Source organism: Triticum urartu, chromosome 4 (genome assembly GCF_003073215.2).
Source record: "Triticum urartu cultivar G1812 chromosome 4, Tu2.1, whole genome shotgun sequence".
Lineage (NCBI taxonomy): Eukaryota > Viridiplantae > Streptophyta > Magnoliopsida > Poales > Poaceae > Triticum > Triticum urartu.
Genome location: NC_053025.1, coordinates 56,755,178 through 56,827,266, shown reverse-complemented (window position 1 = coordinate 56,827,266; position 72,089 = coordinate 56,755,178). Strand labels below are relative to the sequence as shown.

Sequence of the window (72,089 nt, the reverse complement as noted above, 5' to 3'; positions counted from 1 at the left end):
GTCAAGGAGGGATTGCACTTGCGTTCCTGGGTATAACATCTGCGGCGCTCTTGGCCCGATGGAGCTTGTTCAGTATGTCGATTCGTGGTGGCAGGTCCGACACATCTCGCTCTGCGACTGGCCGGATGAGTTGTACTGGTGCTGGACTAGCTTAGGCGTGTATAGCACCAAGTCCTGCTATGATCAACTATTTGTGGGATCTATTCCTGACCCATGTTGGCGCCTCACCTGGAAAAATTGGTCGTCGTTTCAGACCAAGGTGTTCCTCTGGCTTGCTCTTCATGAACATTGTTGGACTGCCGATAGACTCGCGCGTCGGGCCCCTCATCAACCATCCTGCCCCTTTGCGACCAGGAACAGAAGTGCATGTTGAAGGAAATATGCCCTAGAGGCAATAATAAAGTTTTTATTTATATTTCCTTATATCATGATAAATGTTTATTATTCATGCTAGAATTGTATTAACTGGAAACTTATTACATGTGTGAATACATAGACAAACAGAGTGTCCCTAGTATGCCTCTACTTGACTAGCTCGTTAATCAAAGATGGTTAAGTTTCCTGACCATAGACATGTGTTGTCATTTGATGAATGGGATTACATCATTAGGGAATGATGTGATGGACAAGACCCATCCGTTAGCTTAGCATTATGATCATTTAGTTTTATTGCTATTGCTTTCTTCATGACTTATACATGTTCCTCTGAATATGAGATTATGCAACTCCCGAATACCGGAGGAACACCTTGTGTGCTATCAAACGTCACAACGTAACTGGGTGATTATAAAGATGCTCTACAGGTGTCTCCGATGGTGTTTGTTGAGTTGGCATAGATCGAGATTAGGATTTGTCACTCTGTGTATCGAAGAGGTATCTCTGGGCCCTCTCGGTAATGCTCATCACTATAAGCCTTGCGAGTAATGTGACTAATGAGTTAGTTGCGGGATGATGCATTACAGAACGAGTAAAGAGACTTGCCGGTAACGAGATTGAACTAAGTATGATCATACCGACGATCGAATCTCGGGCAAGTAACATACCGATGACAAAGGGAACAACATATATTGTTATGCGGTTTGACCGATAAAGATCTTCGTAGAATATGTAGGAGCCAATATGACCATCCAGGTTCCGCTATTTGTTATTGACTAGAGATGTGTCCCGGTCATGTCTACATAGTTCTCGAACCCATAGGGTCCGCACGCTTAACGTTCGATGACGATTTGTATTATGAGTTATGTGATTTGATGAACGAATTTTGTTCGGAGTCCGGGATAAGATCACAGACATAACGAGGGGTCTCGAAATGGTCGAGACATAAAGATTGATATATTGGACGATGTTATTCGGACATCGGATGAGTTCCGAGAGGTATCGGGTAACTATTGGAGTGCCGGAGGGTTATCGGAACCCCCCGGGGGAACTAATGGGCCTTCATGGGCCTTAGTGGAGAGAGATAAGGGACACAGGGGGCTGGCCGTGCCCCCCCCCCTTGGCAGTACGAATTGGACTAGGGGAAGGGGGCGGCGCCCCCCTTTCCTTCCCCTCTCCCTCTCCCTTCCTTCTTCCCCCTTCCACCTAGTGGAATCCTACTAGGACTTGGAGTCCTAGTAGGACTCCTTTCTCTGGCGCGCCCTACAGGGGCCGGCCGTCCTCCCCCTCTCCTCCTTTATATACGGAGGTAGGGGCACCCTAGAACACACAAGATCAATTGTCTTAGCCGTGTGCGGTGCCCCCCTCCACAGTTTACCACCTCGGTCATATCGTCGTAGTGCTTAGGTGAAGCCCTACGCCGTAACTTCATCATCACCGTCGCCACGCCGTCGTTCTGATGGAACTCTCCTTTGTCCTCAACTGGATCAAGAGCTCGAGGGACGTCACCAAGCTGAACGTGTGCTGAACACGGAGGTGTCGTACGTTCGGTGCTTGGATCGGTTGGATCGTGAAGACATTCGACTATATCAACCACGTTACTAAACGCTTCCACTTTCGGTCTACAAGGGTATGTGGACACACTCTCCCTCTCTCGTTGCTATGCATCTCCTAGATAGATCTTGCGTGATCGTAGGAATTTTTTTGAAATACTGCGTTCCCCAACACATGCCCCACTTGCTTGGGGGTTGTTCATTCTCGCGCCAAATCAGGCACGAGATTCTCTCCTAGTGTAGGATCCGTGCTGCGCCTTTGACCGCCGACGTCCCATTCCTTGTTTGGTGGTCGACCTCGCGTACTTCCATCCCCACTCCCATGTGTAAGGGCTTCATCAGAACCAGTGCGCGTGAAACTGTTGGGGATCATAGCAGAAATTTAAAATTTTCTACGCATCACCAAGATCAATCTATGGAGGATGTTGGGGAATGATAGTGGGGAACGTAGCAGAAATTCAAAATTTTCCTACGTACACCAAGATCATCTATGGAGAAACCAGCAACGAGGGGAAGGAGAGTGCATCTACATACCCTTGTAGATCGCTAAGCGGAAGCGTTCAAGTGAACGGGGTTGATGGAGTCGTACTCGTCGTGATCAATCACCGATGATCCTAGTGCCGAACGGACGGCACCTCCGCGTTCAACACACGTACAGCCCGATGACGTCTCCCATGCCTTGATCCAGCAAGGAGAGAGGGAGAGGTTGATGAAGATTCAGCAGCACGACGGCGTGGTGGTGGATGCAGGGCGTCACAGTAGCAGGGCTTCGCCTATACTACGAGAGAGAGACGTAACGGGGAGAGAGGGAGGGGCTGCACCAAAGGCAAAAGGTGTGTTTGAGAGGCCCTCCTACCCCACTATATATAGGAATCCCAAGGGGGGGTGCGCCAGCCCCTAGGAGATCCAATCTCCAAGGGGGCGGCGGCCAGGGGAGGAGTCCTCCCCCCCAAGGCACCTAGGAGGTGCCTTCCCTCCTTGGGACTCTTCCTTAGGGTTTCCCCCTTCACCCTAGGCGCATGGGCCCATAAGGAGTGGCGCCCCAGCCCACTGGGCTGGTCCCGGTACAATACCGATGACCCCGAAACTTGTCCCGATGGCCGAAACAGGCACTTCCTATATATAATTCTTTACCTCCGGACCATTCCGGAACTCCTCGTGACGTCCGGGATCTCATCTGGGACTCCGAACAACATTCGGGTTACTGCATATACATATCTTCATAACCCTAGCGTCACCGAACCTTAAGTGTGTAGACCCTACGGGTTCGGGAGACATGCAGACATGACCGAGACTCTCCGGTCAATAACCAACAGCGGGATCTGGATACCCATGTTGGCTCCCACATGCTCCACGATGATCTCATCGGATGAACCACGATGTCAAGGATTAATCAATCCCGTATACAATTCCCTTTGTCTATCGGTACGATACTTGCCCGAGATTCGATCGTCGGTATCCCGATACCTTGTTCAATCTCGTTACCGGCAAGTCTCTTTACTCGTTCCGTAACACATCATCCCGTGATCAACTCCTTGGTCACATTGTGCACATTATGATGATGTCCTACCGAGTGGGCCCAGAGATACCTCTCCGCACACGGAGTGACAAATCCCAGTCTCGATTCGTGCCAACCCAACAGACACTTTCGGAGATACCTGTAGTGCACCTTTATAGCCACCCAGTTACGTTGTGACGTTGATACACCCAAAGCATTCCTACGGTATCCGGGAGTTGCACAATCTCATGGTCTAAGGAAATGATACTTGACATTAGAAAAGCTAGCATACGAACTACACGATCTTTGTGCTAGGCTTAGGATTGGGTCTTGTCCATCACATCATTCTCCTAATGATGTGATCCCGTTATCAACGACATCCAATGTCCATGGTCAGGAAACCGTAACCATCTATTGATCAACGAGCTAGTCAACTAGAGGCTTACTAGGGACATGGTGTTGTCTATGTATCCACACATGTATCTGAGTTTCCTATCAATACAATATAGCATGGATAATAAACGATTATCATGAACAAGGAAATATAATAATAACAATTTATTATTGCCTCTAGGGCATATTTCCAACAGTCTCCCACTTGCACTAGAGTCAATAATCTAGTTCACATCGCCATGTGATTAACACTCACAGGTCACATCCCCATGTGACTAACACCCAAAGAGTTTACTAGAGTCAATAATCTAGTTCACATCACATGTGATTAACACTCATGAGTTCTGGGTTTGATCATGTTATGCTTGTGAGAGAGGTTTTAGTCAACGGGTCTGAACCTTTCAGATCCGTGTGTGCTTTACAAATCTCTATGTCATCTCCTAGATGCAGCTACCACGTTCTCATTTGGAGCAATTCCAAATAACTGTTCTACTTGGAGCTATTCTAAATTGTTGCTCCATTATACGTATCCGGTATCTCTACTCAGAGCTATCCGGATAGGTGTTAAGCTTGCATCGACGTAACCCTTTACGACGAACTCTTTTACCACCTCCATAATCGAGAAAATTCCTTAGTCCACTAGTTACTAAGGATAACTTTGACCGCTGTCCTGTGATCCATTCTTGGATCACTCTTGTACCCCTTGACTGACTCATGGTAAGGCACACTTCAGGTGCGGTACACAGCATAGCATACTGTAGAGCCTATGTCTTAAGCATAGGGACGACCTTCGTCCTTTCGCGGTACTCAGCATGGCATACCGTATAGAGCCTATGACAAAAGCATAGGGGACGACATTCGTCCTTTCTCTTTCTTCTGTCGTGGTTGAGCTTTAAGTCTTAACTTCATACCTTACAACTCAGGCAAGAACTCCTTCTTTGACTGATCCATCTTGAACACCTTCAAGATCATGTCAAGGTATGTGCTCATTTGAAAGTACCATTAAGTGTTTTGATCTATCCTTATAGATCTTGATGCTCAACGTTCAAGTAGCTTAATCCAGGCTTTCCATTGAAAAACACTTTTCAAATAACTCTGCATGCTTTCTAGAAATTCTACATCATTTCCGATCAACAACATGTTAACAACACATACTCATCGGAAATTCTATAGTGCTCCCACTCACTTCTTTGGAAATACAAGTTTCTCATAAACTTTGTATACACCCAAAATCTTTGATCATCTCATCAAAGCATACATCCCAACTCCGAGATGCTTACTCCAGTCCTTAGAAGGATTGGTGGAGCTTTGCATACTTATTAGCATCTTTCAGGATTGACAAAACCTTCCGGTTGTATCACATACAACCTTTTATCAAGAAAATCGTCGAGGAAACAATGTTTTGACATCCTATCTGCAAGATTTCATAAATAATGCAGTAATCGCTAATATAATTCCAACAGACTCTTAGCATCGCTACGAGTGAGAAAGTCTCATCATAGTCAACTCCTTGAACTTGTCGGAAAAAACTTAACGACAAGTCGAGCTTTCTTAATGGTGATACTTACCATCATTGTCCGTCTTCCTTTTAAAATCCATCTGTACTCAATAGCCTTACGACCATCGAGCCGTTTTGCCAAAGTCTACACTTTGTTTTCATACATGGATCCTCTCTCGGATTTTATGGCCTCGAGCCATTTATCGGAATCCGGGCCCACCATCGCTTCTCCATAGCTCGTAGGTTCATTGTTGTCTAGCAACATGACTTCCAAGACAGGATTACGTACCACTCTGAAGTAGTACGCATCCTTGTCATCCTACGAGGTTTGGGAGTGACTTGATCCGAAGTCTCATGATCAATATCATAAGCTTCCACTTCAATTGGTGTAGGTGCCACAGGAACAACTCTTTGTGCCCTGCTATACACTAGTTGAAGAGATGGTTCAATAACCTTATCAAGTCTCCACCATCCTCCCACTCAATTCTTTCGAGAGAAACTTTTCCTCGAGAAAGGACCCGATTCTAGAAACAATCCCTTATTGCTTTCAGATCTGAGACAGGAGGTATACCCAACTGTTTTGGGTGTCCTATGAAGATGCATTTATCCGCTTTGGGTTCGAGCTTATCAGCCTGAAACTTTTTCACATAAGCGTCGCAGCCCCAAACTTTTAAGAAATGACAGCTTAGGTTTCTCTAAACCATAGTTCATATGGTGTCATCTCATCAGAATTACGTGGTGCCCTATTTAAAGTAAATGTGGTTGTCTCTAATGCCTAACCCATAAACTATCGTGGTAATTCGATAAGAGACATCATGGTATGCATCATATCCAATAGGGTGCAGTTATGATGTTCGGACATACCATCACACTATGGTGTTCCAGGCTGTATTAGTTGTGAAACAATTTCCAGAATGTCTTAATTCTGTGCCAAACTCGTAATTCAGATATTCATCTCTATGATCATATCATAGATCTTTTATCCTCTTGTCACGACGATCTTTCAACTTCACCCTGAAATTACTTGAACCTTTCAATAATTCAGACTCATGATTCATCAAGTAAATATACTCAACATCTACTCAAATCATCTGTGAAGTAAGAACATAAGGATATCCACTACATGCCTCAGCACTCATTGGACTGCACACATCAAAATGTATTACTTCCAACAAGTTGCTTTCTAGTTCCATTTTACTTAAAACGAGGCTTTCAGTCATCTTGCCCATGTGGTATGATTTGCATGTCTCAAGTGATTCAAAATCAAGTGAGTCCAAACGGTCCATTTGCATGGAGTTTCTTCATGCATATACACCAATAGACATGGTTCGCATGTCTCAAACTTTTCAAAAACGAGTGAGCCCAAAGATCCATCAACATGGAGCTTCTTCATGCGTTTTATACCGATATGACTTACGTGGCAGTGCCACAAGTAGGTGGTACTATCATTACTATCTTTTGGCATGAACATGTGTATCACTACGATCGAGATTCAATAAACCATTCATTTTAGGTGCAAGACCATTGAAGGTATCATTCAAATAAACGGAGTAACCATTATTCTCCTTAAATGAATAACCGTATTGCGATAGACATAATCCAATCATGTCTATGCTCAACGCAAACACCAATCTTGATGGTAGAGGGAGCGTACGATATTTGATCAACCTTGGAAATACTTCCAACACATATCGTCATCTCACCTTTTAACTAGTCTCCGTTTATTCCGTAGCATTTATTTCGAGATACTAACACTTAGTAACCGAACCGGTATCTAATACCCTGGTGCTACTAGGAGTACTAGTAAAGTACACATTAACACAATGTATATCCAATATACTTCTATCGACAGCCTTCTCATCTACCAAGTATCTAGGGTAATTCTGCTCCAGTGGCTGTTTCCCTTATTACAGAAGCACTCAGTCTCGGGTTTGGGTTCAACCTTGGGTTTCTCCACTAGAGCAGCAGCTGATTTGCCGTTTCATGAAGTATCCCTTCTTGCCCTTGCCCTTCTTGAAACTAGTGGTTTCACTAACCATCAACAATTGATGCTCCTTCTTGATTTCTACTTTCGCGGTGTCAAACATCGTGAATATCTCAAGGATCATCATATATGTCCCTGATATATTATAGTTCATCACGAAGCTCTAGCAGCTTGGTGGTAATGACTTCGGAGAAATATCACTATCTCATCTGGAAGATCAACTCCCACTCGATTCAAATGATTGTTGTACTTAGACAATCTGAGCACAAGCTCAACAATTGAGTTTTTCTCCCTTAGTTTGCAGGCTAAGAAAATCGTCGGAGGTCTCATACTTCCTGACGTGGGCACGAGCCTGAAATCCCAATTTCAGCCCTCGAAACATCTCATATGTTCCGCGACGTTTCGAAAACGTCTTTGGTGCCTCAACTCTAAACCGTTTAACTGAACTATCACGTAGTTATCAAAATGTGTATGTCAGATGTTCGCAACATCCACAGACGACGTTCGAGGTTCAGCACACTGAGCGGTGCATTAAGGACATAAGCCTTCTATGAAGCAATGAGGACAATCCTCAGTTTACGGACCTAGTCCGCATAATTGCTACTATCAACTTTCAACTAAATTTTCTCTAGGAACATATCTAAACAGTAGAACTGAAGCGCGAGCTACGACATAATTTGCGAAGATCTTTTGACTATGTTCAGGATAATTAAGTTCATCTTATGAACTCTCACTCAGATAGACATCCCTCTAGTCATCTAAGTGATTACATGATCCGAGTCAACTAGGCCGTGTCCGATCATCACGTGAGACGGACTAGTCAACATCGGTGAACATCTTCATGTTGATCGTATCTACCATACGACTCATGCTCGACCTTTCGGTCTCTTGTGTTCCGAGGCCATGTCTGTACATGCTAGGCTCGTCAAGTCAACCTAAGTGTTTCGCGTGTGTAAATCTGTCTTACACCCGTTGTATGTGAACGTTAGAATCTATCACACCCGATCATCACGTGGTGCTTCGAAACAACGAACTGTCGCAACGGTGCACAGTTAGGGGGAACACTTTCTTGAAATTATTATGAGGGATCATCTTATTTACTACCGTCGTTCTAAGTAAACAAGATGCAAAAACATGATAAACATCACATGCAATCAAATAATAGTGACATGATATGGCCAATATCATATAGCTCCTTTGATCTCCATCTTGGGGCTCCATGATCATCTTGTCACCGGCATGACACCATGATCTCCATCATCGTGTCTCCATGAAGTTGCTCGCCAACTATTACTTCTACTACTATGGCTACCGGTTAGCAATAAAGTAAAGTAATTACATGGCGTTGTTCAATGACACGCAGGTCATACAATAAATAAAGACAACTCCTATGGCTCCTGCCGGTTGTCATACTCATCGACATACAAGTCGTGATTCCTATTACAAGAACATGATCAATCTCATACATCACATATATCATTCATCACATCCTTTTGGCCATATCACATCACATAGCATACCCTGCAAAAACAAGTTAGATGTCCTCTAATTGTTGTTTGCATGTTTTACGTGGCTGCTATGGGTTTCTAGCAAGAACGTTTCTTACCTACGCAAAAACCACAACGTGATATGCCAATTGCTATTTACCCTTCATAAGGACCCTTTTCATCGAATCCGATCCGACTAAAGTGGGAGAGACAGACACCCGCTAGCCACCTTATGTAACTAGTGCATGTCAGTCGGTGGAACCAGTCTCACGTAAGAGTACGTGTAAGGTCGGTCCGGGACACTTCATCCCACAATGCCGCCGAATCAAGATTGGACTAGTAACGGTAAGCATATTGAACAAAATCAATGCCCATAACTACTTTGTGTTCTACTCGTGCATAGAATCTACGCAATAGACCTAGCTCATGATGCCACTGTTGGGGAACGTAGCAGAAATTCAAAATTTTCCTACGTGTCACCAAGATCTATCTATGGAGAAACTAGCAACAAGGGGAAGGAGAGTGCATCTACATACCCTTGTAGATCGCTATGCGGAAGCGTTCAAGAGAACGGGGTTGAAGGAGTCGTACTCGTCGTGATCCAAATCACCGGAGATCCTAGTGCCGAACGGACGGCACCTCCGCGTTCAACACACGTACAGCCCGGTGACGTCTCCCATGCCTTGATCCAGCAAGGAGAGAGGGAGAGGTTCAGGAAGACTCCATCCAGCAGCAGCACAACGGCGTGGTGGTGGTGGAGGAGCATGGTACTCCAGCAGGGCTTCGCCAAGCACCGCAAGAGACGAGGAGGAGAGAGGTAGGGCTGCGCCAGGGAGAGATCAAATCGCGTGTCTTGGGCAGCCCAAAAACCCCCACTATTTATAGGAGGAGGGGAGGAGGGTGCGCCCCCTCTAGGGTTCCCACCCCTAGGGGGGCGGCAGCCCTAGATGGGATGGAGGGGGCGGCCAAGAGGAGGAGAGGGGGGCGCACCCTAGGGTGGGCCTTAGGCCCATCTAAGCCTAGGGTTTCCCCCTTCTCCTCCTAGCTGCGCCTTGGGCCTTGTGGGAGGCGCACCAGCCCACTCAGGGGCTGGTCCCTTCCCACTCTTGGCCCATGCAAGCCTCCGGGGCTGGTGGCCCCACTTGGTGGACCCCCGGGACCCTCCCGGTGGTCCCGGTACGTTACCGATAAAACCCCAAACTTTTCCGGTGACCAAAACAGGACTTCCCATATATAAATCTTTACCTTCGGACCATTCCGAAACTCCTCATGACGTCCGGGATCTCATCCGGGACTCTGAACAACATTCGGTAACCACATACAAACTTCCTTTATAACCCTAGCGTCATCGAACCTTAAGTGTGTAGACCCTACGGGTTCGGGAACCATGCAGACATGACCGAGACGTTCTCCGGTCAATAACCAACAGCAGGATCTGGATACCCATGTTGGTTCCTACATGTTCCACGATGATCTCATCGGATGAACCACGATGTCGAGGATTCGATCAATCCCGTATACAATTCCCTTTGTCTAGCGGTACGATACTTGCCCGAGATTCGATCGTCGGTATCCCGATACCTTGTTCAATCTCGTTACCGGCAAGTCTCTTTACTCGTTCCGTAACACATCATCCCGTGATCAACTCCTTGGTCACATTGTGCACATTATGATGATGTACTACCGAGTGGGCCCAGAGATACCTCTCCGTTTACACGGAGTGACAAATCCCAGTCTTGATTCGTGCCAACCCAACAGACACTTTCGGAGATACCTGTAGTGTACCTTTATAGCCACCCAGTTACGTTGTGACGTTTGGTACACCCAAAGTATTCCTACGGTATCCGGGAGTTGCACAATCTCATGGTCTAAGGAAATGATACTTGACATTAGAAAAGCTTTAGCAAACGAACTACACGATCTATGTGCTATGCTTAGGATTGGGTCTTGTCCATCACATCATTCTCCTAATGATGTGATCCCGTCATCAACGACATCCAATGTCCATGGTCAGGAAACCGTAACCATCTATTGATCAACGAGCTAGTCAACTAGAGGCTTACTAGGGACATGGTGTTGTCTATGTATCCACACATGTATCTGAGTTTCCTATCAATACAATTCTAGCATGGATAATAAACGATTATCATGAACAAGGTAATGATCCATTCATTATTGCCTCTAGGGCATATTTCCAATAGTCTCCCACTTGCACTAGAGTCAGTAGTCTAGTTCACATCACTATGTGATTAACACTCAATGAGTTTTAGGTTTGATCATGTTGCTTGTGAGAAAGGTTTTAGTCAACGGGTCTGAACCTTTCAGATCCGTGTGTGCTTTACAAATCTCTATGTCATCTCCTAGATGTAGCTACCACGTTCCATTTGGAGCTATTCCAAATAACTGTTCTACTTGGAGCTATTCTAAATTGTTGCTCCATTATATGTATCCGGTATCTCTACTCAGAGCTATCTGGATAGGTGTTAAGCTTGCATCGACGTAACTCTTTACGACGAACTCTTTTACCACCTCCATAATCGAGAAAATTCCTTAGTCCACTAGTTACTAAGGATAACTTTGACCGCTGTCCTGTGATCCATTCTTGGATCACACTTGTACCCCTTGACTGAATCATGGCAAGGCACACTTCAGGTGCGGTACACAGCATAGCATACTGTAGAGCCTATGTCTTAAGCATAGGGGACGACCTTCGTCCTTTCTCTCTATTCTGCCGTGGTCGAGCTTTAAGTCTTAACTTCATACCTTACAACTCAGGCAAGAACTCCTTCTTTGACTGATCCATCTTGAACACCTTCAAGATCACGTCAAGGCATGTGCTCATTTGAAAGTACCATTAAGCGTTTTGATCTATCCTTATAGATCTTGATGCTCAATGTTCAAGTAGCTTAATCCTGGCTTTCCATTGAAAAACACTTTCCAAATAACCCTATATGCTTTCCAGAAATTCTACGTCATTTCCGATCAACAACATATATTCATCAGAAATTCTATAGTGCTCCCACTCACTTCTTTGGAAATACCAGTTTCTCATAAACTTTGTATAAACCCAAAATCTTTGATCATCTCATCAAAGCGTACATTCCAACTCCGAGATGCTTACTCCAGTCCTCAGAAGGATTGCTGGAGCTTTGCATACTTATTAGCATCTTTCAGGATTGACAAAACCTTCCGGTTGTATCACATACAACCTTTCCTCAAGCAAAGCGTCGAGGAAATAATGTTTTGACATCCTATCTGCAAGATTTCATAAATAATGCAGTGACTGCTAATATAATTCCAACAGACTCTTAGCATCGCTACGAGTGAGAAAGTCTCATCGTAGTCAACTCTTTAAACTTGTCAGAAAACATCTTAACGACAAGTCGAGCTTTCTTAACGGTGATACTTACCATCATTGTCCGTCTTCCTTTTAGAATCCATATGTACCTAACAGCCTTACGACCATCAAGTAGTTCTTCCAAAGTCTACACTTTGTTTTCATATATGGATCCTCTCTCGGATTATATGGCCTCAAGCCATTTATCGGAATCCGGGCCCACCATCGCTTCTCCATAGCTCGTAGGTTCATTGTTGTCTAGCAACATGACTTCCAAGACAGGGTTACGTACCACTCTGAAGTAGTACGCATCCTTGTCATCCCACGAGGTTTGGGAGTGACTTGATCTGAAGTCTCATGATCAATATCATAAGCTTCCACTTCAATTGGTGTAGGTGCCACAGGAACAACTCTTTGTGCCCTGCTATACACTAGTTGAAGAGACGGTTTAATAACCTCATCAAGTCTCCACCATCCTCCCACTCAATTCTTTCGAGAGAAACTTTTCCTCGAGAAAGGACCCGATTCTAGAAACAATCCTTTATTGCTTTCGGATCTGAGACAGGAGGTATACCCAACTGTTTTGGGTTGTCCTATGAAGATGCATTTATCCGCTTTGGGTTCGAGCTTATCTACCTGAAACCTTTTTCACATAAGCGTCGCAGCCCCAAACTTTCAAGAAATAACAGCTTAGGTTTCTCTAAACCATAGTTCATACGGTGTCATATCATCGGAATTACGTGGTGCCCTATTTAAAGTGAATGTGGTTGTCTCTAATGCCTAACCCATAAACTATTGTGGTAATTTGATAAGAGACATCATGGTATGCATCATATCCAATAGGGTGCAGTTATGATGTTCGGACACACCATCACACTATGGTGTTCCAGGCTGTATCAGTTGTGAAACAATTTCCACAATGTCTTAATTCTGTGCCAAACTCGTAATTCAGATATTCATCTCTATGATCATATCATAGATATTTTTATCCTCTTATCACGACGATCTTTCAACTTCACCCTGAAATTACTTGAACCTTTCAATAATTCAGACTCGTGATTTATCAAGTAAATGCACTCAACATCTACTCAAATCATCTGTGAAGAAAGAACATAACGATATCCACTACATGCCTCAGCACTCATTGGACTGCACACATCAAAATGTATTACTTCCAACAAGTTGCTTGCTAGTTCCATTTTACTGAAAACGAGGCTTTCAGTCATCTTGCCCATGTGGTATGATTTGCATGGCTCAAGTGATTCAAAATCAAGTGAGTCCAAACGCTCCATTTGCATGGAGTTTCTTCATGCATATACACCAATAGACATGGTTCGCATGCCTCAAACTTTTCAAAAACGAGTGAGCCCAAAGATCCATCAACATGGAGCTTCTTCATGCATTTTATACCGATATGACTTACATGGCAGTGCCACAAGTAGGTGGTACTATCATTACTATCTTTTGGCATGAACATGTGTATCACTACGATCGAGATTCAACAAACCATTCATTTTAGGTGTAAGACCATTGAAGGTATTATTCAAATAAACAGAGTAACCATTATTCTTCTTAAATGAATAACCGTATTGCGATAGACATAATCCAATCATGTCTATGCTCAACGCAAACACCAATCTCGATGGTAGAGGGAGCGTGCGATGCTTGATCATATCAACATTGGAAACACTTCCAACACATATCGTCAGCTCACCTTTAGCTAGTCTCCGTTTATTCCGTAGCTTTTATTTCGAGTTACTAACACTTAGCAACCGAACCGGTATCTAATACCCTAGTGCTACTAGGAGTACTATTAAAGTACACATTAACATAATGTATATCCAATATACTTCTATCGACCTTGCCAGCCTTCTAATCTACCAAGTATCTAGGGTAATTCTGCTCCAGTGGCTGTTCCCTTTATTACAGAAGCACTTAGTCTCGGGTTTGGGTTCAACCTTGGGTTTCTTCACTAGAGCAGCAGCTGAATTGCCGTTTCATGAACTATCCCTTCTTGCCCTTGCCCTTCTTGAAACTAGTGGTTTCACTAACCATCAACAATTGATGCTCCTTCTTGATTTCTACTTTCGCGGTGTCAAACATCGCGAATATCTCAAGGATCATCATATATGTCCCTGATATATTATAGTTCATCACGAAGCTCTAGCAGCTTGGTGGTAATGACTTCGGAGAAACATCACTATCTCATTTGGAAGATTAACTCCCACTCGATTCAAGCGATTGTTGTACTCAGACAATCTGAGCACAAGCTCAACAATTGAGCTTTTCTCCCTAGTTTGCAGGTTAGAAAAATCGTCGGAGGTCTTATACCTCTTGACGTGGGCACGAGCCTGTAATTCCAATTTCAGCCCTCAAAACATCTCATATGTTTTGTGATGTTTCAAAAACGTCTTTGGTGCCTCAACTCTAAACCGTTTAACTGAACTATCACGTAGTTATCAAAACGTGTATGTCAGATGTTCGCAACATCCACAGACAACGTTCGAGGTTCAGCACACTGAGCGGTGCATTAAGGACATAAGCCTTCTATGAAGCAATGAGGACAATCCTCAGTTTACGGACCTAGTCCACATAATTGCTACTATCAACTTTCAACTAATTTTTTTTTCTAGGAACATAACTAAACAGTAGAACTAAAGCGCGAGCTACGACATAATTTGCAAAATCCTTTTGACTATGTTCAGAATAATTAAGTTCATCTTATGAACTCCCACTTAGATTAGACATCCCTCTAGTCATCTAAGTATTACACGATCCGAGTCGAGCAGGCCATGTCCGATTAACACGTGAGACGGACTAGTCAACGTCGGTGAACATCTTCATGTTGATCGTATCTTCCATACGACTCGTGTTCGACCTTTCGGTCTCTGTGTTCCGAGGCCATGTCTTCACATGCTTAGGCTCGTCAAGTTAACCCTAAGTGTTTTTGCATGTGTAAATCTTGCTTACACCCGTTGTATGTGAACGAAAGGATCTATCACACCCGATTAACACGTGATGCTTCGAAGCGACGAACTGTAGCAACGGTGCACAGTTAGGGGAGAACACTTCTTGAAATTTTAATGAGGGGTCATCTTATTTACTACCGTCGTTCTAAGCAAATAAGATGTATAAACATGATAAACATCACATGCAATCAAATAGTGACATGATATGGCCAATATCATATAGCTCCTTTGATCTTCATCTTGGGGCTCCATGATCATCTTGTCACCGGCATACTCATCGACATGTAAGTTGTGATTCCTTTGACAAGAACATGATCAATCTCATACATCACATATATCATTCATCACATCCTTTTGGCCATATCACATCACATAGCATACCCTGCAAAAACAAGTTAGACGTCCTCTAATTGTTGTTTGCATGTTTTACGTGGCTGCTATGGGTTTCTAGTAAGAAACGTTTCTTACCTACGCAAAACCACAACGTGATATGCCAATTGCTATTTACCCTTCATAAGGACCCTTTTCATCGAATCCGATCCGACTAAAGTAGGAGAGACAGACACCCGCTAGCCACCTTATGCAACTAGTGCATGTCAGTCGGTGGAACCTGTCTCACGTAAGAGTACGTGTAAGGTTGGTCCGGGCCGCTTCATCCCACGATGCCGCCGAATCAAGATAAGACTAGTAACGGCAAGCATATTGAACAAAATCAACGCCCACAACTTCTTTGTGTTCTACTCGTGCATAGAATCTACGCAATAGACCTAGCTCATGATGCCACTGTTGGGGAACGTAGCATAAATTCAAAATTTTCCTACGTGTCAGATCAATCTATGGAGTCATCTAGCAACGAGGGAGGATTGGATCTACATACCCTTGTAGATCGCGCGCGGAAGCGTTCAAGAGAACGGGGTTGATGGAGTCGTACTCGTCGTGATTCAAATCACCGATGATCCTAGTGCCGAACGGACGGCATGCCTCCGCGTTCAACACACGTACGGAACGGATGACGTCTCCTCCTTTCTTGATCCAGCAAGGGGGGAAGAGAGGTTGATGAAGATCCAGCGACGGCGTGGTGGTGGATGCAGGGCGTCACAGTAGCAGGGCTTCGCCTATACTACGAGAGAGAGACGTAACGGGGAGAGAGGGAGGCGCCAGGGGCTAGTGTATGAAGTTCCTCCTCTCCCCCACTATATATAGGAGGGCCAAGGGGGGTGGTGCGCCAGCCTAGGAGATCCAATCTCCTAGGTGCGGCTGCCCAAGGGAGGTTTCCCTCCCCCCCAAGGCACCTAGAGGTGCCTTCCACTAGTGGGACTCCTCCCATATGGAAACCCTAGGCGCATGGGCCTATAGGGGCTGGTGCCCTTGGCCCATATAGGCCAAGGCGCACCCCTTACAGCCCATGTGGCCCCCCGGGACAGGTGGCCCCACCCGGTGGGCCCCCGGGACCCTTTCGGTGGTCCCGGTACAATACCGATAACCCCGAAAGTTGTCCCGATGGCCGAAACAGCACTTCCTATATATAATTCTTTACCTCCGGACCATTCCGGAACTCCTCGTGACGTCCGGGATCTCATCCGAGACTCCGAACAATATTCGGGTTACTGCATACACATATATCTTCATAACCCTAGCATCACCGAACCTTAAGTGTGTAGACCCTACGGGTTCGGGAGACATGCAGACATGACCGAGACGTTCTCCGGTCAATAACCAACAGCGGGATCTGGATACCCATGATGGCTCCCACATGTTCCACGATGATCTCATCGGATGAACCACGATGTCAAGGACTTAATCAATCCCGTATACAATTCCCTTTGTCTAGCGGTATGTTACTTGCCCGAGATTCGATCGTCGGTATCCCTATACCTTGTTCAATCTCGTTACCGGCAAGTCTCTTTACTCGTTCCGTAACACATCATCCCGTGATCAACTCCTTGGTCACATTGCGCATATGATGATGTCCTACCGAGTGGGCCCAGAGATACCTCTCCGCTTACACGGAGTGACAAATCCCAGTCTCGATTCGTGCCAACCCAACAGACACTTTCGGAGATACCTGTAATGCACCTTTATAGTCACCCAGTTACGTTGTGACGTTTGATACACCTAAAGCACTCCTACGGTATCCGGGAGTTGCACAATCTCATGGTCTAAGGAAATGATACTTGACATTAGAAAAGCTATAGCATATGAACTACACGATCTAGTGCTATGCTTAGGATTGGGTCTTGTCCATCACATCATTCTCCTAATGATGTGATCCCGTTATCAACGACATCCAATGTCCATGGTTAGGAAACCGTAACCATCTATTGATCAACGAGCTAGTCAACTAGAGGCTTACTAGGGACATGGTGTTGTCTATGTATCCACACATGTATCTGAGTTTCCTATCAATACAATTATAGCATGGATAATAAACGATTATCATGAACAAGAAAATATAATAATAACCAATTTATTATTGCCTCTAGGGCATATTTCCAACACCGGCGACATAGATCCACCCTCCCAAGGTTGTCGCGGGTCCCTTCCACGACAACCCGAGGTGCGGTTACAGAGCTTTGGTCGATGGTGCTGGTGAGCCGGTTCGTACTCACCTGCAGCTACTTAGGCTCGACAATCAAGCCGGGCCAAGGTGGCCGGAATGCTGTCGACGAGAGGGCGAGCTCCTCGCACTGGCTGAGCTCCCGCGGTCTTGGCACAAAATTAGCCTTGGAATTAGTATTTTTTTGGCACAAAACTATGAAAGTATGGTCTGTGCAACCCTAGCATTTAATATTGATAGTTTTTGCAATTCACTCGTACCAAACAAAGCATAGAAGATGCATGCAATTGGTGAAAGTAGCCGCAAAGTGCTAGTGGAGCACATACACACATCATGCATCTTTGGTTGGTTGTTTGATTGGAGAGTTAAACAAAAGTGAGAGCTAAGGTTTCGGATGATAGCATCCGCTTACGGCCAGCTTCTAGTGGGCACGACAAAGTGGACATGTGACTACAACTTATTAGCATACTTCCTCCATTCTAAAATATAGTGTGCCCGCGTTTTCCGAGAGCCAACTTTGACCCTAAATTTAACCAACAAGACTAACTGTGGCGGGAGAAAAAATTATATAATTGAAAACTTCTTTCGAATACGAATTTACTGATATATTTTTTGCTCCCGCCGCAATCGGTCTTGGTAGTTAAATTTACGGTCAAAGTTGAAGCATGTGAATAGAGAAAGCACTACATTGTGAAATAGAGGAAGTATATACTACTAGACACCACTAGTCGACGATGACAGTAAGACTTCGGTGTGAGAAAAGAGGCGAGCATGTCGTGTGTTACGCTTGTCGATCTCTTGGTTCGGCGCCTAACACGACAAAATGAATATAGGCTTCCTTTGACGATCCAAAGCAGATGGTTGCGGCTAAGACTTCAAAGTAGCTTTAGGTCTAGCTTCGGATTCCTTCCGTTCAGTAGTACATCAACTGCAGCTTGAACTTTGGAAATAGAATAACGTAACTTATCAAATATTCGAGCACTTAATAATACTCCGAATTTAATAGAAGTCAACCTGTAGCAACGCACGGACACGTTTACTAGTAACTATATAAGTGACCCCTAAAAAAGTACTCCCTCCGTCTCAAAATTCTTGTTTTAAATTTGTCTAAATACGAATGTATCAAATCACATTTTAGTATTAGATACACCCGCATCTAGACAAATCTAAAATAAAAAATTTGAGACGGAGAGAGTAACTATAGCCACCGCCTCCTGCTCCTTCTCCAAAAAAAGTTAGGGTTCCTGCCTCTCGCCAGCGCCGCCGCAGCTCCGCCTCGTCTCCGGTGGTCCTAGGGCCATGGGACGCCGTGGATCCTAGTAAGGGCCGGCGGGAGGGCTCCGATTTTAGTCGTTCCTTTTCATTTTGTTAGGCTTTGTATCCTGTTCAGAAAGACGAGACGTTGGCGGCTCCCTGGAGATAGAATAAAGGTCTTCCCGCCTAGCCCCGTTCCAGTGGTGCGCCTAGCATCGTTGGTGGGTGTGTGAAGGTGTGTCTTCGGCGGATCTATCTTTGGTGGATTTGTTCGGATCTCGTCGTTGTTCGTTTATATTCGTGTGTCTTTGGGTTGGATCCTTTCGATCTACGTTATTTCTTCATCGGCGGCGGTTGCTGCTCTGGTGCGCTGGTCCTATGGCGCCTTAGGACGACGACGTTCCGACTGTCTACTACAACAAGCTGTGCCTGACTCCGGCGATGGAGGGGCGATGACGGTGACGCGTCTTCGGCTTGCTTCAGTGCTTGTAGTCGTCGCTAGGTGCTCTATGAATCTGGATGTAATTTTTGTTATTTTCGGTGTTCGTTGTATAGTCATAATTGAAAATGAATAGATCAGAAGTTTTCTCGCAAAAAGATAACTATATAGGAATTCCCTATTCGCCGCTCGTCGCGTCGAGTTGTCGACGCAACACACAGAGCTGGCAATTGAGCGGCGACCTGGGCCGACCCATGAATGTGTTCGAGCATTCTCCGGTTTTGGGAACCTTCTAGAGTTTCCTAGCCAGGTTTTCTGGTTTGGGAACCTTCTACAAGGTTTCTTGAACCGTTTTTTATTTCACCGGTTTTTACTGTTTCCTGTTTCTTTTTCTATTTCTTTTTTCTTTCTTTTTTTTCCTTTTATGTTTCTTTTTTTACTTTTCAAGTATATGTTTATTTATTTTTAAAGTTCATGTTTCAAAAATTGTTCGTAAAGTTAAAAAATGTGTGTGCTTTCAAAAAAATGTTCAATTTTTTTTAAAATGGTTGTGTTTTAAAAAATTGTTCATAAATTCAAATAATGTTCACAATTTCCAAAAAATGTTTGAGAAAAATGTTCTCATTCTTCAAAAATTGTTCAGAATGGTTTTGTTCAAACTTTTCAAATAATGGCTGGGATTTCAAAAATGTTCCTTTTTTCAAAAAAAATTCGCAAATTTCAAGAAATGATCCTCTTTCCAAATTTCTGTTCACATATTGAAAAAGTTGTTTTCATTTTCAAATTTTGTTCACCAATTCAAAAATTGTTTGCGTTTTCGAAAAATGTCCAAAGGTTTAGAAAAAAGTTTCTGTCTCAATTTGTTGTTCACCTATATAAAAAATGTTCGAATTTTCCAGAATTGTTCATGATTTTCCAATTGTTCTCAGTTTAAAAAATTGTTGTGAATCTAAAACGTCGTCCCTGTTTTTAAATTTTGTTCACTGATTCAAAAAAATGTGCACATTTTCAAAACTTGTTCTGGAATTTTTAAAAATCTTCATGTTTTCAAAATGTTAGAGTTTTTAATAAATTTTTTATAATTTCAAAAGATGTTCCATTTTTTGAGTTTCTTTACTAATACGATTTTTTTGACATTTTTGAGAAATGCTTGGGGAGTTGAAAATTTCTTCATAGTTTCAAAACATGATGAGAAATTTAAAATTCGTTCGTGTTTGTTAAAAATTATTTGGAACTTAATTTAAATGTTCGAAATTTGAAATATTTTTTTGCTTTTTAAGTCATGTTCAGTTTACGCTAGTAAATTTAGTACTTTACAGTTCGCTCTGCTCATTATGTCAACAACGTTCAATAGGTGGACTGGTTAGCCGTATTCATGCACAAACATTAAGTCTGTAGTTCGAATCCCAGCTTGTGCAAAGCAATGTTTTTTGCCCGACAGCTCACTTTGTTCAACTTGAAATGGCCCAGCCCAGTCGGGAGCGCCCTATGGGTGAAGGGAGGTCTGTTTGCCGCAGAATGCGGTGAATAAGATCCCCCAACTATATAAGTGAGTATGAGTACAAGCCCGAGCCCCAGATTTCATACGCAACAATACATGGGCCTCTTTGGTCTTCTCCAGGGCCAAGCGGGAAAATCGAAGGCCCTGTGTGAAACTGTAAAATGGGACTTAACTCGCTAAAAAAACACTCCATAAACATGACTATAATTATACAAAGATCATAATATCTTACGTACCAATTGGAAGTATCAAGAATAATTCCTATTCTTGGTTGTATAGTCTTCATTAAACAACATCATTCTTTTAGTGTTCTTTGTAATAAAATCTTCAATAATATTCTCATAATCAATCTTCTACAATATACCACTCTCCAATGTTATTCTGGCCAAATTAGTGAGTCATTGTTATGTCATGGTACTTCACATCTAGGACTTCAATAGCCTTATTTAGTAAAGCTCTGTTCCCCCGGGGCTTCGAGCCCTTTTCTTCTAAAAAAAGCTTTGTTTCGTTGATGCAACAGTCACAGGGATAGTCAACAGAACTCTATATGTAATACTTTGCATCAGGGAAACAATCATGCCGCTTTAAAAACTTTAGAATTTCAACTGGCCCGGTTTTTTCTTTTGGAATGGAATTTTGAGGAAACATCAACTCCACATAAAGTTCATTAGCATCAACGTTAGACTTTCCATCCTTTTTAAGAGCAACCTCAAGATTACTACAACAAGTTTTTAAAGCTCCTCTTATCCAATGACTGTAACTTTTCACAGGTAAAAAGCTAGTACCCCTGATATTGGTCCAATATGCTTGTAGCTGAGCTAATTGGTTGATCAATAATACATATAAAATAGTTGACTCCGAATGATTCCTCTGCAAACTATGTGGCAACATTTGTCATCCGGGTTCTTATCAAAATATTTTTTCTTTTAATTTCTCGTCTTTTACGAAATGTTGTACCAATATCTATCTCAAGTGCAATTCCTTTGGCTATCTCCAATGCTTCTAAAAAACTAGTTTCCCTATACACCTTGAAGAAAGGTATCAGTCCATTCTTAACTAACAAGATTAACTGAGCTCATGTGAACAGTAAAATCAGTAAAACAATTCAAAAAATCAAAAATTCCGAATTTTTTGTTAGCAAGCTTTGGTGAATCTTTTAAATTTATTGCAAAGTTTCTTCATAGAATGACATTCGTGGAAATCCTGGCAAAAAGACTAAATCGATGCTCCAAAAAAGTTATTTTCAAAATCATTTTGGAGTCATGTTTTTTTTGCACGACTTGCACAAATGTAATTTCATAATAAAACTTTACAGGCATTGATTTTTTATCAAAGTTTGCCACAAAAAATTCATTATTTATTTATTTCAATTTTTTTAGAACATTTTTTTGGATTTTACTGTTCACCTGAGCTCGAGCTGAGAAGCATATCCTTTGCTGGAAAGTGTTTGCTTATAGCCTTATACGGCCACGGCATAGTTTGAGCCGAGAAACTCTGATTTGTACGGTTTAGTTAGCAAGTCCAGGCCGCCCACGCTCCGGCCAGCCCAATTCCCTCGCACGCGGCGCCTCAGTTCTTCTTCCTTCGCTCATCTCAATTCCGCCCCCCTTCCTCAAAAAAAAAAGAAAACTCCTTTCTCCCCCTCCGCGACGGCGAGCCGCCGCCACGCTCCACCCTCCTCCGCCCTAGTCCCTGCTACCCGGCTGCTGCGCCCCTTCCCCTAAAAGGGAAAACTCCCCCCTTCCTTCATTGCGCCCCCAGTCTTTACCGCGCGACTGCCGCCGCCGTGCCCTCTCCCGGCGGTCGGCTCTGTGTACAAGAGCTGTCCTGGTGCTACACGGCCACCGCACGCCGCCCCAGTCCAGGGACAGCTCGCCTTCAGCTGCCCGTTCCGCCGCCGAGTGTATGCCAAGATGCCAGGTACGCCCGAATTCGGACCTCCCAATCCCTCCCGCAGTCCGGCCGAAATAGGTCGCGCGATTCGTGGCCCTTGTTGTCCCAAGCTGACTCCTTGTTGTCCTCTTCTTGTTAATTTTGTAGCCGGGGAGAAGGAGGAGAGGGTGACCATGGAGGTCACCGACGAGATGCTCAAGACCATGGAGGTCGGCTTGGCCTTCCGGGACTATGTAAGGCCTTTAATTCGTTTCTCTTAGCTCTGATTGGAACTATGAGCTATCCCTTTTCGCTTGATATTTTATCGAAAAGCAAGAAGCTCATGCGGATAGCTGATTGTCTTAGGGTGTGTTTGGATTGCCACCAATGTCTGCCCTACCAAATTTTGTTCATGGCCAAAACATTGGTCTTTGTTTGGGTGATTGCCAGCTTTTAGGCATGACAATGCCTCTCTCTGGCAATCTAGTTCATTTTTCTAGCCAATGTTGGCCAACTTATTGGCAAGCAAAACCTCAACCTAAATCACAAACCAAACACACCCTTAGTACTGGAGCAACTTACATTGGTCCGAAGAGGGGATTGTAGTAGTGTTATTAGGTTTTGTAGAAGAAAAAAGTAGTGCTTTCGCATTGATTGCAAGATGGATTGAAATAGTGCTTCCACCTTCCAGTAAGGACTTAGCTAATCCAAATTCCAAAGGAGTAGAGATGCTTGTGGACTTAGTTTAGATTGCCAGAATACAAATACATAGAGTTTGGAATCTTCTATATCTAAATAGCCAGCCCCCACTAACCTATTTCTCTCAACATGCACATATGCCACCTCAACACGCAAATATGGATGAGAAAAGGCCCACCTCAACATACAAACATGCATGGGAATAGATCCACCTCAATAAATAAATATAGCAAATCATGTGTACTTTTTGTTTTAGTTCTCATATTATTAAGATAAATACTCACTCCGTAAACTAATATAAGAGTGTTTAGAGGGTGTTTGTTTCCAGGGACTTATTGGTTTAGGGACTTAAAAAAGTCCATATAAGTCCCATCTAAACCAAACAGGAGGGACTTATAGGGACTTAAAGTGGGCATTTGGGACTTATGAAATAAGACTCTCAAGGAGGGACTTATAGGGACTTATAGTTGTAATATGGTCTTTTAGTCCATGTTAAGTCCCAGGAACCAAACATGTAGGGACTTTTTAGGGACTTGGGACTTATAAGTTGGAACTAAAAAAAGTCCTAAGACTTATGAACCAAACAGGGCCTTAGATCACTACTTTAGTAATCTAAACAGTCTTATATTTCTTTACAGAGGGAGTATATATGTTCCATACAACCAAATCTCATAGGAAAATATTGCTATCAATTCCCGCTGCAACGCACGCGGTGTCATCTATTGTACATTGGATAGTAGTGCTTAATGGGTTTGTTTTAGTAGTCTTTTTTTGTTTTTACATTAATTGGATACCATAATATCAAATTGCAAACGGTGTTTTGAACTAACTACGAACAACTTGCTGAGCTTAGAACATAATAACAGCCACCTCTTAGAAGTCTGCTCCTAATTTTGTATTTGAAAAGTCTCTCCTTTCAAAGAAGCATGCATGTGATGAATGCTTATATTTTTTCAGCTTACATATAGTCACTTAATTTTACTTTACATGCATCTTTTCCAGATCATGACATATTTCACTTTACCATAGTAACTTGATATTGTGCTATACAATAATTTTATGGCAGATTGGCAGAATTAGTTCTATGGATTTCCACAGCAAGGCTACAAACTATCTGGTGACAGCCAGTGATGATGAATCGATACGCCTATATGACATTCAAAATGCTGTGTGAGTACAAATTATTACTTAATTTTCTTCTGAAGTTCATGTTATATAATCAGTAAAGAGCTTGATTATATATTATTAGCACAAGACACAATTTCCTAAGATCTAGCTTTGATATTTGGTTTGCTAGTTGTTCTGTTTACTATATAGTACATTATGTTATTGTTGGATTTGTTTAATATGCAATGGTTTTGGTTAGGCTATACTACACTTGGCTTTTGAAAATGATTTGTTCGACAACTATATGTGGTAAAACCAATATTTGAAAGCAGTCTAATAACTAATTATAAATAGAATTTGATATATATCTGATCAGGGGATACACATGATGCCACTCCAAGCCAGATGGCACAGCCTCTCCCGGTCCAGCCTGGCATTCTCTGTATGCCTGGCCCCACATGATTACTGTATTTATTTTTTGTACTAGTAGTTTAGCAAATTTCCTAGTATGGAAGTGACTCAATGCATATAGACTATTGTAGTAATTGTATTTTTTTAATGTAGTCAGTGCTGTATTAGTCCATGATATGTATTTCATTTCTAATGAAGTTAAAAATTTCAGATGTTTGAAGACCATTAATAGCAAAAAGTATGGGGTTGAACTGGTGTGCTTCACTACTAACCCAACTCTTGTCTTGTATTCCTCGAAAAATGGTTGGGATGGTAAGTAATATACCCTGTCTTCGCTTAAGAGGGGTTTAAGACGTATACTGAAAAGAATGCACTTTTGCAGAATCTCTGCGTCTACTCTCTCTAAATGATAACCGGTTTGTAAGATATTTCAAAGGCCATCTTGACAGGTCTGTTGTACGTAAGACAAATTATGGCCACATATTTCAGTTAATCTAACACGAACAAAAAATCCTTACGCTGTTTGCCTTTTCCAGGGTTGTTGCTATGTCATTATGTTATGAGAAAGACAGTTTTCTATCTGGTTCACTTGATCGAACTGTTCTCCTATGGGATCTGAGGGCTGACAAAGCACAGGTACAACTATTGATACTGTAAACTAGAAAACGCTATATAATAAAACCTCTTTCTGATTGGTCTTTCGTCCATGTCACTTAACTACTCTCTCCTTCCATCTATATAGGGCCTAATGCGTTTTTTAAGACCGTCTTTGACTATTGACAAGATTAATAGTACATGACATGCACAATGTGAAAATTGTATCATTGAAAACTCCTTTCACACATGAATTTAACGGTGTGCATTGTGTAAGTTGCATGTCATATATTATTGCTCTAATATTTGGTCAAAGTTAGCCTCGAAAAACGCATTAGGCCCTATATAGATGGAAGGAGGGAGTAGCTGCAATTACAGTTAACAGAGCTATTATGGATTTGTTTCTACTTTTTCTTCTCTGTTAAACCATCTTCTTATTCTCCTTCAGATGATTATCCTGAAGCTAAGTATACCAAGTACTACAGTTGGGATCGAATCCTTAACATTCCTGTAGTTGTTAATATTTTTGTTCCGGGATGATCATTATTGGATTTGCAGTGGTAAAGCTGCTGCCTTCGGGTTCAAGTCCTGGAAACGGCCTCTAGCAAAATTGTAGGGAAAGGCTGCGTGCAATAGACCCAAAGTGGTCGGACCCTTCCCCGGACCCTGCGCAAGCGGGAGCTACATGCACCGGGCTGCCCTTTATGATCATTATTGGATTTACTGTATTATTATTTTAAAGGCACAAGGTGTCTTGGATATGGTCAATTTATTTATCTGGATTTCTTAACATCTAAACACATATGGTGGCATCATAGTTGAAGTATTGGATGATTTCTGGCCAGTAAAATGTTCCCTTTGGATTTTGTAGGGCTTGCTGCGTGTGCAAGGGAGGCCCGCAGTTTCATATGATGATCAGGGTTTAGTTTTCGCAGTTGCTTATGGTGGTTATGTAAGGATGTTTGATGCTCGAAAATTTGAGAAGGTATTAGTGATTGAATGTGTTGTTTGACTTGAATTGTTCGATACGTTTTAACTATCTTACATCCCTAGGGGCCTTTTGATATTTTCTCCGTTGGTAATGACGAATCAGAAGCCAATATGATAAAGTTCAGCAGTGATGGAAGGCGGCTTCTTTTAACCACCAAAGCAGGGTGTATTCATGTGCTAGATTCATTTCATGGCAACAGTGTAAGCATTTGAACTACCGACTGTCATTTAAGTAATGCAGGCTGAAGGACTTAGAAAACACTCCTATGACCTTGGAAAACACTCCTACGACTACCTTTTTTGCAGCTAGCAACTTTCAATGTTAAGCCAGTTGTAACCAATTCGACATTGGAGGCATCATTCAGCCCTGATGGAAACCATATTATATCTGGTTAGAAACCCTTCCCTATCACCCTTTCCTATCATCACTCCATTCTCTTTTCTTAACTAAACCAGTAACCTATTCATTTATTTTATTTTTGTTCTTGCAGGCTCTGGTGATGGTAGTGTTTATGCTTGGAGCGTTAGAAGTGGAAAGAAGGTATGGAAGAACCTGGCATGTTACTTTTGTAGTCAAATTATTATGTATATGTTTTAGTTGCTTATAAGTGACATACAATGATGGTCGGGCCTGCAGGTTGCGCGGTGGGGGAGCACAGATAGCGAGCCACCATTGGTTAGGTGGGCTCCAGGATCGTTGATGTTCTTGACTGGATCTTCAGAACTATCCTGCTGGGTCCCGGACCTATCGAAGCTGGGATCGTTTGCCGTTACCAAGTAAACTGATTGTTCTTGTAAGTTTGCGTATATTACTTTTATCCATCTGCATAAGAGTAATTTGATTTTCCCACGTTAAGAAAAAAAGCTCGTTGTTTTCTGTAGATACTGACATTTGACGGATCAATGCGGCTTATCAAGTATGCATATCTAGGTAGCAAGGATGATCGACTTTCCACTGGCATTCAGCTGTGAATATGAGGAAGAATAAGCTGTTGTAGCACATTGTATGTCTAGATGTTGGCCTCTCATCTCTCATGTGTCGTTAGGCTTTCCGCGACACTGTTTGCCTTGGTAGAGTGTATGTATAACTGTAAAGTAAGCTCCTCATTGCACACAGATGTGATATTGAATTGAAACCATGAGCTGTGTGAACAGGTTTTAGCGATTTATCGTGTTTTATTATAATCATGTAGCACTGCACTCAGTATGATGCCAGTAGCTGATATTACTGTTTCGAAGTGTGAGCTTGCCAAATTTACCTTTGTAACGAGGTGAAGTGGTGATATTAATATCTGAACAAGCAGATTTGCTTTACTAAGTGGTGCCAAAACACTAGTAACGTACGATGCAAAAAACAAGCGGGAATTTGCGATGCTAATCAACCTGTACTGATATACAAATGGTGCTGAGCAAATGCGCAATGCAAAAAGTTAGCTTAGTCATTTCCTGGTCTGCTGAGCAAACGGCCGGTCATGGTTTCCATGCCGCTATGCTGCTCACTTGTGCTAACAGGCTTGCGAAGAAACTTCTGATCTCAGATCACCGTCGGCCGTCGCCTGGACCTGCGCGGCGTACTGCAGGTTCCAGAGAACCTCTTCGATGGAGGGCCGGGTTGAGGATTCAACGGATAGGCATTTGATCGTGATGGAGACCACCATTGACAGTGAGTCCTGCGATGAGGTCCCGAGCACGACCGGATCCAGAACGTGCTCACGCTCTTCCTGGCATGATAGAGACATAACCTGCAGATACAGGCAAATATTTCTCAGACAGTGAATTAGTGTTTTTTTCGCTCATAAGTGTTGGCACAAACAAAGCATATCCATGTTGGCTGCAGAGAGATGTGGGGCCTTAGCCGAAACACTGATCATGACAAATTAGTCAGGATACTGAATTCTGTATGAGCTTCTCTGTGAGCAGCATCACTGAGAAGGTTCATGCACCTAACAGATCACTTTTAGTTTACTACATACACATGTCTACTACTCCCTCCGTTTCTAAATATAAGACCTTTTAGAGATTTCAAATACGGGCTACATACGGATGTATATAGACGTATTTTACAGTGTAGATTCACTCGTTTTGCTCCATATGTAGTCCGCGTTGGAATCTCTAAAAAGACTTGTATTAGGAACGGAGGGAGTACATAGGATGTATGATAATGATTCTGATAATTTAATCTCTTAGTAGACAGACCACAACCAACTCAGATCTTTATAAGAGTAGAGATAAAGATGATTTCACTCCCAAATATCACTAAGAAATCTAAGCCAACACTGCAATCCCTTTCTGGGTAGGCAGGTAATTGTGTTATAACCATGTTAGCAAAAACAAATGTGTATACTAACAGTGATAAACCATAGGAAACCCTGTTTTCTTTAGTTATCACATGAGGCATAAAAACAGTAGTACGGGCCTTCTTTGGAGCGCAGATTCTAAAAGGGAATGGATGGAGAAACATAGGATTGGAGTCATGGCTTGTGAAATCAATTTTTTTTACTGAAGGCTTGTGAAATCGTTGTGAAATAAAACCAAGAAAACAAGCGTATTGAGTATTGCAAAGCCAAATAAAACATGAATATGAGGCAAGGATCCATCTAAGCATTGTCTAAATCTTCACTACAAAGCAAGAGGGGGACACATACCAGTTCACTTAAAATAAAAGGATCTCCTTTTCTATGTAATTTGGAGCCCATAAGTGCTTCAAGTATAATGCAACCAAAAGAACATACATCATCCTGCAAAGTTTCCCTACAAAAACATCGATAGACGTTACAGCTTCGACATGGCTGAGCGCCTGAGCATCAATTTATAGAATGCTTCAACTCTGTAACCAGATTTGCTTATCTATTTTAGTAATTTGATGCAATGGTAGATGACTCAGGGACTTACAATTCTTCAGCGTTATTTTGTATGTATCTCTGCCCTTCTCCTATTGCCTGTAAATCCAAAGAACTAGTGGCATTAAAAACAAGCATGGATTATCCTCAATGCACATGTATTAAAAAGAGGGGATCAAACATGATATGATACTTTTGTTTAAATGGCAAACCTCATGTTTGTATATCTCCTCTGTGATTATGGACAAACCGTAGTCACTCAGTTTTGCAATATGGTGTTCATCAAGCAAAATATTAGAAGTTTTCAACCGATTATATAAGGAACCAGGAATTATTCCTGTATGTAAGAAATGAACAGCCCTTGCAATGCCGATCAGCACATGTAGTCTATCACACCATTTCAGTGTTTTCTCAGGAGTAGAGCCTGCCAAGAAAGGCATAGATAATTGAATGGTTATCAACTCATATAACCTTAATTGCCCATATTTAGGTGTAGTTCCTTACCAGAAAGATAAGAAGACAGAGTCCCATTAGGTACATATTCATAAACAAGAAAGACCCTTTTTACACTTGACTCATCAACTGCGTTGTCAGTACAGTGCCCCAAGAGGCAAACCAAATTTGGGTGGCGAAGCTTCGCGAGTAGATCTAATCGAAGCTTTAGATTTCTTATTGAATATCTGTGGTGCAATGCCAAACATCTTATCGCAATCACGGTTCCATTCTCTAGTTTTCCCTTGTATAGCTGAAGATCAAGGAAAAAAAAGTGTATGACAACCAAGCTGTAACATATGCAACACAAAAACAGTATGGCTATAGAAACTTGAATGCTAGGAAATTTTCCAACTTGCATCAGTATGAAGTCGAGTAATTACGTTGTTAATATTTTTAGAGGTACTTCTATTATGCTTTTAATATTTAATGTAAATTCGAATTTAATTTGGTGAATCTTTGAACAAATCAGCAAACCTTTCCAATGGATCCCTCGCCTAAAAATGCTGACCGTTCAAAGCATTTTGTTGCTTCTTTCAGCTCTTCTAAAGAAAATACACGATGTGTGGGCATTATTTGCGACCCAAACTTCACGGCTTGAGATATGTACCCTGTAATGAAGAGAGCTAAAAAATGATTCAAAGTGACACGAAATAAAGAAGTAAAACTTTCTCTCCTTGCTCATTCAGGGAGGGATTTGCAAATAGGATATCAGAATTTATTGAAAACATGGAAATACCACCATCTATGCCATTCAGCTGAAGAACATTTGGATACAGTTACAAGGTATATGACAGTGCAGAGTAGGTATAAAGTGGGAGCAAGGGCAGGATAGTTAACATGTAAAAGTATGTGGATTAACATTCCCTGTATAAAGCATCTGAACTCGTAAAGCATCACATTTGCTTCATCTAAGAGCATGGTTAATAGTATAGCCAACATCCGGTTTTATGAAGTTGCCACATCATCTAGAGCCAACCTAATAGCCTGCTAGTACAATAGTTAGTCGTACTAGTATACTATACCATTAATATGTGGCCCCACTTTTTGTCTCACAAAGTATGTTGGCGCTTGTGCCACAGCCGGCTACAAGTTTACAGCCCGCTTCTCTTCTCTCTCCTCTTCTCTCTCCTCCAACTAAGCACAAATACTATATTTATCCTTATAGCCTGCTTATGTCACCTTATTGTATACTTGCTCTAAAGAGGAAAGAAATGGGCTGGCTAACTTCACGCATTTTCGTAAGTAGAAAAGCAAACAATGGGATTCAGTTACTGGGAAACAAGTCTTACTTGCACTTTCTAGCAGTTCGGAGGACATTCCTGGAGTCGAATTATCTTGCATTTGCTTTTGCAGCAACTGTTGTTCTGCTGTAACTCTCTGACAGTTTCTTTTGTTTGATGCCATTAGTAGAAGAGAAAGAACAAGCACAATCAGCACTATACCGACAATAGTAACCACAAGTCCAACATCCTTGCCTGATCTTCCCCCCTTATGAGGTTGTTGACAATAGTTAGCCTCATGCTGGTGTTCAGGGTCAGCACTAAAGCAATTCCCGTCAAACTTAACAACCCTGTTATTCAAGTTGGCGCTTAGACAAGCAGGCAGGTCACCTGTGATTCGGTTAGTAGACAGATCCACAAAGCCCAGGGTGCTGCTGCATGTTAAACTACTCGAAAGTGATCCGCTGAGCATGTTTGCTGCCAGGTTCAAGTAACTGATGTTTGGGAGATCAAAGAGTTCTTCAGGAGGACTGCCCTCGAGAAAGTTGAATGAGAGATCAAGGTGTTGGAGCCTTTTCAGTTGACCAAACTTTTCAGGAATTTCACCCTTGAATGAGTTCTTGCTAAGCAGGACTGTCACCAATGCTGTAGGCATGTCTGGAAGCTCTCCGTCCAACTCGTTGTCCCTCAAATCCAACATCTCAAGTTTTACCAAACTACCCAAAGCTGGAACCTCGCCTGAGATATTGTTGCCAGCAAGAGCTAGCTCGGTAAGCATTGTAGCTTTACCAACTGATGCTGGTATTGACCCCTTCAACCGGTTACGCTGCAAACGAAGGACCGTGAGGTTCGAGAGCGAACCAAACCAGTCTGGCACAGTTCCATTGAAGTAGTTACCATCCAGTGTCAGGGTCTGAAGCCTCGACATGGCCGACAGCTTCGGAGGGATCGATCCATACAGAAAATTTGAGCTCAGGTCAAGCACTTGAAGCGAAGACAGCCGGTGAATCTTGTCGGGGAGAGGGCCCCATAAGCCCAAAGACACCAGGATCACAACCCGCAAGGTAGTTAACCTTGTCAGCGTAGTGACAAATGAGTCGATAACAAAGGCTTCAGAGAGGCTAACATTTGGAAGAGGATAGCCACTGAACTTTGGTGGCTTGGTGATCCTATCACCGACGATCTTGAGCTCCGTAACGGCATCCCCCTCGCACGTTACGGTGACCACCGAAGTGGGCTGAGTGTAGCAGGGGTTGCCACTTGGGTTGTTCCAGACTTCCAGCTGCCTAGGGTACTCCAGCTGCTTCCTGAGCTGCTGCAGCAGCTCACTTTCTGAGGACTGCTCGCTTGTTCGGCATAACATCAAACAGGTTATGGCCATCACAAGGGCACTTAACTGCCAAGCCATTGCAGCCCAGCTTTGTGCCCAGACTGTATCTTCTTTCAACTGTCTGCCTGTGTATTATTGGCAAGTTGTACGCTTTCCAATTTCTCAACCAGGAGTTTCAGAGTTTCAGCCAGGATTTTGATATTGAAAGGCAGGGTGGAGAATCGCAGCAGCAAAATTGTTCGTTGAATGAACTTTGCTTTTATTGATCTCACAGGACAGTTTCCTGCGCGAAAATTAACAATTTTTAATAAGTTAGTGAGGACGAAATAATGAAGGCCGAAAGCAAATGTGTCTTATCCTAAAAGAAAGGGTAGCAAATCTGTCACAGAAGCTGATTCGCATAAAATCGCTCACCGTAAAAACAGTCCAAACTATTTTGGCGGCGGGTTGCAGCAAATCTCAAACAAGGTCTAGTCCAGTTTGAACAAGAAAAGCAGAGGGGATAGTTTTTACTTGTTAGCAGTAAAAATATATTTGAAGCTGCAGGCTTGTAAAACTGTTTGGACCCGACAAAGAAAATTACACACTGTGACAACTACAGGGGGGAGAGCATTGATTTTCAATAAGTGCACAGCAGCAACTACAGTAAATTGACCATATTCTACTTTAAATACAGATATCTCAAACTCGTCAGTTAATTTTTGAAGGAATGTTAAAACTCCTCTTGCAAGCAAAAAGCAGAAGGGGGGAAATGATAAACAAGTTAGATACGCACAAATCTGAGCTTGCAAGCAAAAACATAAAAAAAAATACAGCCAAAAAAGCAGCAAACTTGAAGGCAAAACAAAATTGCGGTGGGCAAAGGAAAATGTAATAATTTCTTTGTGTGCATTTTTGGACGTTCTCTGCCATTATCTATACACACAAACAAACAAAAAACTCAAAATGATAAAGCAAATTGAAGCAAATTGGAGTTTCCAGGTAGAGATGTGTGGGGAATCTCTTCACACGGGGAAGAGGAAGAATGCATAAACTTCACTCCAAATCACACACAGAAACAGGGCAAGAAAACTGAAAAGAAACAGGGACGCACGAAGGTAACAAGAACAGAAGCATAGTTTATCAACACTGGAAATTAACCACCGCAGAGAAACAAGAAGAATATCTGACCTGAATGCCGGCCGCCGAGGGTCTCCCCAAGAACCACCGCCGCAGGAGCTTCCCCACCTCCTTGCTCACCCCCAAGGTCAGGAGCGGGCAAGAATTAAGGGAGGGAGAGACGTGGCAGGTGAGACGCGCGGCTGCCCGCGGCGCGAGAGACGCTGGCTGCCGCTGCTGCTGCTTGCTTCAGGGCCCCAATGCACATGGGATCTCTCACCCGCCTCCCCCAGCAAGCGAGCCGCGAGACGGCGACGGGCCTCCTCCACCTGCAAGCGAGTAATGGCCCGTCGGCGGGGTGACGGACGCTCGCGCAGCCGAGCCAACGCTACCCAGCTGCTGCCCACCGGCTACCGCTACACCTCACCACCAGGGAGAGAGATCAATCGAGCAGCCATCCTCCATTGTTACTGCTGTGCTTTACAGTGCTCGGGACGGGGCCTGGCGACTGGCACCGGCGGCAGCAGGGCGAGCAATAAAAGCACGAGGCGGAGTGGTTGGGGCAGCGGAGTAACCGCTTTAATGTCTTTTTTGACTGCGCTGCGCCTCTGGGAGCGGGACTGCCGACTGCGTGGGGAGAGACCGAGAGAGTGAAGGCAGCCAGCCGTCTGGGAAGGATCCCCGAGCTCGCCTGGGATCGTCTGCGCTCATCGGTCCTGGTGATCTGTGATGGATGGATACGGTCTCTGCTGTAGCAGTGGAATTTTGCCGTAAGTTTTTGTATAGATGGGTTGATCTGATGTGATCGTTGCCCATGGTCCACGGCTTTGGATGCACGCTACCAAGGAGATTGTCCTTGTATTTTGCACGCTAGTAGATGCATACATAAGGGTGCCCGTTCTTGGTCCAGAATGCAAAGGTGTAGTACTTCTCCAAACCAGCATCTGAGTAAAACACGGATTGACTTCATGGGTTCACTGTCACAATACGCTTTCTTTCTATAAATTTATGCTTTCAGTTTGAATTTAAAACATATACGTGAGGTGGTACTAATTTGCAGGGCCGGTCCTGACTTTTCCGAGGCCCGGGGCGAGCTTTAAAAGTGGGCCCCATGAAAAAAGACATTTCTTTTTGAAAGACATAGTCAATAATTTCATTCATACTGATATATATCACAAAAGTTTATCGGACTTCAAACATCTAACTAAACAACAGTACCAAGAATTCATTAGCAAATACGATCTCATAATACACCAGGGACATGGTAAATTTTAGCAAACAACCAACAAAACTTTTTAGGTTATACGTATACTGCAGGAAAGGAGAGGGGACAGCTGAATCGTTGGAGGAGAAAAGTAGAAATTGAACTAGACAATTCCAAACATCTTCGACCTCGCTCCATCCTCAATTTCGTGTTTGAGAAACCTGTATAGAAAGAGAAGACCAACTAGTGAGCTAAAATTACATAATTGAGTACAAAGATCAAATGGAAAACAGACTGAAAAGTTACTAGAACTTTTTGAGGCGGTGTCCATCCTAGTTGCAAAGCAAACATAACTGATGTGGTTCGGCTGGCCTACCCCCTGCGGCTGCTCATAGGATGGGACGTACTTATAGGTAGTGTGCTGCAGAAAAAAAAGAGAAATCCATAAGGTACGAGTAGTAGTGATGAAAAATTTAAGGGTGATCAACGGAACCAGTCATAATCATTGCTAGGTGCTTCGGAAGAGGAGTGGAACGGAGAACAAAAAGACAAACGCGGGGAGAAGAAACATCGGCTGTAGCGTTAGCCCCTTGGTTAGATCGATGGAATCCGAACTCTACTTAAAGAAACGATTGGCTGAACAATAAAACGATGGGCTGTATAGCGTACGTACCACACAAGTTGGGGCCCCTCATCAGGTGGGGCCCTAGGGCGTCGCACTTCTTGCCCCTACCCAGGGCCGGCCCTGCTAATTTGGTGAATTACGTTGTGTGCTTGAACGATGCAAACAATTTCCGCCCGTGCGCTTTGGCCCAGTAAATCAGGCCCATGTGTTTTTTATAATTAACCCGTTGTTCTATTAGTCTGCTATTAAAAAAATGGTTCACTGAAAAAAAAACGTATGCATTTGCCTCCTCCTCAACCCTGGGTGTGTGCCCAAGCTGCCGCCACAGCCGCACGGCCGCACCTCATCCCGCTCGCCATCCACGCCGCCGTGGTCGCACGTCAGTCCGCTCACTGCCGCCGCACGTCATCCCGCTAGCCACACAAGCCGCCGCGGCAGCACCTCAGCCGCTCGCCGCCCACGCCGCCGCGGCCGCTCGCCGCCCACGCCGCCGCGGCCGCTCGCCGTTCCCCGCCGCAACCAACCACCTCCGTCTCCCATCCACGACTAGATTGACACCCCCTCTAATGGATGCCTCCCCAACCACCTCACCCAACAGGATGCCGGCCCAGCCAACCTCGACAAGCCATTGCTTGCCCCTACCTGCCTCTACCTTCTCGATGTAGGGCGACTCTGACACTCCTCTGCCTCCTCTTTGAGGACGGCTTTGGAGGACGGTGTTTCCGCAACTCCGCATCGGACGCGAGCGTGGCATGGAGCAGCTGCCTCCTTTCCTGCGACGAGAAATCCATAGCCCCCTCAATCAGCATGGTAATCTCTTTCTATTATTCACCCTGAATCAGTCTTACACACACATTACATGCTTATGTATTGTCTCAATGATTATCCTATTTTTAGGATTGAACTTGCGTTTTGTGCAATGTCACCAGTTCATGGGGTACATCATGAGTATGTCTTGGAACTGATTCAGAGGCATGTTAATTTTGGAGTAGCTTGCATTCTTTTCCACAGGAATAAAATTGATGATACTCGATGTAACATCCCAAAATTCTAAATTTTGGAATGTTATAATAAATAGATTGATTGATTGATTGTTTGATTGTTGTGTGATTGATTGAGTGAAATTCGAAACTTTTTGAAAGTTAAATGAGAGGGAATAAAAGGACTTTCCCAAACTTTCACCTTTTTATTTTTGATCCCCGTGAATTCAAATTCTTTTCATCACAAAACCCTGGAGAGAAGATGACATGACTTCTTCCATTTATTTAAATGCAAAGGGGTGTTGAAAATATTTGAATTTCATCTGGAAATATTTCAAATTAATAAACTTCATGCAACTCAATGATTTTCAAGAGCGAAGATAAAATGACTTCTTCAAAACTTATGAAATATGAGTTGGGAGTTTCAAAGAAACTCAAATTTAAAATCCATTTGAAATAATTATTTTTCAATTTGGGTTATTTGAGTTTTATTCAAATTATTGTTCTCCAAAAACAAAATACATGGAAAATAGGATAACATGAGTCCCTACAATAGAAAATTGGAGAAAAATTTATTTGAAATCATCTTGGTATTTTTAAAATGATTTTTATTGGATTTTATTAGACCAGTAGCACTCTTTGAATTATCTGAATTTGGGTGGATTTTATTTGGCATTATAAGAATGTTCATGCCGTAGAGAATCTTTTTCTGAAAATTTTGATATATTATATGCCTATATAATATATTTGTTTTATTCTGTTTTTATTTGTGTGGAAAATGTTTTTTTAACTTCCTCCTCCTGCCTCCTCCCCCACGCCACCCCTCGACCCCCTATAAAGCCGTCGCCCCGGGCCCCGTCCCCCTCTCTGCTCGCGCCGCCGCTCGCCTCCTCGCCGCGTTGCGCCGGCGCCGCCGCCCGCTGCTGCTGCTCCGCGCTTCGCCTCGCCGCCGTCGCATCGCGCCGCAGCCCGCGCCGCCCTCTGCCGCATCCGCCGCTCGCTCGCCTGCGCTGCTGCCCGCGTCTCGCCCCGTCGCCGGAACCGCCGCCGACATCGTCGGACTCGCTAACTGCCGCTGGCGGTTTTCGATGGAAAACCGCCCCGAACCGGTAACCACCCCGGTTTATTCTCGCTTTAGTTCGATTCTTTAAAAAAAACCTAGATCGTTTTTTTATAAAACCGATTTTCTTTTAGATGGATCTATTTAGAGAACGTTCGTTGGTTAGGTTTAGAAAACGAACTTTCGCTTTTAAGTCTTTTCCTTTTTCTGTTAGTTCTAGACAGGGACTTCTTTGTAGATGTTTTATTTACAGTTTAGCCCCTGATCTCAAAACAATCACTACTTTTTACTCGTTAGTCCAAATTCAACGAAATCAACGCCCACTTCTTTATTATGATCTCCTCTATCCAGTAATCCAAATCAAACATGTTTTTGAAATTTTAAAATTTGAATTAGATCAGATTTAGATTCAAACTTCGTTTGATCATAACTCGAGTTTCATAGCTCCGTTCCAGTTGATTCTTTTTGCAAATCGAAGCTCTTGACCTAAACTTTCTGATAAGGACAAATTCACATAATTTTGGTACTGTTAGAAATTGTTTTATGTTGCAAGAGTTATTTGCTTGGTTTTGATGTTTTCCGAATCGTTTTCTTCGATCTTTCTGATCTTTTGAGTGATTGCTTATGTGTGGTTACTATTGCTTGCTTACGATAGATTGACCGGAGTGTGACGAGTAGAGCTATCAAGAGTTTTGAGTGCGCATCATCTTCATCAACATTGCAGGCAAGTTCACACTTTGATCATATTCCTTTCATATCCAGTTTTTATGCATTAGTTTCACCCTCAAACATTGCATGAGTAGGATTGATAACATGTGGGTATTGGGAAGTAGTTGATGAGGTAGGAACCTATTGCCCTGCATTCAAACCTTGGGAGTTACTATTACGTTATGCTTATATTGCCATGCTATGCTCGTAGACGTGGATTGGGTTTGAGAGTATTCATGACAGATGTGATATTGTTAATTAATGGTTTACTTAAGGTGGCAATTTTAACACACATCTGGGTGGATTGAGGCACCTGGATATTCCAGCGATTGCCTGTCTAGGCACCTGGGTATTCCAGGATTGCCTGTTTTTTTATGGACCGCCACCCAGGCTCAAAGGGATCATGAGATTATTCATACTAAAAACTTCCGTGTGCAGCCACAAACTACTATGGGCTCTAGCATAGTTGACTAAGTTGTGTGAACTCTTACAGTGGTAGACTAGCAGATGTAGGGGAAAGTAGGTGTAACGGTCTACCCGATCGTAAGGTGCTAGCGCTTCTGAAAGACTATGTCTCGGTCATCCGTTTCTCAAACACCATGCAGTGCGAGAATCCCAACGGAGGAGATCGAGTCTTGTGGGAAAAGTGCGCAAACCTCTGCAGAGTGTATAAACTAATCATGATTAGCCGTGTCCCCGGTTATGGACATCTTGAGTATCTAGTACCTGGATTATCATGTGAATCTCATCATGTTACTTTAAATTAATTTTGTTGGGATTAATGATGTTACTTAATTGGGATTGAGAATGTTGTCAACCATTATCAATGTTCAACAACCACCATGATAGTTAAATAAAATTTATTCCTTTGCAGTAGGGAAAAATTGGCTTTTCGCAAAACACTTATAACCATAGAGCTTTTCCACCAGCCAAATATGCATGTAGTGATAGCCATTGTTCATCATTCTCTATGGTGTGAATTTGCCAGTACATTCAATGTACTGACCCTTTGTGGCTGCAACGTCTCATGTTGCAGGATTATCTTACGACGAGTAAGTGATACGTTAGGGTTACGATTTCTACACTCAACTTTGCCGTTGGTGTTGATGGGAATCCACAACCTTGTTACTTCCGCTATTTTGGATTGAGGTAATATATTTTACGTTACTTATACATGTGATTTACCTCTGTTATAAATCCTCGAGTACTGTGTGTGTTAGCATACCGATCCAGGGATGACACTTAAGCACAGAGACTTGATCCATTCGGGTCGGGTCGCTACAAGATGGTATCAGAGCACATGTTGACTGTAGGACGTGACCCTAGAAACTGGCAAGCCCGTAGGAAAGATTTTCCTCTAAAACTTTACTTTTCAAAAGATCTTTTACCTCTCTTCTCTTCTGAGATTATTCAAATATCCCCTTTAATGAGACTATACCCCTTTCCCCTTTTGACCACATGAAGATTCAACTAATGAGACCACTCCAAGAAGTACAAGATATCAGACAAGTAAGACCATTCGGAATGAAGGGGATTTTACCATACATTATGATAATGGAAACTACAGCTGTTGAAGACTCTGAAGACTAGGAGAATTGGAGGCTCTGAAGAATCCCTAGATTTGTATGACCTACGAAGGCTACCCTTATGAAACTTGACAGATTATGGAAGTTGTCAATGCCCGAGATCAGGGTGTATCGGAGAAATACCGGAGCATGGAGAGAGTTAAAAACTTAAAGTTCTGTCAAGAAAAACCCTAAGGCAGGAGATATCAACTATGGAGAGATAGCTCATGGAAATGACAAGAGCAGAAACCCAGATATCCATGATGTTATGGCCCGCTTATGCTATTGTCACTCTGCTGAGTTAAGCATGCATGTGCATGGAAGGATTGGATGGTAGAAGGCTGATGGAGCATCTATCAGCAAGAGGTGAAGTTTTAACCTTAGCTAAGTGTATCACCAGGATCTGGAGTGTTACATCAAGAAGTTAAGATGGACCTACAAGAAGCAGTATTTTGACAAGGAAGTATTTCATGAGGAACTCAGGACCCTGAAGATGAGAGTAGCCAAGCTGGAGGAGCAAAACCTCGAGAAACCAGAGATTTTTTCAGGAACTAGACCATGGTTCATGCCAAGGATGTTGAAACCTAGAAGTTTGAAATGCAACTACGGAATATTAAAGGATGTCACGAGAGATTTCACGTCAATAGAGATGATCTGGCAAAAGAACTTGAGAAGACAAGCATGAACAAGGCTTGAAGAGTTTGGAGACGTTGAAGATTTATTGACCTTTAGAAGACCAAACCCCTGTTATATGCCTACGTTAGATGCGACGTCTGTGAGCTGTCATTTGTTTGATGTTTTTCGACAGCCACAATAAAATCTGTCTTTTCAAAACTTTTGTTTGTATTGTGTGTATCCCTCTCTATCTCTCTTATCTCACCCCAAACCCATGGACCCAATAGAGGATGAATGAAGATGAGCTTATATTTTTTGGACTGATGAGTCAATTGGAGACAGACCGATGGATTCAAAACATGGAGGATCACATGGAGAATAACCCTATAGTTGGACATGATATGACCCAGCATGCTCTTCAATGCTTTGAAAGAGATGCTGCTACTTGGTGGAGGATGTACCAAACCATGAATGGATGGCGAGGAGTAACCACTTGGAGAGAATTAAAGTTGACTCTGAAAAGATCTCACCTTGTGTCCCAAAAGTTGAAGCCTTATGGAAAGGATATGAGGAAACCTTGTGCATGCAGGATTTGTGGGGAAATAGGACACACCCATAAAGAACACAAGGATGAATGCCCTAATTGTGAAGGAAGTCACCCAGTTGACGAATGCCCAACTAGGCAAATTACTTGTTTCTGGTGTGAAGGAACTACCCACTATCCTGCTTAGTGTCACATTTACCCCATGGTACAACGAACCATCCAGCAGAAGAAAGAAGTAATGAAAGGAGCCCTCATGGAAACTTTAGAAGAAACTGTGATGAAGGAAGAGATGGAGGACACACCTAAAGAAGACCCGAGTAAACCCTGCACTAAGTCTTGCTATTCATGTGGAGAAGAAGGACACATCTCCCAAAATTATTTGAATGGGGATCTAGTAGAATTCCCGACAGAGGAAGTAGAATATGACCCACAGGAAATAGAAGCCCTGATTGGAATGGAAAAGTCCAGGAAGAGAAACCGATTGGAGCCCAGGAGGGACCTGAGTCATATCACCTGTTACAGGTGCAAGGAGTCAGGGCACTACCTCAATAGTTGCCCAAAAAGGAAACCTCGATACTTGTCAGAAGTAATATGTTTTAGTTGTAATGGATCAGGGCACTTTGCCAAAGAATGCCCCAAGGAGAAGGAAACTTTTGCTAGATAGTTGAGTTTGCAACAAAAAATGGGAGTTGTAGAAGTGAGAACATTTTCTTTTATATTGAGGTGTTGAGTTGAGACATGTAATGGAAAGGCGAGAGATTGTAATCAATTGAGAGTGAATAAAATTAGCATCGTTGGTACTGATATGGATTTTATGAGTTGTTACCCTATGAAGAAGAATTTTGACCATTTTTGAGGATATGAGAAATATGGTCTATGGAAGATTTGTGCATTTTAAGGGTGGTAGTACCCTGTAAGAACCCTTGACCCCTGGAAAAGATAAGGATACTCCACTGAGTGGATTTCGGATAAAATGAATACGAGTTTTGTCTCGATATGTGTGATGACCCAAGAGTATGTGGGATGAAGTTGGAGACCGTCAGTTGTTTGGACCAAATGTGACCAAGGAGTCAGAAGAGAATGTTAAGTTGATTCGAGATAGACTGAAGGTAGCTTAGTCCAGGCAGAAGAGTTATGCAGACTAAAAAACGCAAGGAGGTAGTCTATGAAATTGGAGACAGAGCATGTCTTCGTGTGCCCCCTCTGCGAGGATTTAAACGAATTGGAGTTAAGGGAAAGTTAGCCCCGAGATTTGTAGGACCATACCGAGTTTTGGAGCGTATGGGAGAAGTGGCCAACAAGTTGGAGTCACCCAAAGGACTGTTAGGAGTTCATGATGTGTTTCACGTTTTCCCAGTTGAAGTAGTGCCATGCAGAGATGGCTAATATTCCCCTGTAAGGACGCTTGAACCTGGAAAGGATAATGATGTTCCACGAAGTGGAATATGGACTTCATAAGTATAAGTTTTTATCTCGGTATGTGGGATATCCCACGAGGATGAAGAGATGAATTACTATTGGATATAAAGGAGTTATGATGTAGGAAATATGGATCAAGGGAAATTCCAGGATGAGTCTGAGTAATCACGTCTTAGTTTGGTGCAAATAAGGAAGACAGTACAATTGGACGGATTTAAGAATATTAGGAAGTTGGAAGTTGGAACAATGATCAGTTGCCCGATGATAAGTTCAAGGACTACAAGTGATGAGATGGGCCATAACCCACAGGCCCCAGGACCTGCCAAGAAGCAAGCACATTCTTGCTGAAGGAAAAACCTTGGAGGAAGATACGACGTTTATCGGTAGACAATTTTATAGGAGTAACGCAAAACCTGAGAGTTGCGAAGGAACGATAGATGTTTGTTTGGCTTGCAGAATCAATGGATTATCCCGAACGCAGTTCATGGACAAGAGAAATTCTGCAATGCTTGTGAGGATGACCGAGTGTTAGAATGCGAGATTTGCTAAACCATGTACAAAGTAATGATTTGGGTGCGGGATGGATTGATCACCATACCGACTTACTCTTATTATTTGCCTTGCTATATGGGATGGTAAATCTGAGTGACTTACCTATAGTAGAGCGCCGACGATCAAAACCTTCTTTAAGCCTTAGAATGGTATAGGTATTTTCCCCTTGTACAAGGCAGCCTTGCCAACCGTAGGTTATACGGTGAGGATCAACCCAGACCCATTTCCTGCAGGAGAAACCATAAAATGTTGACCACCATGCGATATCGATAGTTGATTAGTATTGGCGCCAGACCCGTCAGCTAAGAAGACCCAGTCTCGGAATAACCTTACCAGGATGAAAGTGTAGAAGAATTGAGGAAAAGGTTATGCCGCTGCCGGAAGAGCCGAAGAAGGAATTATCCTTATGATCTGAGAAGACCGGCCCTGTCAAGAATAAGGATGGAGTATATGAGTTTTGATGGAACCGTAACAATGCTTTTAAGGGTGGTAGCACCCCAGACATCCGGAGATGATCGATGGACTTGAGAAGACCCCAAACCCTAACCTTTTCTTGCTAGCCTCTCCGAATCTCGAGGACAAGATTCATTTTAAGGGTGGTAGGTTTGTAACATCCCAAAATTCTAAATTTTGGAATGTTATAATAAATAGATTGATTGATTGATTGCTTGATTGTTGTGTGATTGATTGAGTGAAATTCGAAACTTTTTGAAAGTTAAATGAGAGGGAATAAAAGGACTTTCCCAAACTTTCACCTTTTTCTTTTTGATCCTCGTGAATTCAAATTCTTTTCATCACAAAACCCTGGAGAGAAGATGACATGACTTCTTCCATTTATTTAAATGCAAAGGGGTGTTCAAAATATTTGAATTTCATCTGGAAATATTTCAAATTAATAAACTTCATGCAACTCAATGATTTTCAAGAGCGAAGATAAAATGACTTCTTCAAAACTTATGAAATATGAGTTGGGAGTTTCAAAAAAACTCAAATTTAAAATCCATTTGAAATAATTATTTTTCAATTTGGGTTATTTGAGTTTTATTCAAATTATTTTTCTCCAAAAAAAAATACATGGAAAATAGGGTAACATGATTCCCTACAATAGAAAATTGGAGAAAAATTTATTTGAAATCATTTTGGTATTTTAAAAATGATTTTTATTGGATTTTATTAGACCAGTAGCACTCTTTGAATTATCTCAATTTGGGTGGATTTTATTTGGCATTATAAAAATGTTCATGTCGTAGAGAATCTTTTTATGAAAATTTTGATATATTATATGCCTATATAATATATTTGTTTTATTTTATTTTTATTTGTGTGGAAAATGTTTTTTTTAAACTTCCTCCTCCTGCCTCCTCCCCCACGCCACCCCTCGACCCCCTATAAAGCCGCCGCCCCGGGCCCCGTCCCCCTCTCTACTCGCGCCGCCGCTCGCCTCCTCGCCTCGTTGCGCCGCCGCCGCTAGATCCGTCGCGCCGCCGCCCGCTGCTGCTGCTCCGCGCTTCGCCTCCCCGCCGTCGCATCGCGCCGCCCTCTGCCGCATCCGCCGCTCGCCGCCTCCCCTCGTTGCTCGCCTGCGCCGCCGCCCACGTCTCGCCCCGTCGCCGGAACCGCCGCCGACATCGCCGGACTCGCTAACTGCCGCCGGCGGTTTTCGATGGAAAACCGCCCCGAACCAGTAACCACCCCGGTTTATTTTCGGTTTAGTTCGGTTCTTTAAAAAAAACCTAGATCGTTTCTTTATAAAACCGATTTTCTTTTAGATGGATCTATTTAGAGAACGTTCGTTGGTTAGGTTTAGAAAACGAACTTTCGCTTTTAAGTCTTTTCCTTTTTCTGTTAGTTCTAGACAGGGACTTCTTTGTAGATGTTTTATTTACAGTTTAGCCCCTGATCTCAAAACAATCACTACTTTTTACTCGTTAGTCCAAATTCAATGAAACCAATGCCCACTTCTTTGTTATGATCTCCTCTATCCAGTAATCCAACTCAAACATGTTTTTGAAATTTTAAAATTTGAATTAGATCAGATTTAGATTCAAACTTCGTTTGATCATAACTCGAGTTTCGTAGCTCCGTTCCAGTTGATTCTTTTTGCAAATCGAAGCTCTTGACCTAAACTTTCTGATAAGGCCAAATTCACATAATTTTGGTATTGTTAGAAATTGTTTTATGTTGCAAGAGTTATTTGCTTGGTTTTGATGTTTTCCGAATCGTTTTCTTCGATCTTTCTGATCTTTTGAGTGATTGCTTATGTGTGGTTACTATTGCTTGCTTATGATAGATTGAGCGGAGTGTGACTAGTAGAGCTATCAAGAGTTTTGAGTGCGCATCATCTTCATCAACATTGCAGGCAAGTTCACAGTTTGATCATATTCCTTTCATACCCAGTTTTAATGCATTAGTCTCACCCTCAAACATTGCATGAGTAGGATTGATAACATGTGGGTATTGGGAAGTAGTTGATGAGGTAGGAACCTATTGCCCTGCATTCAAACCTTGGGAGTTACTATTACGTTATGCTTATATTGCTATGCTATGCTCATAGACGTGGATTGGGTTTGAGAGTATTCATGACAGATGTGAGATTGTTAATTAATGGTTTACTTAAGGTGGCAACTTTAACACACATCTCGGTGGATTGAGGCACCTGGGTATTCCAGCGATTGCCTGTCTAGGCACCTGGGTATTCCAGGATTGCCTGTTTTTTTATGGACCGCCATCCAGGCTCAAAGGGATCATGATATTATTCATACTAGAAACTTCCTGTGTAGCCACAAGCTACTATGGGCTCTAGCATAGTTGATTAAGTTGTGCGAACTCTTACAGTGGTAGACTAGCAGATGTAGGGGAAAGTAGGTGTAACGGTCTACCCGATCGTAAGGTGCTAGCGCTTCTGAAAGACTATGTCTCGGTCATCCATTTCTCAAACACCATGCAGTGCGAGAATTCCAACGGAGGAGATCGAGTCTTGTGGGAAAAGTGCGCAAACCTCTGCAGAGTGTATAAACTAATCATGATTAGCCGTGTCCCCGGTTATGGACATCTTGAGTATCTAGTACCTGGATTATCATGTGAATCTCATCATGTTACTTTAAATTAATTTTGTTGGTATTAATAATGTTACTTAATTGGGATTGAGAATGTTGTCAACCATTCTCAATGTTCAACAACCACCATGATAGTTAAATAAAATTTATTCCTTTGTAGTAGGGAAAAATTGGCTTTTCGCAAAAACCTTATAACCGTAGAGCTTTTCCACCAGCCAAATATGCATGTAGTGATAGCCATTGTTCATCATTCTCTATGGTGTGAATTTGCCAGTACATTCAATGTACTGACCCTTTGTGGCTGCAACGTCTCATGTTGCAGGATTATCTTACGTCGAGTAAGTGATACGTTAGGGTTACGATTTCTACACTCAACTTTGCCGTTGGTGTTGATGGGAATCCACAACCTTGTTACTTCCGCTATTTTGGATTGAGGTAATAGTATTTACGTTACTTATACATGTGATTTACCTCTGTTATAAATCCTCGAGTACTGTGTGTGTCAGCATACCGATCCAGGGATGACACTTAAGCACAGAGACTTGATCCATTCGGGTCGGGTCGCTAACTCGATTAACAAATTCTTTTTTGATATGTTTGCAATTAGTCAATCATCTTTTCCACAGGAATAAAATTGATGATACTCAATTAACAAATTCTTTTTTGATATGTTTGTAATCAGTCAATCATCTTTTCCACAGGAATAAAATTGATGATACTCAATTAATAAATTCTTTTTTGATATGTTTGTAATCAGTCAATCATTTAGATACAATGAGTTTGGACCTTGTGGCCACTCCTCCCTAGACAACTTGTTCTCTTCCTTTGGCTTGCCTTCCAGAGGGTCTTCACAGCTTCAGTTATAGTCTATATGACATACGAAAGTTGCAGACAAATTGATTGAAATTATGTGCTAAGCCTCAGGCTCCTTTGCCACTGTGCCAGCTTGTTGATATAAGAGGGAGGATCAAAGGGACGACTGGTACTTTCCCTTACAGCAGCTGGTGAAAAGCAAAGAATTTTCTCAACCAATGAAGCTTTCTTGGTGGTGTCTAGGTTATGAATTCCTACGATTTCAGGTGTGCTACAATCCAGGAATGCAGCAGGCCAGAACAATGGACATTGATGGTACTATGAGTGTCTAGGTATTGGCATATTGTGGTAAGGTGCCGCTGACTCTATGAGGTGTGTAAAATCTGGATCTATAAATGCCCTAGGTTGCCTTGGGGGGCAAATGTTGCAAACCGGTCAAGGTTAGTTATATTTCTTCTTTGCCATTTGTCTGGATAATCCTCTCTGGCAAGATCACCTAGGACGATATAATCTGCTATTTACTTTCTATATGGTTCACCATGAGCAGATCACTTTAGGAGAATATAATCATCTACCCATGTGATATTTACTTCCTATGCGTTTCAGCCTGTTCAAACTCTGTACAAGTGCCCAAATGGACAAATTTTGATTTGGTGACTTGGTGTTTAACTGTTCTTATTGAATATTGGATCCTGGCCCTTATGTTATCGACCTGTAGTATGTTTCTAGCTGGGTGTCTATTGCTTCTCTTAAGGTTGCAGTAGTTTGATTGACATTATATATATAACAATTTCATTTGGATCACACAACATTCTTTTTCTTGAAAAATCACATGGTTTATTGGACTTGAATTAGCAGTGTGGTTCATGTGATATCCCCAGCCCTGAGTACTTTGAGCTTGACAAGCATGACTTTGATCTGATTGCTGCTATTGGAATTGAGATCTGGACAATGCAGGATGGAATCCTTTACGGCAATATTCTTATTACCAATGATTACAAGGTAGCCACCTCTATCCTGGAGAAGACATGGAAGCCCAAGTTTGATGTTGAGAAGGAAAAAAGTAGATGGCTGAACAGTGGAACATCTAGCCTCATCACATGGTTTATTGGACTTGAATTAGCAGTGTGGTTCATGTGATATCCCCAGCCCTGAGTACTTTGAGCTTGACAAGCATGACTTTGATCTGATTGCTGCTATTGGAATTGAGATCTGGACAATGCAGGATGGAATCCTTTACGGCAATATTCTTATTACCAATGATTACAAGGTAGCCACCTCTATCCTGGAGAAGACATGGAAGCCCAAGTTTGATGTTGAGAAGGAAAAAAGTAGATGGCTGAACAGTGGAACATCTAGCCTCCCACTTGGCAAGGTGCAGCAGCCTTCTTGTTTTCTCTTTCCCAAGAGCCCATCGTGGACCATCAGTAGGTTCGAGCTGATGATCTAGATTGAGTAGGTCAAAGGGACTTGCCGGCAACACTCCTCTTTGAGCTGGTATATCGTTCATCTCAGGTGATTTCCACCCTGGAAAATAACATGGAACATCAAAAAATGCATTTTGAAAAGGTTCCTGCAAACTTCATTTTATTGATCTTGCATTTATGAAAATTATGAATAGGACAACCGTTTGTGTTTTCTTCCAGATGTTCTAATGTATCAAACGATGCCATGATAGTTGGCATTCATGCTTCAAGTATGACATCAGCTCAACCATCGCCAATAGTCTTCTTTCTTGCTATCCAGGTCTTAAAAGAGCAGAAAATCTTTGAACAAGGGGTGGATGGGGGTACACGGTTTGGTCCCCTGTGCAGAATAAAACAGTTATATGATACATAGGCTACAATTTTCAGAACTGAAACACGGGTAGGTTCCAGTTGTGATTCCGATGTACAACTCCGATTAGTATTTATTCCCACCGGCTGTATATACTGCCTATAATCAACATACCTATTTTGTGGAATTTTGATCAAATTTGTAATGCATGGCCTGTCAGCTTATATTGTTTATCTTGTTCATCTGTGAGCCCAACTAAACTAATTCCGTCATTTGTATTTGATTGAAAAATAGCATGAGCTTACGAGTTGATTTCACATATTTATTTGACAAGCCCGGCTGTATTTGGCAACCTCTTGCTTAATTTTCAATTTGGCCGGCCTATTGTTTAGTAGGTCTAATATCCCACGCCATTTGTACGAGGACCAAAGGATTATTGTAGTCTGGATGTGTGCATCCTCTTTAACTACCAGTCTATTATGATAACTGACAATAAATTATTATGGCATCCAAGGATTTGTACCCTGACTATAATGCTTTGCCATCACCTTAGATTATGAGTTTGATATTTTAGGAATCGTGTTACTTAGAACAACTTGATAAGGTTATCTGAAAACCAAGATTACACACACCCTGAGTTTTTGGATAGACATGAGCAAGTTGATTATGATGTTATCTTTTCTGCATCGCATGGACGCCCTGCACTGCCCCCACCAGGATTGCGCTGCCTTGCCCTGCCTGAGATCACCGCCGGCTACATCGCTACGCTCCTCATGGCCAGGTAAGAGCCTAGGCCAAATAACAAGCACATCTTTGTGATCTAATTAAATGTGCCAATGTACAAGTACGTACCATCCTACAAATATTGTTGTCATTGTTCTTCTGTTGTCAGTACGACAAACAAAAATCCATCCAGTCCACGACCTCCTCCTTAGTGCACGATGGTGATGTGTGTGTTGTGGTCAGCCTGCAATGGCAGATAGTTCACAGTCCCAACTCAGTCTGTTGTCATTATACCCCCCACATTAGCAACATATAACCCTTGTTCTGGTTTATTTTCAAGAAGGCAGAAGCAGCAGTAGTAGGCGCGGCCGGAGATCCCGGCGCCGCCCGCCGAGAAGCCTGCGACTGATGACGATAGGAGCGAGGACATCGCCAGCCCGGACACCCAGCTCACCTTCCCCGAGGACGATGAGCATGACGAGGCAGCGACGATGGACGGCGAAGCCAAGGCCAGCGTGCAGGACAAGGTGAGCCGCCAGGCCGCGAGATCGGTGGGGAAGAACGACATGGAGCAGCTGCCATAGCTTAGGCTAGGGCTTAGGCGCGCCGGACGCAAGCGGTGCTACCCGCAATAGCTCTCGCCTTGCCGATGGTGGTGGAGACGGCCTCGAAAGGCAGACCGCATTTCACCATGTGTGAATCATCTACGTGAGGAGCGGCGGCGCACAAGGAAGTACTGGAGAATGGGGAAAGATAAAGGAAGAGCCCTCACGGCGAAGCACAAGGGAGTACTGTTTTTTAGTAGAACACAACAGAACACTAGAGATGATGTATGAAGATGAGTTAGTGAGTCCATCTGTGTATGTTAACTATTTTGTTTGGGCCAAGCCCAAATAGGTAAAAAAAAACTCTTCTCAACCAAAGAATCAACTATCTGTAAAACTTACCCAAAAAATGTCCAAACAAAATTAGCACACAAAAATAGTTTTAAAACATTTCAAAAAATATGTTTGTAATTTTTAGAAACACTTAAAAATTCCCCCCCAAAATCACTTTTTACTAGGATACCATTTGGAAATATACAACAGAAAAATCATTCTTTAAAAAACATCTATTAAAAATGTTAATTTACATAGAAATGTTCCAATTTTCATAAAAATGTTAATTATTCTTCAAAAGGTGTCACATTTTGTATGAAAACATTAACTTTTATTAAGGAAATTCCCACGTACAACATTATTATCAATGTTTATTAAAATTGGATACAAAAAATTATGCAAAAGACACATGAAGCAGGTTGTGCTCCTTTTGTTGCCCGGTGCAACGCACGGGCATTTGTACTAGTAGTGAAAAACCATCACATCACATGTGTGTGTCCCGCATAACTGTCACCTTTTTATTATTATTGCCAACAAGCTGGAGTGTCAAATTTGTTCTAAAGTTTTTGTTAGAAACTACCACGTTATGCTCGTGACCAGTTTAGCCAAACTAAAGGCGATTATCACACCCGTGGTCCACCCGTCAGGGCTGACGTGGCAGAAAAGTCAACTCCGTTACGATGGATCGTTAACTTGATCGTTATGACAAATGAGGCCCACATGTCTGTTTCAACCCTCTTCTCCCTCGAAACATTTTCACTCTAGGACATTTCATCGAGCGGCTAGTACGCGTGCCAGAGCACGGGCTGCTTGTCCCTGACTCCCTGCCGTCGTTTGCTACTGGCCGCCTAGGCACTTCCCCTCCGCTGCCCTGTGTTGTCACTGCTCGCCGCCATAAGCAGACACACGTACCTCCACTCCTCGCACACCACCACTCGATCCCGTCCACATCCAACTCGTCCTGACGCCCTAGCTCTACATCTTTCTCCATGTAGCGAGATACGATAAGGGAATACTGGGACGGACAGCTTCTGCTCCATATACCATGAAAAATGGAATGCAGCCAGTAGACTGGTTTGGTGTTGTTCTCAGGCTCCAAAGGACCGAGGGAAGTTCATTAATCCACTTTCCATCGTCCTTCTCCAATGATTTATACCGCCGAGCATCCAGCCGTTGGCCCATTTGACCTGCCCATTGGAGTGTGTGCCATAGAAGCAGAGTCGTGTTTGATACTACGATCACTGCAATAATGTTTGAACTTCTTGGCTGTAATTTTTCCCATTGTCTTTATAATGTTGTGGGGCATTACCGTAACGGTGTATGATGTCAGATAAAAAATTGATGGCTGGTTCAACAGCTTGACTAGTTATCGGCTTGATTCGATCCACTTCGTGAACTTGTCAACCGCTACAAGTAGATATCTAAATCCTTTTTGGCCTTCTTCAGAGCTCCAACCATGTCGAGCCCCAAGACCACAAAAGGCCATGCAATTGGGAGAGTTTTGAATATTGTAGCTGGTAAACGACCGACCTTAGCGAAGCGCTGGAGTCCTAGGCAGTTCTTGACTATGTCATCTACGTCTTGCTCCGCCATAAGTCAATAAAAAACTATGACAGTAAGCCTTGCTCACCAAGGTCTGAGATTCTGTGGTGGTGTCCGCAAGTGCCGCCATGGATATCAAGCAGGATTTGTCAATCTTATTCAGGAGAGACGCAATGCTAGAAGACACGACATTGTGCTTGTATAACTCTCCATTGTGCTCAACGTACGCTAAGGTGAACTATGTATCAGGCTTCTATCTTGTCTGCGGGGAGCTCACCTCGATGCGATAGGCCAGGATGGGATTGGTCTAGTGATAACCCACAAGTATAGGGGGTCGTTTGTAGCCTTCTTCGATAAATAAGAGTGTTGAACCTAACGATGAGCTAAAGGCAAAACAAATATTCCCTCAAGTTCTATCGACCACCGGTACAACTCTACGCACACTTTAATGTTTGATTTACCGGAAACAAGTATGAGACTATTTTGCAATGATAAAACTATGAGTACTTTGCGAGAATAAAACTACGGATAAATTGTAAGGTAATAAAAGTGGATAACTTTTGTCAACAAGAAAGTCATTTGTCCCTAGGCAATCGATAACAAGTACCGTAATCATTCTTGCAATTTTACATGAAGGAGAGGCATGAGCTAACATACTTTCTCTACTTGGATCATGTGCACTTATGATTGGCCCGTAGCAAGCATCCACAACTACTAAAGATCATTAAGGTCATGAAACCTAACCATAGCATTAAGTATCAAGTCCTCTTTACTCCCATACGCAACAACCCACCTACTCGGGTTTAAACTTCCGTCACTCTCGCAACCCACCATAAGCAAATTATGAACGCATTGCAACACCCTACAATGAGGGCCCCTCACGTTTGCGTGAGACGGAGGGCACCGTAGGACAGCACCATAAATAAAATATACAATTATACCAACCAAGATCACGATTAACCCACGTGTCGGATTACGGGTTCCGGCAGACCCTTAAGGTTCGAACACTGGGGTGCGCGCGGAGATTTTGCCTCCTACCTACTTGCACCCCTCCGCCTTGCTAGGATCTAAATTATGGAAAGAACAACACAAGAGACGCAGGGTTTATACTGGTTCGGGCCACCGTTGTGGTGTAATACCCTACTCCAGTGTGTGGTATGGTGGATTGCCTCTTGGGCTGATGATGATGAACAATACAAGGAAGAACAGCCTCGCGAGGGTCTGTTCTTGGCTGGGGCGATGAACTGCTGGGAGGAGCTCAGTCACCTTTCTCTCTCTCTCTCTCTCTCTCTCTCTCTCTCTCTTTCTGATCTTCTCTATCCTTCCAACCCCCGGCTAGCTCTCTTCTCTTCTCCGTCTCCCTCTGCCTCCCTTTGCTCTGTGGGTGGCTGGTCCTATTTATAGAGGCCCTGGTCCTCTTCCCAAATATCGAGCGGGAAGGGAGCCAACAATGGCGGGCTAATTTGAAGGGGGACAGCTAGTACTAGCTACCTTGACAAAAGTAGTCTTCGCCTGCGCAAAGCTCTGGTGATGACGCCGTCTTGGGCTCCATGGTGACCTCCGTCTCGTAGTCCTCCTGGTCTTGGTCTCGTTGCACCGAAATGGCAACCTTAGCCTGATGCCTCGGTACTCCGCGGCTGCGCTTGCCCCCTTTGCACCAAAGAGGAAGGGAGGACACTGCGCGGGCTGGCACCCGCCTGGCGCCCCCGGTCGTCATGGCTTGCGTCACGGGCACCTCGTGAGGTACCCCGCCTTGATCTCTCCGCCTCCTCATGAGCCAACCTGACGAGGCCGCGCCTGCAGAAGCTCCGCGTCGTCCGCCCCGCGAGGCTTGGCCCCTCGCGAGGGTCTTGGGTTTGTGTTGGGGAAGACGGGCCGCGCTGGGCCCCCCTTCGAGCCGCGCCGCAGGCCGCAGGCAGGCAAGTCTGGGGACCCCCGTTCCCAGAACACCGACAGTAGCCCCCGGGCCCAAGGCGCGCTCGGACTTGGCCGTGCAGGGAGGCGGAAGGGCAAGGGCGAAGCGCCGCGGGCCCTAACAGCCTGCGGCCTTGGGCGCCGCGTGGCGGTTGGTTGGATGTGGGTTCCCTAGCAACCGTGCGAGTTGATAAAGGAGCGGCGTCCCCCTAGGCTTTGCTTCTTGCTTTCCCCGGTTGCTTCTCAGATCCCCTTTCTTGCGCCTCTCCTTCCTTCCTCCAAAATTTCCAGATCCACTCCGACCGTGTGACCTAGGAAGCCATGGCGCCTCGTCAGCCCCCGGCCGTAGCTTGGTACTCGTCTGCCCTGGACCCGCCGAACGTGTCGGAGGCGAGCCTTGCCCGGTTGCACCGAATGGCGACGGCGCGGGGCATCAACGGGGTGAAGGTGTTTAAAGCCGGCTCCGCCATCCCTGAGGGTCAAGGGAGCACCTTCTATCCGCTCTTCGTAAGTGCCATTGCTGTTGGCCTGGTGCCTCCCTTCTCCGAGTTCTTCTTCTCCGTCCTCCGCCACTATAAGCTACAAGCCCTGCATCTTCACCCCAACTCCGTCCTTCTCCTGGCAATCTTCGCCTATTACTGCGAGGCTCACGTAGGGGTGTAGCCCTCAGTGGCCTTGCTGCGCCATTACTTCTACCTCCGGACCTCTCGTGGTACTGCTTCCGCGTGCGCGAGCTTCGTCGCGTACGGTGGCGCCATTGCCATTTCGAACCCCGGGAAAAGGATTGAGGGCTTCAGGAGCAAGTGGGTCTTGGTGGATGCTGGGCGCATCCAACCTCGGCTGATCTTGCCCACGGAGCAGCCCACGAGCTCCAGCGATTGGGGTCGAGCGGAGCTCACGGACCCCGCGCGAAGCTAATGTTGGAGAAGATGGACGCGGATCTGAGGCCGGCCAACATGGCGGCGGCGAAGCTAACCGGCGCGTCGCTGCTGAGGGAATTCCTGGAGCACGAGCTGGCCCCGCTTCGGCAGTATTCACTTCCGATGTGGAGGCCTCGCCCGAGCCCCGCAGCCTTAGCCGACGGAGATCTGGCTGCCGTCCTCCAATCTCTGGTCGGGGGCGATGTGGCGAGGTTGGCGGGCACTCCTACGCCCTTGTTCCTCTGCGACGACTGGGAGCAGGTAGTGGAGTCCATGCCCGTGGAAACTCCCGAGGAACCGGTGGACGTGCCCTCCGACGACTCCAGCGAAGAGGAGGAAGGAGGGGAGCGGGGAAAAGGGCCTGACTCCGAGGCGACTGACGGAGAGTCGAGGGCTCCCCTCCCCCGGCGCAGGTCCCGCGTTCTCCGCATCTCTCCGAGCGATGACAACAAGGATGACGACGAAGACGACGACGAGGACAACGACGAGAAGGACGGCGGGAGCTCGCCCCCGATCCCGAAGAAGGACAGGACCGGGCTGATCTCCCGCGGGTCTGCCCCGGCCTCGGGGCGGACCGCAGATGCGCCTTCCGCCTCCAAGCTTCCCGAGGTTGACCCTTGCAGCCGGCTTTCAGGCTTCAAATTTGGCCGGAGGCCGCTTGAGCTCACTGCCGACGACCCGTAAGCATTCGATTCTTGTATTTATCTCTTGCTCTGCTTCTGAGGCTTGACGTCCGCATCTCTTGGGTAGGCTGGCGCCCGCCGCAAAGAAGCCGAAGGGGGCTCCCGAGGTTCCATCCGTGGCAGCGCTTCTGCCCGTGAAGGAGGGTGACCGCGACGCACAGGCTTCTCCTGCCCGGTCGTCCTCGCGAGCTCAGCCCCCACGGCCCAAGTGGCTCCCGAGGTGCTCTTGCCTGTCATCGCCACTTCAGGTGTCGAGGCGCGACGGACTCCGCCTCAGGATGCTGCGGCCGCGCTGCCGCCTTCTCCTCCTACTCCACCGGCTGCTGTCTCTCCGACTCCTTGTGCCGTTCTGGATTGTGCTGTTGCTGAGCTGGACCGACTGCGTCAGGATCTTCTTGACGCCGACCCCCGCTTGGTGGCCGGGCGCTTGGAGCTGGCTTTAGGATGGGTTCGCTCCGACGCTTCGATTCGAGCGGCGCTGGTCCAGGCCTCGACGGCATGCGACGAGGAGAAGCAGGTCGTCCTTGAAGCGAAGGCTGCTCGTGATGCAGCCCTGGGGGAGGTGGTCGACGTTCTTGGCCGTTGCAAGGCGCTGGAGGGCGAACTGCAAGGTTTGTGGGACCAGCTCGCGAACGAGGTCTGCCTTCGCCAAGAGCAGGAAGAAGGCGTGAAGGCTCGCGTGGCGGCTCTCAAGGAGAGGGAGGTTAAGCTCAAGAAACACTGCGACCGCCTAGGCGCGCTGGAGCAGGAGTTGGGGGCGAGGAAGGTCAAGCTGGACGATGAGGCCCTGATTCTTGCTGAGGACCGCGTGGCCTTCGCGGAGATGGAGGCGAGGGCTCGCTCCTCACTGAGGACGCTTTACGACAGCGGCCTGGAGAGCCCACTGGCTGGCGCCGAGGACGGCCCCGCCAAGCTGCTTCCCTTCTTGGTTCACGCTCTTGAAGATGTCGCCCTTGGCCTTGGCCCCGCGGCCGAGGCCGAGGCGCGTGTCCTGTCTTTTGCAGCAATGACGCGGGTCCTCACCCACATCTACCTTCGCAATCCCGGTGTCGACCTCGATAGCCTGCTGGAGCCAGTGAGCTGCGAGCGTGCCGCTGCCGAGGCCGTGAAGGGTCGCGCAGAGGCCCTATTGGGGAAGTTCCGGGCCTTCAGCACCAAGCCGAAGCAAGGCGCTGCCGACCCCACCGCTCCGTGAGGCGTACCCAATCTGCGCTGCTCCATCACCAACAAGTGACTCTGTCGCGGCTCCTGCCCTGCCTTTAATTCCTGCACATGTATCATGCCTCGGGGAGGCGTTTAAACTTGCGTTTGGCATCGAGATAACAGTGTGGACTGTAATATTTGCTTTTGAATTCCTTGAAATTTGCGCCTTTCCTTCCTACTTGCTTATGTTCTACGCCGGCAGAGCCCGGCCCCGCGCATGCCTCACCCAGCGTTGGTCCCGACCGGAAACCAGGACGGGGCCAAGGAATGAGGGGCCACGTGACAAGTTAGGCTCCTGAGTCGCGATGCCGAGGAGTCCCCCTTGGCGCACGAACAACAAGTAGGGAGGTGTGATGCGGGTGGATCTACCGTTCTACGTCTGCAGAGCCTGGCCGCGCGCGTGCCTCACCCAGCGTTGGTCCCGACCGGAAACCAGGACGGGGCCACGGAGTGAGGGGCTATGTGACCAGTTATGCTCCTGAGTCGCGATGCTCAGGAGTCCCCCTTGACGCTCAACGGCCTTCGTACCTTGGCTCCGCTCGGGGAGAGACGCGCGACGAACCAGGCCCGGGGGGACCTGGCTGGGCGGTGTGCGTCTGGGTGTAACCCAGGCGCAGCCCCCGTGCCCAGCCCCCTCGCGCGGCACTCCCGAGGGGAGGCGTTACGATGAGGCTAGACACTGAGCTCTGGGCTCCCTGAGGTTGGTGCGGCCCGGGGGCCACCCTCAGTTGTTTATCACCAACGTGGAGCATAGCGCTACCGTATGTGTACGGGCATAGCCGCTCCTCGGCAGTGTCGTCATCCAGCGCGGAGCATGGTGCTTCCACTGGTATGTGGGAGGGGACCCCCTCCGGGAAGAGCCCCCGAGGCGTGTACAGCCCCGCCCTGACACGTGACTGGCACGGTAGGGCCTGGCGAGGTGTATCTGGGCACCCGTGAGCCAGCGCGGGACTCTCGGGGCCCTACCTCTAGGCGGGTTGCGCCTGGCACTGGGCCTTATCTTGTGATGTGTCCCTGCAAATTTGGTTAGATGTCGGCACTCTACGTCCTCGGGTCCCGGCCCTCGAGCTGGTCTCAGCTGTCGCTGGTATGCCAGGTCGCGATGCCATGGACAAGGCCAGAGGGTGAGGGCTGGAGAGCCAGTAAGAGCCCTGAGTCGCGATGCTCAGGTACCCCCCCTTTAACGTGCAAGTGGTCGGCATGGAGAAGAAGAGGTGCCGTGGACCGGCATCAAATAATCAAGCATGGTGGGTCTAACGCATAATCGGAAATAAACGCAAACGGGATACATGCCGCTGGGCCTGGCCCGAGCGGCTTGGGGATCATGCAGCCCGAGGGGTGCCCCCAACAAGGTAAGCTAACAACATGGAATAAAAAAGGGATACACGCCGCAGGGACGGACCCACACGGCCTGGGAATAATGCAGCCCTGGGGGGCGCTCCCAGCTGGAAATAAAACTCAAAAGACGCCACCTGATGATGTTGAGGATGAAGGAGCGTTGATGTAGCAGGCTCGGTGGGCTGCGGGAGCCGATCCTCATGAGCCCCCAGGCCCAGGGGCCTCGGGTGGCTCCGGAGGCGCTGGCGGCTCCTCACGGGCCATCTCCATCCCTGCCAAGGCTGCGGAACGCCCTGCCTCTCATGCCTCCGTGATGCCCCTCATGAGGCGCTGGTACGTGTCAGCCGCGCTCGGCAGGCCGCAAGGCATGCAAACGTAGCTGTGGGGTGGGCCTCCGCAGCGCCCCACTCGCGAGGGCCAGAGGCGCTCCAGAGAGGCGACTCGGTTGAGCCCCGGTATGTCGATGCAGACGCGCAGCCCACCATCCTCGCCTGGATGGGGAGCCACTGCTGGTAGGCGGCGGCTGCCTTTCATGACTCTTGACTCCTGTAGCTCCTGAATGGCTTTGCTGACGAACTCCTGAGGGTCTGGATCTCCTTGCCTTGCTCCTTCTTGAGGGAAACGTGCTTCGAAACACGCCTCCATGTGGTGCCCAAGCGCCTCCCTCGTGACCCTAGCTAGGTCGGTGGCCCTCCAGGGGAGAGCCCCCGAGCCCTGCCTGAGGAGGGCGCTGGGCGCGCTTTCCTATGCGATGGAAGGAGGTTCCCCCTGGGCAGGCGCGGGCCTAGAGGGTCCTGCCTCCTGAGTAGTCGGGCCGGACGATGTCTTCTTCTTCTTAGGGGCGGTCTCGGGAGGCCTCCTGCTTCCACGATCCGGGTCTTCCAGTGACGCGGCCTGAAAGGCTCGTTCCAGGGAACACACTGCGTCCTTCTCTTCACATGGCACCGTGATGACTCCGCCGCTTCCTGGCATCTTGAGGACGTTGTAGCCGTGGTGAGTTACGACCATGAACTTGGCCAGCGCTGGGTACCCAAGGATGGCGTTGTACGGCAGGCGAATGTGAGCGATGTCGAATTCGATGAGCTCGGTGCGGTAATTGTCGCGTGCCCCGAAGGTGACAGGGAGGCGGACCTGCCCAATCGGGACCGTGGAGCCGTTGGTGATACCGGAGAAAGGCTTGGTTGGCTGAAGCTGGCTATAGGGAACTTGGAGGTTGTTGAATGTTTTCACGGACAGGACGTTGATCCTTGCACCGCCATCGATGAGGGTCTTGGTGACCACCACGTTGCTGATGATTGGGGAACAAAGCATCGGGAGAACTCTGGCTGTAGCCGCACACTTGAGCTGATCTGCTGAGCTGAACATGAAGGCGCACGCCGACCACCTGAGAGGGCGCGTGGCTTCGAGCCTGGGGAGGACTGCGTTCACTTCGCGGGCGAACTGCTTGAGGATGCGCTGAGAGGCTGGGGCTTGTGCCCCGCCCAGGATGCAGGCGATCGCGCGCGGCTCCTGGAAGCCCCCAGCCCCCTCGTCCTTGTGGCGGTCCTCGTTTCTCCTTGGCTACGGCGGCAGCGGCGGGAGGCCTGCGTTGCCTTGCGGGCGATCCTCGCGAGGCTGATCCCTCCAGTCTCCCTCGCGAGGCGGGTCTTGCCAGCGTCCTCGCGAGGTTGATCACTCCACCCTTGGCGCGGGCCACGGTCTTCCCAGCGTCCTGCGTTCCTTCCTCCTCCTCGACCATAGCCCCGGTCACTGCGGTCAGGGCGACGGCCGATCCTTCCTTCTCACACGGCTCAGAGCTCTTGACGTTCGTTGGTGTTCTGGGTGTGGAGGTCGTGGTACACACAGTACCGGCTGCCCTTGGAAGGTTCGGGCTGATCTCTGCCCCGCTTGGTGTCTGGTTCTGCCGCGAGCACGGCAGCCCCCTTGTGCTTCACATCCTTGGCCTTGGGCTTCTTCTCTTCTGGGTCTGCGGCAGGCAGCTCGAGGAGGGAGAGGCGCCCTTCCTCGGCCCTGGCGCACTTGGTTGCCAGGTTGAACAGTTCCAAGGAAGTGCACAGGTCTTCATGCATCGCCAGCTCCTCCTTCATCTTGACGTTGCGCACGCCGTCGAAGAAGGCCGAGATGATGGCCTCCGCAGTCACCTTGGGAATCTTGAGGCGCGCGTTGTTGAAGCGCTAGATGTACTTCTGCAGGGTCTCCCCGGGCTGCTGCTTGATGCGGCGCATGTCGCTCACGACGGGTGGCCGGTCGCGAGTGCCTTGGAAGTTGGCGATGAAGCGGGTGCGCATCTTGTCCCAGGAGGAGATTGTGCCTGGAGCCAGGTTCAGGAGCTAGGTGCGGGCCCTGTCCTTGAGTGCCATGGGGAACCAGTTCGCCATGACCTTCTCATCTCCGTTGGCAGCTTCAATGCCCAGCTCGTAGAGCTGGAGGAACTCCGCAGGGTCAGCCGTGCCGTCGTAGCGAGGAGGCAAGTCTGGCTTGAACTTGCCGGGCCACGCGACGCTGCGTAGCTCGGCGGTGAAGGCGCAGCAGCCTGCTGTGGCCACGGGAGGCCTTGGGTGACGGGGAGCTTGGTCTTGCATGTCCCCACGCGCTGCAGCTGGGAGCAGCACGGGGTCTTGACGCGCGGGGGCAGGAGCATGGTCGCGACGTGCTGGAGCGGGGAGTGCCCGGGCAGCTTCTTGCGGGCGAGGGACTTCTTGACAGCTCTGCTCTTGCTGCGCTGGCGCCTGACGAAGCGGGTCCCGCCCAGGGGCCACGCGCCTTGGAGCCATGGCGCCTTCCTGAGGAGGAGGCGGACGGGGCGCCGCCGGAGCTTAATTGCCCACGCGGGGCGGGGTGCGGTGCAGCGGAACGGACGGCGCAGGAGAGCCCCCTGCGGCGCGAACGAGCTCGGCGACGCGGTCGAGCCATTCTTCGTAGACGTCGTCGACGGGACGGTAGCGCAGGAGCTCGTTCGCCGCAATGAGTGCAGCCCGAGCCTCCATGGGCGCGCGGAGCGCGCGGGACGAAGAACCAGCTGGGGTGAGCGAGGGAGTTGCGGTGCGACCGTCTTGCCGCACGGACGGATGCTGGGACGATGCTTGCCGCTCGTCCCCCGCCGGGCCGGTGGCGGCGTTGACGGCAGGTGACGGGGAACGACGAGGACGCCCGCCGACAGGGGCCGTCTGGGCGACGCGGGAAGCGAGTGCGGCCCGGCGCTCGGCGCGGGCCTGACGAGCGTCAGACATGGGCACGATGGTCGGAGGAGAACGGGGTGGTGGAAGACGAATCCCGGCGCACCCCTACCTGGCGCTCCAAATGTCGGATTTCGGGTTCCGGCAGACCCTTGAGGTTCGAACACTGGGGTGCGCGCGGAGATTTCGCCTCCTACCTACTTGCACCCCTCCGCCTTGCTAGGATCTAAACTATGGAAAGAACAACACAAGAGACGCAGGGTTTATACTGGTTCGGGCCACCGTTGTGGTGTAATACCCTACTCCAGTGTGTGGTATGGTGGATTGCCTCTTGGGCTGATGATGATGAACAATACAAGGAAGAACAGCCTCGCGAGGGTCTGTTCTTGGCTGGGGCGATGAACTGCTGGGAGGAGCTCAGTCACCTTTCTCTCTCTCTCTCTCTCTCTCTCTCTCTCTCTCTCTCTCTCTCTCTCTCTCTCTCTCTCTTTCTGATCTTCTCTATCCTTCCAACCCCCGGCTAGCTCTCTTCTCTTCTCCGTCTCTCTCTGCCTCCCTTTGCTCTGTGGGTGGCTGGTCCTATTTATAGAGGCCCTGGTCCTCTTCCCAAATATCGAGCGGGAAGGGAGCCAACAATGGCGGGCTAATTTGAAGGGGGACAGCTAGTACTAGCTACCCTGACAAAGGTATTCTTCGCCTACGCAAAGCTCTGGTATGACGCCGTCTTGGGCTCCACGGTGACCTCCTTCTCGTAGTCCTCCTGGTCTTGGTCTCGTTGCACCGAAATGGCAACCTTTGCCTGATGCCTCGGTACTCCGCGGCTGCGCTTGCCCCCTTTGCACCAAAGAGGAAGGGAGGACACTGCGCGGACTGGCACCCGCCTGGCGCCCCGGTCGTCATGGCTTGCGTCACGGGCACCTCGTGAGGTACCCCGCCTTGATCTCTCCACCTCCTCGTGAGCCAGCCTGACGAGGCCGCACCCGAGGAAGCTCCGCGTCGTCCGCCCCGCGAGGCTTGGCCCCTCGCGAGGGTCTTGGGTTTGTGTTGGGGAAGACGGGCCGCGCTGGGCCCCCCTTCGAGCCACACCGCAGGCCGCAGGCAGGCAAGTCTGGGGACCCCCGTTCCCAGAAGGCCGACACCATGGGACAAAAGGGATCTACTCAAACATCATAGGATAGCCAAATGTCATTGGAAAATAATATATGGAGTTGAGCACCATGTTTAAGTAGAGATTACAGCGGTGAGAAGAGGTGTTACACCGCTGCATAGAGGGGGGAGAAAGTTGGTGATGACGGTAGCAAGATTGTTGATGTATATCACCGTCATGATCCTTGCCCCGGCGGCACTCCGGCGCCACCGTGAGAGAGGGGGAGAGAGCCCCCCTCCTTCTTCTTCCTTGGCGTCCCCTAGATGGGAGGAGAGTTCCCCCTCTGGTCCATGGACTCCATGGCGGCGGAGGGGCTGATCTACCTCTCTGTTCTCTTTTGTTTCACGTTCCCCAGATCTGGCCAAAACCGTTTCTTATATTCCGGGAGATCGTAACTCCGATTGCGCTGAGATTTTAACACGATTTTTTTCCGGATATAAGCTTCCTTGCGCCCAAAGTAGAGCCCCAACCGATGTCCGAGGTGAGTGGAGGAAATATGCCCTAGAGGCAATAATAAAGTTGTTATTTATATTTGCTTATATCATGATAAATGTTTATTATTCATGCTAGAATTGTATTAACTAGAAACTTAGTACATGTGTGAATACATAGACAAAATAGAGTGTCCCTAGTATGCTTCTACTTGACTAGCTCGTTAATCAAAGATGGTTAAGTTTCCTGACCATAGACATGTGTTGTCATTTGATGAATGGGATCACATCATTAGAGAATTATGTGATGGACTAGACCCATCCGTTAGCTTAGCATTATGATCGTTTAGTTTTATTGCTATTGCTTTCTTCATGACTTATACATATTCCTCTGACTATGAGATTATGCAACTCCCGAATACCGGTGGAACACCTTATGTGATATCAAACGTCACAACGTAACTGGGTGATTATAAAGATGCTCTACAGGTGTCTCCGAAGGTGTTTGTTGGGTTGGCATAGATCAAGATTAAGATTTGTCACTCCATGTATCGGAGAGGTATCTCTGGGCCCTCTCGGTAATACACATCACTATAAGCCTTGCAAGCAATGTGACTAATGAGTTATCTACGGGATGATGCATTACGGGACAAGTAAAGAGACTTGCCGGTAACGAGATTGAACTAGGTATGATGATACCGACGATCGAATCTCGGGCAAGTAACATACCGATGACAAAGCGAATGACGTATGTTGTTATGTGGTTTGACCGATAAATATCTTCATAGAATATGTAGGAACCAATATGAGCATCTAGGTTCCGCTATTGGTTATTGCCGGAGATGTGTCTTGGTCATGTCTACATAGTTCCCGAACCCGTAGGGTCCGCACGCTTAACGTTCGATGACGATTTGTATTATGAGTTATGTGTTTCGGTGACCGAAGTTTGTTCGGAGTCTTGGATGAGATCACGGACATGACGAGGAGTCTTGAAATGGCCGAGAGGTAAATATTCATATATTGGAAGGTAGTATTCGGACATCGGAATGGTTCCGAATGATTCGGGTATTTTTTTGAAGTACCGAGGGGTTACCAGAACCCCCCGGAGAAGTGTTGGGCCTAGATGGGCCTAAAGGGAGAGAGAGGGAAGCCCGCGGGGGAGGGGGTGGCGCGCGCCCCCCTCTTAGGGAGTCCGAATAGGACAAGGAGGAGGGGGTGTGCCCCCTTCCTTTTCCCTCTCCCTCTCCTTCCTATTCCCTCCGGTGGAGAAAGGAAAAGGGGGGTGTCGGTGTCAAAATCGGCGGATCTCGGGTAGGGGGTCCCGAACTGTGCGTCTAAGGTGGATGGTAATAGGAGGCAGGGGACACGATGTTTTACCCAGGTTCGGGCCCTCTTGATGGAGGTAAAACCCTACGTCCTGCTTGATTGTTCTTGATAATATGAGTAGTACAAGAGTTGATCTACCACGAGATCAGAGAGTCTAAACCCTAAAAGTTAGCCTATGGTATGATTGTATGTTGTCCTAGGGACTAAAACCCTCTGGTTTATATAGACACCGGAGAGGGCTAGGGTTACACAGAGTCGGTTACAAGGAAGGAGATCTACATATCCGTATTGCCAAGCTTGCCTTCCATGCCAAGGAGAGTCCCATCCGTACACGGGACGAAGTCTTCAGTCTTGTATCTTCATAGTCCAACAGTCCGGCTGAAGGATATAATCCGGCTGTCCGGATACCCCCTAATCCAGGACTCCCTCAGTATCCCCTGAACCAGGCTTCAATGACAATGAGTCCGGCGCGCAGATTGTCTTCGGCATTGCAAGGCGGGTTCCTCCTCCAAATACTTCATAGAAGATTTTGAACACGAGGATCGTGTCCGGCTCTGCAAAATAAGTTCCACATATCACTGTAGAGGGAATAATATTTACACAAATCTAATCTGCTGACGTACCCCATAGTGTGACACCACACCGCAGCCAGGTCTTTATTCGAATCGTTTTTCATAACCTGTCTCAGCGTGTTTCGCGAGGCGGTTTCCTTGGCACGTATTGTCTAAGCAGAGATCGTGTCCCCTTATTACGGGATTCCCATTAATACGGACATGGGTAACCCAACCGCGCCATCAATTACGGTGCTTGGGGGATAAGCAAGTTTTACCAGGCTGGTGGGGGCGCATAGTTTCGTCCGCCCTTATAAAGGGATAATGTCTCACCTTTTTCTACCCACACCTTCTTCCTCCTTGCTCATCCATTCTTGCACACTCGAGCTCCAGCGCCCAAGTCCACATCCTTCTCCTCAACTCTCTCTAAACATGTCCAGAGTGGGAGGCAAGTGGATGGCCTCCTCCGTCACGGAGGGACACATAAAAAACTACGTGGAGCCGGATACTTAGCCGCGGATATCGCGCACCGGCTGCCAGCCGCGGGGCAGATCGTCCCTACCCCGGAACCTCACGAAAGGGTGGTTTTCCTCCCCCACTTCATCCGCGGACTGAGGTTTCCCCTCCATCCATTCGTCCGCGGCCTTATGTTCTATCATGGGCTGGACTTTCATGATCTGGCCCAGAATTTCATCCTCAACATCTCGGCGTTCATCGTCGTGTGCGAGGCTTTCCTCGGCATCCGGCCCCACTTCGGCCTATGGCTAAAGACCTTCAATATCAAGCCAAAGGTAGTAGGCGGCCAACAAGCGAAATGCGGCGGAGCCATGGTGGGCAAAATGCCCAATGTTACATGGCTCGAGGGCTCCTTCGTGGAGACCATAAAGGGGTGGCAATCGGGGTGGTTCTACATCACTAAGACGCGCGACGCCAACTGGGTGGCGGCCCCCGAGTTTCGATTCGGAATCCCCATGCGGCTCACTTCCTGGAAGGAGAAGGGCCTGTCTTGGGCTCATCGGTGGAGCTGGACGGACTCCAGAAGTGTATCCGGAACATGACAAGCAAGAAACTTAAGCTTATCAACATAGTCCAGGTCATGATCTTTCGCCGGATCCTCCCGTGTCAACAACGGGCTTTCAACTTATGGGAGTTTGACCTAGCCTGATTGAGGCAAAGGTGTCCCGATGTTTCGATGAGATGGTGGCTATCGTTTCTGTGGGAGTCGACCTTGACGATCCGACTACGAACGTGCGAGACGTCGCGCCCTAGCAATCGCTAAACCAACTTCCGAGGGGTTATTGACCATGCCGGAGCACGATCAACCTAACCACGAGGGTCTGTTTCCTGCGAGCAAACGAAGAACAAGCAAGAAACTGAGATTGCAATCTGGATATTGCGAATATAAGATGAAAGCTTTATTGATCAAGGTGGGGTTCTGTGACGTCTTGGTCTGGTCGTTGGACACAAACGAAGTACGCAAACTTTTAATCTAAACAAAACCCAAAGTCTAAACGATGCCCTAAGGGCTATATATATGGAGGAGAGAGGGGGAATTTCAAGGCCCTTGGTGGAGGGGTCCGAAACCAACACTAACTCTTGTTTCCCCACACATACGGACTCTAAAAACATCCTATACTTAAGTACTTTGAAAATACATGGGCCTAGCCCAATAATAAGGTGACGCAACACCTAGAATAGCCTCTGGACGAAATTTATGAAGTGGCATCTTGTATATTTCGTCCCATGCTTCATGCACTCATTATGGTGGCTTTAGAGTCCTGGAATCATCACTTGTAACTCCATTCCTGTTCCCCTTGTGCATGCCATCATCTCCATGCTTGAACTTGCTCCAAGGTTCATCTTTCTTGTCCAAGCTAGGCCCTTCATTTGTAAGCAAAACAAATGTATCCAATTTAGGCAGCATCATATTCTCATGAACATTAGAATCGTTACCAAGAAACGGAAGTACCTGATAATTCAATTGGCGAGCGCGAGCTCTAGTAATTGGTCCAGTATGTATAGCAGCAGGGGCTGTGGGTGTAACAATGGTATTGATGTCCTCATCATCCTCCCCTTCTTGAAATGAAGTCATCCTCGACGAAAGTTCATCGTCCTCACCCAAATAAGGCTTCAAATCTGCAATGTTAAAAGTGGGACTAACTCCAAAATCTGCAGGCAGCTCAAGTTTATATGCATTATCATTTATTTTCTCTAACACCTTAAAAGGACCATCAGCACGTGGCATTAGCTTTGATTTGCGCAAATTAGGAAATCTATCCTTACGCAAATGTAACCAAACAAGATCTCCAGGTGCAAACACAACATGTTTTCTATCCTTATCTCCAGCAATTTTATATTTAGCATTCATACGCTCAATGTTTTCCTTAGTTAACTCATGCATTTTTAAAATCAATTCAACACGTTCTTTAGCATCAAAATTAACCTTCTCCGAAGATGGAAGAGGCAACGAATCAATAGGTGCACGAGGTAGGAAACCATACACAATTTCAAAAGGGCACATCTTAGTAGTAGAATGCAATGAACGATTATAAGCAAATTCAATATGAGGCAAGCATTCTTCCCACATTTTCTTATTATTCTTCAAAACAGCCCTAAGCATAGTAGACAATGTTCTATTGACTACTTCAGTTTGTCCATCAGTTTGGGGGTGACAAGTAGTACTACAAAGCAGTTTAGTCCCCAACTTAGCCCATAAACATCTCCAAAAGTGGCTAAGAAATTTAGTATCACGATCTGAAACAATAGTATTTGGCACATCATGCAAGCAAATAATTTCACGAAAGAACAAATCAGCAACATTAACAGCATCATCGCTGTTATGACATGGTATAAAGTGTGCCATTTTTGAGAACCTATCCACGACAACAAATATGCTATCCCTCCCCTTCTTTGTTCGAGGTAAACCTAAAACAAAGTCCATAGATATATCCTCCCAAGGAACACTAGGTACAGGCAAAGGCATATATAAACCATGAGGATTGAGTCATGACTTAGCTTTTTGACATGTAGTGCAGCGAGCAACAAAATGCTCAACATCCCGTCTCATCTTTGGCCAAAAGAAATGTGTAGCAAGTATATCCCCTGTCTTCTTGACGCGAACAGAACGTTCCTTCACAACTCCCTTTGTATGGAACAAATTATGCTTCTGATTTTGCTCAGCTTGTGTAACCTGCACACTCAAAACACGTTGAGCAACTAAACATTCATACCCGTCAGCATCTTCAGCAGCCATGTATTGCGTCTCATGATCAGAATCGTCTCCACCGTGTTCTTCATGTGTAATAAGAGCCAACGTCTCCTCATCATAGTCACTAGCGGACTCATACCCACCATCCTCAGTAGCAATCATCACGTGATGAGACTGGCATTCTCTCGCAAAATGTCCTCTTCCCTTACAATGACGACAAATAATATCACTTGTGTGCCCTGTTGATGCCATGGAAGAAGAAGAGCTCTGCGTAGGCCCGACAGGTGTGCTCTTGGCAGATAGTGGTGCTTGTGCCTGCTTTCTTGTATCACGGCTGGAGGTGGCACTTGATGGAGGTGCTGGTGGAGTGGAAGTAGAGGATGCACATGGTGTCCATGATGAAGATCGACCTGCAGAAACGCGCCAATGCCTGTCGATCCTGCACTTCATGTTCAGCTTTACAAGCAAGATTGAATAAACGAGTGATATTAGTAATACTCCTTATACTCTAGAATGGTCTGAATCTCTCTATTTAATCTGCCCATAAAATGTGCAAGCATAGCTTCATTCTCCTCAACAATACCACATCTAATCATGCCAGTTTGAAATTCCCGATAATATTCTTCTACAGAATTTTTTCCTTGTCTTAAGCGCTGCAATCTTTGAAGTAATTCATGTTGATAATATGGTGGAGCCCAACGAGTACGCATAGCAGTTTTCAAAGCAGCCCAAGTAGCCGGAATAGGATATAATCTACAATGTTCAGACCACCAAACACATGCAAAGCTAGTGAAAGCACAAACAACAGCAGGAACACGTCTCTCCTCGGGATATTGTAAACATGTAAATCGTTGTTTAGTTTCTAACTCCCAAGTAAGATATATATCAGGAACATATCTACCCTCAAATGGTGGAATATTCAATTTTAGTTTAGGAAGATGGTCATGTACCTCAGGTGGTGGTGCAGCCCTACCGTTGCGATGATATGCATGAGGACGACCTGGTGGTGGTGGTGCTGGTGGTTGCACGTAGTTCTGATTTTGATCAACCTCATCCTCGTAATGGTCCTCTACCTCTGCAGTAGCAGCAGGAGCGACATAAGCACTAACAGTAGGTACAGCAGCACCAGAAGTTTGACCTGGCTCAATGGTAACGCATTGTGCTCATCCCACTTGATTTGGAAGACGATGTTGTAGTTGTTGTAGATGTGCGACAGGTGCAGCGGGCGGTGGAAGACACGTGAGCAATTCATTAAACTTGTTATCGAGCTTTGTTTCGAACGCCTTCTCAATGCCATCTATCTTCTCCATGGCCTCTTCAAATCTGTTTAGCACATCTTCCACCTGTCCACTCATCATTTTCTGAAACTTATCATGTAACTCTTTGTTCGTCATGTTCTCCCAGTCAATCGCGTCGGGTTGTGATCCTGCCATGGTTAGCAGCAATAGAAACACACAAGAATATGATCCTACAGACTACTAGAAAATGGCGGCGGTGGAGTGTCACAAATCCGTCAAGCAAATCTCAAATTCTTACCAGTTCTTACCCAGCAGCAGGCGGTGATCGACAACCGTCGTAGTCAAAACTCTCAAAGCTTGGATAGAGCGATTACCAGGAAGAGTCAAACGCACGACGTAGATATATGTGGAGCTAGGAAGGCTTATATTATGATAGCAAAAAGGGTCAGCAATAATCAATTCAGAGATGCAAAGTTGAATAAACGCTCAACGACGGTACTGTGCTGGTCCTAGGCTAGACCGTGCTAGAGACGCGAGCCTAGACACTAACAAAAATCACGGCGCTGCACGTAAACAAGGGAAAATCACACTCTGGGAAAAAAATTAGCTCTTTTTTTGGCGCTCCTCTTTTTTTTTGCGAAAAATCACTATAATGGCAAGTGTCTCAAAACTCTTCCCTCGTCAAACTGATAGGATGGGCACAAAAAAAATTCGACTTTTTTCCGAAATTAGGGCAGCGACGACAAAAAAGTGCGCCAAAAAATCACTATGATGGCACGTGGCTCAAAAGACTCAGAAAAGCCTAAAAATAGGATAGGGAAAAAAAATTGCCTGTGAAAATTTTGGCCTAAAAACCGCCCGGGGGTTTCCAGACTTTTTTTTCGAAACCTACTCAGGCAAGGAAACACGAATCGGAAAGTAGACGGACCTCGAAAACAAATCTAATATGAAAGGAACTCGGATTGGTGGTGGATATATGATGGTAGGATATGGCAGCTGTGGTGGTATATGGATACAGATTGGTGGTGGTATATGGATACGGATTGGTGATGGTATATGGAGACGGATTGGTGGCGGATAAGCGGTGGTGGTAGATGGCAGGGGCGATGATGATGGTGCGGCAGCGGCGTGACAACTTATGACCAGAACTCGAAACTCTAAAAGACTAGACTCTAAGACCAGCAACTAGACCCGATGATGCAACCGCAAATTCAACAAAGCAAAATACTGAAAAGACTATGCAGAGGCTCATATTGGTTCGGATATGATGAACTAACCCTATTTTTTTGGCTTTTTTCGTGGACTGTAGGTACGAAGAACAGACTTGATCTAAACTATGAAAAACTATAAAATCTCACCGAGCAACCTGGAAATCTGATACCACTTGATAGAGGCAAAGGTGTCCCGATGTTTCGATGAGATGGTGGCTATCGTTTCTGTGGGAGTCGACCTTGACGATCCGACTACGAACGTGCGAGACGTCGCGCCTTAGCAATCGCTAAACCAACTTCCGAGGGGTTATTGATCACGCCGGAGCACGATCAACCTGACCACGAGGGTCTATTTCCTGCGAGCAAACGAAGAACAAGCAAGAAACTGAGATTGCAATCTGGATATTGCGAATATAAGATGAAAGCTTTATTGATTAAGGTGGGGTTCTGTGACGTCTTGGTCTGGTCGTTGGACACAAACGAAGTACGCGAAGTTGTAGCTATGGCGAACTTTTAATCTAAACAAAACCCAAAGTCTAAACGATGCCCTAAGGGCTATATATATGGAGGAGAGAGGGGGAATTTCGTGGCCCTTGGTGGAGGGGTCCGAAACCAACCCTAACTCTTGTTTCCCCACACATACGGACTCTAAAAACAGCCTATACTTAAGTACTTTGAAAATACATGGGCCTGGCCCAATAATAAGGTGACACAACACCTAGAATAGCCTCTGGACGAAATTTATGAAGTGGCATCTTGTATATTTCGTCCCATGCTTCATGCACTCATTATGGTGGCTTCAGAGTCCTGGAATCATCACTTGTAACTCCGTTCTTGTTCCCCTTACGCATGCCATCATCTCCATGCTTGAACTTGCTCCAAGGTTCATCTTTATTGTCCAAGCTAGGCCCTTCATTTGTAAGCAAAAAAAATGTATCCAATTTAGGCAGCATCATATTCTCATGAACATTAGAATCGTTACCAAGAAACGAAAGTACCTGATAATTCAACTGGCATGCGCGAGCTCTAGTAATTGGTCCAGTATGTATAGCAGCAGGGGCTGTGGGTGTAACAATGGTATTGATGTCCTCATCACGGCCCAGCACCAGACTCTGCACGAGCTCTTCGACACGACGCATAAGGACGTCTGGAAGGTGCTGTTCAAGGGCGCCAAGGTCCCCCCTTCTCTTACCGAGGACCGCGGGCTAAGCGCGAAGCGCCCTGCGAATCCGGTAAGCTCTGTACATCGGGTAGGGTATTTATTTCCCATAGCTTAACCATGTGCGAGGTCTGAGCTCCCATGCCTTTGACATGACTGGGTGGAGACATCGGAGCAGATTAACTATCCGGCTCCTCTGCCTGAAGACCCTGCAGACGCTCTCCTGACGGAGATGCGGACTCCGGCTCCTTATGAGGTGCCGGAGAAGACCAAGAAGAAGGCCACGGGAACCCGAAAGAGTTCCTGACGCCAGGTGGTATCGGACACATCGTCCGATAACTCCGAGACGCACTCCTCCCGTGAAAACGAGGAGAAGGAAGAAGAAGATTCTCCCCCTCCAGCCGGGGGAGACAGGAAAAGGAAGGTCGCCCCAACCAGGGAGGCCGAAGGGTCCAAGAAGGGACGGACTCTCCTTCCGGACTATTCCACCACCACCGCTGACGGCGAAGACGAGTGGCTGCTCAGGGCCAAGCCCCTGGCGAAGTCGTAAGTATTCGGATACCAGAGTAACTCATAGCATACTTTTGTTGCACTGCTTCTCCTAACGTCGAATATGATTATGCAGTCTGCCCCAAGCCCGTATCGACGTATCCTCGTCGGATGGTTCCTTGGACTCGTCGGACATGAATAGTGATACACTTCCAACCGCCTCCTCTCCTTACCCTACGGACAATACCGAGGTATTGTCTCAAGGGGCACCGAGCCGGGAGGAGATAGTCCCGGAGGCGCCTCAAGGCGACCTTCCAGACTCCAGGAGCAAAGGGAGCAAGGCTCCCAGGGGCTCCAAGTTCAGCCCTCAGCCGAACACCGCGCCGGAACCTCCAGTGGTTCCGGACTCGGGAAGGCAGCCCCCTTCCAAGAGGGGCAAGCCGTCCGTGCCGGTGACGTCTGTCCATCCAGAGGCACCAGACGACCTGCTGGGAGCGCTTCGCGGCGCTTCCATCGATGAAGGGCACCGCACTA

The 72,089-nt window shown here is 46.0% G+C and overlaps 2 protein-coding genes across 2 annotated transcripts; one reads left to right on the top strand and one right to left on the bottom strand.

The window, feature by feature from the left end:
• The first annotated feature begins 22,390 nt into the window (after positions 1–22,390).
• Positions 22,391–27,700, top strand: LOC125550635 (protein ANTHESIS POMOTING FACTOR 1-like). The gene is made up of 13 exons (XM_048713665.1): positions 22,391–22,694; positions 22,738–22,765; positions 22,886–22,971; positions 24,483–24,586; positions 25,146–25,246; positions 25,317–25,383; positions 25,471–25,570; positions 26,400–26,513; positions 26,582–26,719; positions 26,825–26,909; positions 27,010–27,059; positions 27,156–27,312; positions 27,401–27,700. Exons 2-12 carry the CDS (start codon positions 22,759–22,761, stop codon positions 27,297–27,299), a joined length of 996 nt encoding a protein of 331 aa, XP_048569622.1. The 5' UTR covers positions 22,391–22,694; positions 22,738–22,758; the 3' UTR covers positions 27,300–27,312; positions 27,401–27,700.
• A 164-nt stretch (positions 27,701–27,864) lies between these two features.
• Positions 27,865–34,143, bottom strand: LOC125550634 (probable inactive leucine-rich repeat receptor-like protein kinase At3g03770). The gene is made up of 8 exons (XM_048713664.1): positions 33,574–34,143; positions 31,143–32,686; positions 30,328–30,461; positions 29,863–30,103; positions 29,571–29,782; positions 29,411–29,457; positions 29,164–29,269; positions 27,865–28,260 (listed from the first exon to the last, which is right to left on the bottom strand). Exons 2-8 carry the CDS (start codon positions 32,479–32,481, stop codon positions 28,024–28,026), a joined length of 2,316 nt encoding a protein of 771 aa, XP_048569621.1. The 5' UTR covers positions 32,482–32,686; positions 33,574–34,143; the 3' UTR covers positions 27,865–28,023.
• Positions 34,144–72,089: the final 37,946 nt, after the last annotated feature.

What these genes read in the sequence shown, in the direction of transcription:
- LOC125550635 (XM_048713665.1), top strand. An exon ending in GCTTGGCCTTCCGGGACTAT is followed by an intron (nt 22,972 to 24,482) that starts GTAAGGCCTTTA and finishes ATTTTATGGCAG; the next exon opens with ATTGGCAGAATTAGTTCTAT. An exon ending in TGAGGGCTGACAAAGCACAG is followed by an intron (nt 25,571 to 26,399) that starts GTACAACTATTG and finishes TGGATTTTGTAG; the next exon opens with GGCTTGCTGCGTGTGCAAGG.
- LOC125550634 (XM_048713664.1), bottom strand. Translation starts at nt 32,481, where the DNA reads ATGGCTTGGCAGTTAAGTGCCCTTGTGATGGCCATAACCTGTTTGATG. An exon ending in GCGAGGGATCCATTGGAAAG is followed by an intron (nt 30,104 to 30,327) that starts GTTTGCTGATTT and finishes CTTGATCTTCAG; the next exon opens with CTATACAAGGGAAAACTAGA. An exon ending in AGGAGATATACAAACATGAG is followed by an intron (nt 29,458 to 29,570) that starts GTTTGCCATTTA and finishes TTGGATTTACAG; the next exon opens with GCAATAGGAGAAGGGCAGAG.